This window comes from Triticum urartu, chromosome 5A (genome assembly GCF_056163025.1).
Source record: "Triticum urartu cultivar PI428250 chromosome 5A, HENAU_Tu73, whole genome shotgun sequence".
NCBI classification, from domain to species: Eukaryota; Viridiplantae; Streptophyta; class Magnoliopsida; order Poales; family Poaceae; genus Triticum; species Triticum urartu.
In genome coordinates, this window is record NC_141877.1 from 642704539 (window position 1) to 642776627 (window position 72089).

A 72089-nucleotide genomic window follows, 5' to 3' on the forward strand; every position below is an offset into this window, starting at 1 on the left:
TCGGAGAAATGTGTCTTCATAGGATACCCAAAGGAGACTGTTGGGTACACCTTCTATCACAGATCCGAAGGTAAAGTATTCATTGCTAAGAATGGATCCTTTCTAGAGAAGGAGTTTCTCTCAAAAGAAGTGAGTGGGAGGAAAGTAGAACTTGATGAGGTAATTGTACCTTCTCCCTTATTGGAAAGTAGTTCATCACTGAAATCAGTTCCAGTGATTCCTACACCAGTAAGTGAGGAAGCTAATGATGATGATCATGAAACTTCTGATCAAGTTACTACCGAACCTCGTAGGTCAACCAGAGTAAGATCCGCACCAGAGTGGTACGGTAACCCTATTCTGGAAGTCATGTTACTTGACCATGACGAGCCTACGAACTATGAGGAAGAGATGATGAGCCCAGATTCTACAAAGCTCGACTTGTTGCGAAAGGTTTTTGACAAGTTCAAGGAGTTGACTACGATGAGACCTTCTCACCCGTAGCGATGCTTAAGTCCGTCCGAACCATGTTAGCAATTGCCGCATTTTATGATTATGAAATTTGGCAAATGGATGTCAAAACTGCATTCCTTAATGGATATCTTAAAGAAGAGTTGTATATGATGCAACCAGAAGGTTTTGTTGATCCAAAAGGTGCTAACAAAGTGTGCAAGCTCCAGCGATCCATTTATGGACTGGTGCAAGCCTCTCGGAGTTGGAATATACGCTTTGATAGTGTGATCAAAGCATATGGTTTTATACAGACTTTTGGAGAAGCCTGTATTTACAAGAAAGTGAGTGGGAGGTCCGTAGCATTTCTGGTATTATATGTAGATGACATATTGTTACTCGGAAATGATACTGAATTTCTGAATAGCATCAGAGGATACTTGAATAAGAATTTTTCAATGAAAGACCTCGGTGAAGCTTCTTATATATTGGGCATCAAGATCTATAGAGATAGATCAAGCCGCTTAATTGGACTTTCACAAAGCACATACCTTGATAAAGTTTTGAAGAAGTTCAAAATGGATCAGACAAAGAAAGGGTTCTTGCCTATATTACAAGGTGTGAAGTTCAGTCAGACTCAATGCCCGACCAATGCAGAATATAGAGATAAAATCAAAGGTGTTCCCTATGCTTCAGCCATAGGCTCCATCATGTATGCAATGATGTGTACCAGACCTAATGTGTGCCTTGCTATAAGTTTAGCAGGGACGTACCAAAGTAATCTAGGAGTGGATCACTGGACAGCGGTCAAGAACATCCTGAAATAACTAAAAAGGACTAAGGATATGTTTCTCGTATATGGAGGTGACAAAGAGCTCATCGTAAACGGTTACATCGATGGAAGCTTTGACACTGATCCGGATGACTCTAAGTCACAAACCGGATACATGTTTTATTAAATGGTGGAGCTGTCAGTTGGTGCAGTTCCAAGCAGAGCGTCGTGGCGGGATCTACGTGTGAAGCGGAACACATAGCTGCTTCGGAAGCAGCAAATGAAGGAGTCTGGATGAAGGAGTTCATATCCGATCTAGGTGTCATACCTAGTGCATCGGGTCCAATGAAAATCTTTTGTGACAATACTGGAGCAATTGCCTTGGCAAAGGAATCCAGATTTCACAAGAGAACCAAGCACATCAAGAGACGCTTCAATTCCATCCGCGAACAAGTCAAGGAGGGAGACATAGAGATTTGAAAGATACATAGGGATTTGAATGTTGCAGACCCGTTGACTAAGCCTCTCTCACGAGCAAAACATGATCAGCACCAAGACTCCATGGGTGTTAGAATCATTACAATGTAATCTAGATTATTCACTCTAGTGCAAGTGGGAGACTGAAGGAAATATGCCCTAGAGCAATAATAAAGTTGTTATTTATATTTCCTTATATCATCATAAATGTTTATTATTCATGCTACAATTCTATTAACCGAAAACTTAGTACATGTGTGAATACATAGAAAAATAGAGTGTCACTAGTTTGCCTCTACTTGACTAGCTCGTTGAATCAATGATGGTTATGTTTCCTAACCATAGACATGAGTTATCATTTGATTAACGGGATCACATCATTAGAGAATGATGTGATTGACTTGACCCATCTGTTAGCTTAGCACGATGATCATTTTGTCTTGTTGCTATTGCTTTTTCCATAACTATACATGTCCCTATGACTATGAGATCATGCATCTCCCGAATACCGGAGGAACACTTTGTGTGCTACCAAACATCACAACGTAACTGGGTGATTATAAAGGTGCTCTATAGGTGTCTCCGATGGTGTTTGTTGAGTTGGCATGGATCAAGATTAGGATTTGTCAATCCGATTGTCGGAGAGGTATCTCTGGGCCCTCTCGGTAATGCACATCACTATAAGCCTTGCAAGCAATGTAGCTAATGAGTTAGTTACGGGATGTAGCATTATGGAACGAATAAAGAGACTTGCCGGTAATGAGATTCAATTAGGTATTGAGATACCGACGATCGAATCTCGGGCAAGTAACATACCGATGACAAAGGGAACAACGTATACCGTTATGCGGTTTGACCGATGAAGATCTTCATAGAATATGTAGGAACCAATATGATCATCCAGGTTCCGCTATTGGTTATTGACCGGAGATGAGTCTCGGTCATTTCTACATAGTTCTCGAACCCGTAGGGTCCGCGCGCTTAACGTTCGGTGACAATCAGTATTATGAGTTTATGTGTTTTGATGTACCGAAGGTAGTTCGGAGTCCCGAATTTGATCACAGATATGACCCGGTGTCTCGAAATGGTCGATACATAAAGATCGATATATTGGAAGCCTATATTTGGACATCAGAATGGTTCCAAATGGTTCGGGCATTTTTTGGGAGTACCGGGAGGTTACCGGAACCCCCCGGGGAGTATATGGGCCTTATTGGGCCTTAGTGGAATAGAGGAGAGGGAAGGAAAAAGAGGAAGGCGCGCCCCCAAGCCCAATTCGAATTGGGAGGGGGGGCAGGCCCCCTTTCCTTCCTCCCTCTCTCCTCCTTCCTTCCTCTCCTACTCCTACTTGGAAGGGCTCCTACTTCTAGTAGGAAAGGGGGGAATCCTACTCCCGAAGGGAGTAGGACTCCCCTAGGGCGCGCCATAGAGAGGGCCGGCCCTCCCCCTCCTCCACTCTTTTATATACGGGGGAGGGGGGCACCCCATGGACACACAAGTTGATCAGTTGATCTTTTAGCGGCGTGTGGTGCCCCCCTCCACCATAATCCACCTCGGTTATATCGTAGCGGTGCTTAGGCGAAGCCCTGTTCCGGTAACATCATCATCACCGTCATCACGCCGTCGTGCTGACGAAACTATCCCTCGAAGCTCTACTGGATCATGAGTTCGCGGGACGCCACCGAGCTTAACGTGTGCATAACGTGGAGGTGCCGTACGTTCGGTACTAGGGATCAGTCGATCGTGAAGACGTACGACTACATCAACCGTGTTGTCATAACGCTTCCGCTTACGGTCTACGTGGGCACATGGACGACACTCTTCCCTCTCGTTGCTATGCATCACCATGATCTTGCGTGTGCGTAGGAAATTTTTTGAAATTACTGCGTTCCCCAACAGACAGATCATAGGATACACCAGTGTTTTCTTCTTCCTCGGCGACGAAGGATCGTACGACGATGCCATTTCACGCTCGACGAACACTTCAAGCGACTATGGAGGAGGATCCGTGCACAATGCCAGCTTAGGCTCGGGTATCTCCACGTCCACCACTTTGCCAACTTTAGACGGGTCACGGAGCCATGCCATTAGCTCTAGCTCGCACCGATTCTTCGGCGGTATGATCTCTATCTGCTCTCCGGCCAAGTTGTTCAGCAGGCCTTTCACTGACTGCATCGGCCACGCCTGATCGGGAGCTTGCACTTGTACTCCAGAGCAGCTGGAGTGCCGCGAATCTCTCTTACCCAGCGCTCAAACTTTATCCACCGGCGGCAGCACCTCAACTTCATCGACGATTGGAGCACCACCGTGCACTTATCCTCCGTTGAGAACAACAACCACAGGACATGAGGGGGCAGGCAACCTCGATGCTCACCTCCAACGGCAGCACGCCAAAGCGCTCCTTGATGGCGGCCAGCGGAGCGGCCGGCGTCACAGCCTCCTCGCCGTATCCTACAGTAGTGGCCAATACGACGAGCTAGCGGTAGCGAGCCTCAAACGCATCCATGGATGGAGTGCGCGTTAGCATGACATGGATCCTCTCCGGCCGGAAACATGGCTCGCCCTGACACCAAACCTCCTGCGGATAAGCCCGCGCCAGCAAGTTGCGACTCGATCCATCTTCGGGGACAAGCGCCGCAGAGAAGGTGCTGCCGTCTGCGCTCTCCGAGCCGGCGGACAGGGTGGTGGAGGTGACGCTTGCCCCGCCCATCGGAGGAGTTGGGTGACGAGAAGCTAGGGATTGCGGGAGCGGAATTGGGGATTTTTTGCCCCAGGAAGAAACGGCTACAGCGCCTTATCCACTTCCACGGGTGGGGCTAGAGCTGACGGGTGGGTCCTACCTGACGTGCGGGTCCTGAGATGACGTGGCATACAGCGGAGTACGCTGTACGTAGTGCATGTGTAGAGCCAGGACTGGTGTTTCAAGGTCAGGGACTGTATTGACAACGTATTTTCATGTACCGGGACCGTATCGGTGCAATATGCAAGTTCCAGGACTGAAGTGGAAGTAGCCAGCGAGTATGAGGACTATAGATGCAATTATCTCGTTTGTTGCATCCGTGTCATTCGGCCAAATCTGGACTGAAGGGCGGCGGGGTTTGTGGCAGTGCAGATTGGTTGCAGCTTAGCCGACGGCGATGGGCGATGATGGTTGGTCGTGGCAGCATGGTGGCAAGCGGCCGGTGGAAACCGGGTCTCTACCTTTCTGTATGGCCATTAGGGTCATGGGTTTACTCGGTGGTTATAGTAGGGGCCTAGCACTTGTGTTCCGGACTTGGAGGTCGATGCGTACCCATTGATATTTGGACGACCAGATCAATCAGGACGCCAGTTTCTGCTCCCTATGGTGGTGATGCCGGCACGTGGCCGGCCACATGAGCCCAGATATGGGGCCGGGAGGGACAACTCTCTCCTTGCTTAGGATGGGTTTTCCCCCTACACGTTCCAGTGTTTGTTGGGCATCCATGGCGGTGGTGTTGCCCTATGTACTCTCATAGGGCCATGTCAGTCCATAACAATCTTCCGAGCTCTCTACAAGTGACTTATGCACTTATACCTACACATAAGCAACCTATTACAGTAAGTCGGTTAACAATGATTGTGACATTGTCTACCCGGCGCCGATCTGTCTTGTCTCCTGTAGCGAGGGCCATGAAGATGTGGTGGATCCCGGCCTTTGCTGGCAGGAGGGCTTCGTTTTTGGAGACTTTTCTGAATTTTTTTAGGGTTTATGTCCTACTCAGAGAGACGAGGCGATGACAACTCTTTGAAGATGGAATAAAGTTCTCCCCATCCAGTCCTCGTCCCAATGATGCTTCTAATGTCATCGGTGGGTGTGTGGAGATTTTTCTCCGGTGGATCTTGCGGGCAGGGACGGAGCCAGGATTTCGACATAGGGGGGAGGGGCGAGGTTTCACACCATACGCAACGGCTATCTTGTACAAAAAATTTAGTGTCTAGGCTAATGGAGATGCCATGGTGTCAAAATAATCTTTTTGTGTCTATTCATTGCATTCACATGATCAAAACTTGATTCAAAATTGACAAATGACAAAACAAATTCACACCACTAGAAACACCAGATAATCTTCTGAAATAATAATTTGAATTAGTGCAATGTGGGTAAATAATATATTACCTAATCTCATTATTTATTGGAATTGGCAAGATGGACCTCATTGACTCAACCCAGTGCCAAAACCAGAATAAAAAAATTATGAATCGATTATGCTCTCTTCTTCTTCATGTTTACACATACACAAGCACAAGTATAAATATTATAATTGTTCCTAAATCTGTCTAAGTGTACTTCTATAATTATTAAAGCAAAGAACTAATCTGATGTGAGAATCAATTACCTTTTCCCCTTGTGTGGTGGTTGTTCATCCATGCGTCCGCTCTGTTGGGAACCGGCAACGTGTGCGTGGATCAACACCTGTATATCCCGGCGACCCCTTCCCTTCTACGCTTCTCTCCATGGCGACCCGATGGAGATATCCGATCGCAGCAGCCATCAGGTGTCAGTTTCGATAGCAGCGGCGGCATGAAAAGATTAGCGATTTTTTTAGGGGTATCACCAAGCTTTATTAATCAAACTCCTGATGGAGAGGGATACAAAAAGGGTCATGCGGTTGGAAAGATTAGCGATATGGGAGTGCGTAATCAGGTCGTGGCCGCATGCTACAATTAACAGGCCTCTTTTCCTTCCATGATGGCCTGTTAGGCAATTTTCCTTTATGATGATGATTTTTGTTTAGCATGTAATGGGCTGTACATGGGTTGTAGCTTTCACGTGAACGAGAAAGGCGTGAGGAAGGATAGCGGGGCGAAGCCAGCGCGGGACAAGCCGGCAAGCCAAAAAAAATAGGGATTAACTGATCGTTATCGAGGACGAGACGATCGTTGGGGGGGGGGGGGGTCTCGCCCCCCCCCCCTTAGATCCGTCCCTGCTCGCGGGAGTCGGTCGACGCTTATCTTTGGCAGATCCACGTGTATCCGGTCTTTGTTCGTGTGTGTTCGTGTGTCTACAGGTCGAATCCTTTCAACCTAAGCTTATCTTCAATGGCGGCTGTTGTTATTCTGTTGCGTTGGTCCTATAGGGTCTTAGTATGACAACCTCTCGACTGTCTGCTACAACAAGTTTTTTCCGGCTCCAGTGACGGAGGGGCAATGATGACGGACGGCCTTCAGCTCACTTAAGCACTGGTAGTCGTCGCTAGGTGATCTACGGATCCGGGTGTAATTTTTATTATTTCTGATATTCGTTGTACTATCATAATTGATGATGAATACATTGGAAATTTTCTCGTCAAAAAAGTCGGTTAACAAGGAGGAAGAAGACTTCGCCCACTCAAGAATCTGAATGTAATTCTACTTTTTTGTATAGTTGATATGTTCCCATACTAAGCTCTCGAGCTCTGCGGCCGACTTAGAGCATCTCCAATAGATGATGTATATTTTGGTGCTCCAAACCGGTGATGTAAAAATTTGAAGCACAAAATGTGCTTTTTACATCTCAGAAAAAGGCTCAATTCCAACAGATGGTTCAAAACGAAGATGTAAAAGAGCAACTCCAACAGATGGTCCAAAACAAATAACTGGCGGTTGGTCCTTTCGCGATCGGCCGTGGTTTTACATCAGATGTATCTCGTGATGCAAATTTGCATCCGGAGTGTTGTATTTTACATCTCCGGGAGGCGGTGATGTAATTCTTTTTACATATGGATCATCTGTTGAAGCAGCGTTTTTTGCTCTCGAAATCCAAAAGTTAGGTATTTTTACATATGAACCATTCTTTAAAAAAAATACGAGCATCAAGATTGGCTGGTGATATCACTGTCTCTCTAACCATCCAACCATAGGTTGATTCGCATATGGACCGTTCTTTGGAGATGCTCTTACCCAGTTGTGCCTGTCAGTGAACAAGACCGAGGTTGTAGTTGTAGACCCATGGCAGGTGTATATAAGCCGTCGTGAGGCACAAGGAAGGATCCACCACCCGCATGAAAAGAAAACAAACGATCGCTGTCTCTCTCTGCTCCATCCTTCTCCCGCTCCTCTTCCTCTGCGCCCTCCCGCTGCTCGCCTCCGCCTGCGACCGCTGCGTGCACCGTACCAGAGCCGCCTACTACGCCTCCTCTGTCACCCTCGCCGGTACGATTCATACACCTGAATACACATGCTCTCTTTCTACCTATACATGTCGCATGCATGATTCTGATTGTTCGACTGTCGTGCCTTGCAGCCGGTTCCTGCGGGTACCGCGCGGCGGCCGCGTCCCTCAACGGCGACCTGCTCGCCGGGGCGGGCCCGGCCCTCTACAGACAAGGGGTCGGCTGCGGCGCGTGCTTCCAGGTGCGCTGCGAGGACGAGGAGCTCTGCGCTACCGCCGGCGTGAAGGTCGTCGTCACGGACCGCGCCAGCACCAAGACGAACGACACCGACCTCGTGATGAGCAGCCCGGCGTTCGCCGCCATGGCCCGCCCCAGCATGGCTGGGCGGCTCGCCAAGCTCGGCGCCGTCGACGTCGAGTACAAGAGGTAATTTAGAAACATTATAACCGAGCATTTTTCGAGCCATCTCAGGCTATCAGATTCTCAACCATCCATTCTCGCGATCCAATAGTTCTAGGTCGTCCGATTCACGCGGGAATAACTCTAGCTCGCGCCGTGGACCGCGACTGGCCTGATTCGCGAAGGGTCGCTACTCGGGTAACATTTTTGAAGGCCCATGGTTCATCCGGGACCGTGTACGTCGCTGCATTAGCAGGCCTTCTCTCCCGATGAATGGAGTAGGCCCTTCTCCTCCAACTGTCCCATTCCCACCCGGTTCGCTCGACCCCAACCCTAGCCGCCAGTGCGCCACATGGAGGTCGCGCCGGCGACCGACGGGACGAAGCACGCGGCCACGCCGCCCTTTCCCAGACGCCCCGGTAGCGCCGCCTTCTTCTCCCCCTGATGTCCCTCACGAGCGCCGCCGTGACGAGGGCCTGCTCTATCTCCCTCTGCTGCCCCGTTTGAGCGCCGCGGTGATCTCGACATGCTCCAGCGACGCCGCCCGATCGAGCTCCTCTGCCTTCATCTCTGTTAGCAGTTAGCTCCACTACCTCACGTACTGCATGCATCTCCCATGATCCCATGCACGTACTGGAGCCCCGCGCCCACTCTCTCTCTCTCTCATGTACTGACGCACCTTCGTCCTTGTTGTACTGGCGCCCCGCGCCTATATATTCTTGGCAATGGCAATGGCAGCACCATAAAGGGTGCTTTGCTCTCTCATTCTATCCATCCACATGGTATCAGACGCTGGTTTACTCCTTCGTCGCTAAACCACTTTTCCGCTGCCTTTCTCCTGGAACCGCCATGGCATCTCCCACTCCCCCACCTCCTCCCCCACCTCCTCCTCCCCCTCGCACCGGCCATGGAACCGGCGGCGCGCCACGCACACCTGCCACGCCGGTCTCCTCCTCCTCCACCCAGACCCTACTGACGCCGGCTGCGTTCGCCCGCGGCCCGCTCTTCCTGCCGGACCTGACTGCATCGTCCTCCACGGGCGTCCGCGACCTCTCCCCCCTCGCCGGTGTCTTCATCAACCAGCAGGTTCCGCTCGTCCTCGGCCTGAACCCGCCCAACTTCTCCCGATGGCGCACTCTGTTTGAAGTCACCTTCCAGAAGTACGCCGTCCTCGACCACATCGCCGGCGCGCCTCGTCCCACTGATCCGGTGTGGCTGCAAGACGACGCACACATCGTGTCATGGCTCTACAATCGCATCAGCCCGGAGGTGTTCGGGCTCGTCCACCAGCGCGGCGCCACCGCCGGCGAGGTTTGGGCCGCCATCTGCAGCCTCTTCTTGGAGAACCGCGAGCATCAGGTGGTCTTTCAGGCCACCGAGTTCCGGCGGATCGAGCAGGGGTCCTCATTGATCCTGACCTACTTCGCCCGACTCAAGGAGTGTGTCGACCGTCTCGCCGACCTTGGCTCTCCCGTCGACGACCGTGACCAGGTGCTTAAAATGATCCGCGGTCTCCACCCCCGCTTTCGTTATGCCGTGCCCATCCTCACCATCCAGAGCCCCTTCCCCTCCCTCCTTCGCTGCCATGCCTTCCTTCTGCTCGAGGAGGGCCGGCAATCCGCCGAGCACAGCATGGAGACCGCGCTCCACGTTGGCGCGCGCCAGGCAACCACAACGGCGGGGGGCAAGGCGGTGGGGGCACCAACGCCCGCAACTCGGGCGGCGGGGGGCGCTACAAAGGGAAGGGCAAGAGCAACTACTCCGGCAGGGGCTCCTCTTCGCACTCCAGCGGGGGCTCCGCCCCGCCTGCTGGTGGCGGGACTCCTCCTCGCCCACATGCCCCGGCGCCCGTGCCCTGGACTGGCATGGTCCATGCATGGCCGATGCCCTGGCGCCCTCACACCCCTGGTGCGGGCATCCTTGGGCCCCGCCCAACTGGCGCGTCTCCCTTCGCCGGTGTGGCTACGCACTACGGCGCCAACGCGGCGCCGCCGCCTCCAACCATGCCGGCACACTGGACAGCCGGAGCAGTGCCGCCGCATCCTCTGTACGGTGCTCTCTCCGGCAGTGCGCCCAACTCCAACACGCCGCCTGCCTGGGACCAGAGCGCCTTGGTACAGGCGCTCAACGCCATGACTCTGCAGCAACAGCAGCCTGCGCCGCCTGGCTCCGACTGGTACATGGATACCGGCGCCTCCACCCACATGGCGTCATCTCCCGGTATGCTCTCCTCTGCTACTCCCTGTTCTTCCTCTTGCATAGTAGTTGGCGACGGATCCTCGCTCCCCGCTACGCACATTGGCCATCACACCATTCCTACAGCACACTCACCTCTCTCCCTACAACGTGTTCTAGTTTCCCCGCACCTTATCAAGAATCTCATATCTGTCAAAGCCCTAGCACGCCACAATCCTGTTAACGTCGAGTTTGATGACCTTGGTTTTTCTGTTAAGGACCGAAGAACGAAGAAGGTGATCTTCCGATGTAACTCCGCCGACGACGAGCTCTACCCCATGTCCTCCCCATCGCCACCAAGCCACACCCACCATGCCCTGGCTGCCGTCACCCGCGATCTATGGCATCAACGTCTTGGGCACGTCGGCGCCGATGCTTTGGACCGCACTCTCACGAGCTCGTCGCTGGATCATATATCTAGCCCTAGCACTGTCTGTCAAGAATGTCAACTAGGCAAAAGTGTTCGTCTACCATTTAGCACTTCCGAACATGTGTCGTATTTCCCTTTCCAGCTTGTACATTGTGATGTATGAACCTCTCCCGTGCTTAGTGTTTCCGGTTATCAGTATTATCTCGTCCTACTTGATGATTACAGCTACTTTGTATGGACGTTCCGCTCCGTCACAAGTCCGATGTGCTACCCACTCTTTGCACGTTCGCTGCATTCATCCACAACCATTTCAACCTATCCATACTCACTGTACAAACCGATAATGGGAAGGAATTCAACAACCATGCATCACGCCAATTCTTCTCATCGCTAGGCATCGTGCTCCGCTTGTCATGCCCCTACACATCGCCGCAAAACGGCCGCGCCGAGCGTGTACTCCGGACACTCAATGACATTGCAAGAACACTTCTCCTACACGCACACATGCCATTCCCATACTAGGCCGAAGCCCTCAACACTGCCACCTTCCTCCTTAACCGACGACCGTGCCGACCACGACACAACCAAACACCGTTCTTCCTCCTCTACGATGTCCACCCCACCTACACCACCCTGCGAGTCTTCGGTTGTTTGTGTTTTCCAAACCTAGCAGCCACTGCGCCTCACAAGCTCGCGCCATGCTCGGCCCCCTGCGTCTTTCTAGGTTACACCGCAGATCACAAAGGCTACCGGTGGCTCAACCGTGCCACTGGTCGGGTTATCACATCTCGCCACGTCGTGTTCGATGAACACAGCTTTCCGTTCCGCACCGACCAACCACAAACTGCACCGGTCGCTGATCTCCTCGATGACCTCCCTGTCATACCCACCCATACCCGTTCCCAGCCATCACCTCCGCCCATGGCTGCGCCAGCTACAAACACCACCTCGCTGGCCTCTCCACCTCCATCCCACCATGCTGCCACGTCGGGCTCTCGAGCTCTCTCACCAGCCCGCTCTCCACCACAGCCCGACCCGGTCACCTCTCCGCCACAGCCCGACACGGTCGCCGCTCCCACACCATCGCCAGCCCCGACTCCCCGATGTCAACCCCCTCCTGTGCCTACCCACAGAATGCAAACAAGAGCCCAGGCTGGTAAATTCTTCCCTAACCCCAAATATGAACAACGCCATGCCACTACAGCCCCATCAACCACCTCACCCATTCCTAAAACCGTGCGTGAGGCTATGCGAGATCCATGTTGGCTTTCTGCTATCACTACCAGAATCGCCCCCTATGCCGACGGCCAGGGCCGTCGGCATAGCCCTGAGTCCCGTCGGGATAGGCCTATGCCGATGGCCCCCGTCGGCAACATATGCGTCGGCACAGCCAGGGAGGCCGTCGGCATAGACAATCCGTCGGCATATATGATACGCCGACGGGGGCCGTACATCTATGCCGACGGCCCTGGCCGTCGGCAACTATCACGCCTAACGGCGGCCGCCGTCAAGTCTGCCCAACGAACGGTCGCCACGTGGCACCACTATGCCGACGGCCTAGCCGTCGGCTTAGTCAAAAACTATGCCGACGGCTCGACCGTCGGCATAGGTGTGCCACGTGGCGACCAGCCGCTGCTCTAGGACTAGGCTATGCCGACGGCCTGGCCGTTGGCATAATTTGAAACTAAGCCGACGGCCAGGCCGTCGGCATAGTCCTTCATACAGAGCTCCCAGTAGCTGACACGTGGGCGCCTATGCCGACGGCCTAGCCGTCGGCACAGTTTTTAAACTAAGACGACGGCTAGGCCGTCGGCATAGGCGCCCACGTGTCAGCTACTGGGAGCTCACGCTAGCCCTATGCCGACGGCCTAGCTGTCGGCATAGTTTGCTTTTGCTTTTTTTTCTTTTTTCTGTTTGTTTTCAGATCAATTCAATTCAAATAGCAGCACATATCAGCAGATATATATGATGAGATAGACATATAAAACACAACGGGATATCATCCGGCACCATCACAACAATATATGCATAAGCATCATCACACACAAGTCTCTAAATGAACATCATCACAACCAACATAAGCATATAGAGAAGCACACAAGTCATCTAAATGATCATCACCACACACAAGTCATCTCAAGCATCATCACCACACAAGGATCATCGAGCACCGCGGAGGTCGTCACCGCCAAGACGGCCAAAGCCCAGGTCGTCACTGCTAGCGGCAGCGCTACCGCCAAGACCGCCTCCGCCTCCGTGGATCGGAGTGGTCGGGCTCCGTGTCTCCGGAGTGCTGCGAAGACCACCGCCAACGGTAGATCCACATGTTCCCTGGATGTTGAAAAGACATATGCACGGGATATATGACTGTGTTGAAAGGCATGACATGCTTTGGGTGAATAGATTGGGGATGAACTAACCGGCGAGGGGCCAGCGTTCTGTGCCACAAACTCCTCAAAGCTCATCAGCACTGGTTGTGCTGGAGGGCATTGTGCTGGAGGGAACTGAGGACACCTGCCGGCCGCCATATCCTGAAAAGCCTGCTGCATCTGGCTATCCCTCTGCACTTGGTGTTCATAAAGCCTCTGATGCCACGCCATGGTCTCCTGGCGTGTGTACTCCATGTAGGCCTACGGTATGACATGATGGAACTCATAAAACTACTAAATGCGGAAAATGAAGTGAGCAATGAAGATAAGAGGGAAAATACTTACAGATTGTTGCTCCTGAAAGAGGGACTGTGTACTGGTCACTGGCTGGCTCGTGCGCTGGCTCAGGCTCGGGTCGATCCGACGAAGCTGTGTGTAGGAGATACTAGGAGTGATCACAGGATCGAGAATCGCCTCCCGACCGTGCTCCTTGGGCCCCATGCTCACCACCGCCCTGTCGTCCAGAGGCGCCGCAATGGGGTCAAGTGTGTCAGGATGCAACTTCAAATACGCTTCGGAGTAGGCCTGCTTCCTCCCCGCGGTCTTCTTGCCGTAGTACTGGGGCTCGCCAGGCTTGGAGTCCTTTCGCGTATGGGCGATCTCCCACGCCTGCATGTCTGAGAGCGGCCGCTTCAGTTTCTCCTCCTGCACCACCAAACAGAGATTAGTCATACATAAGAAAGTGATGGTAAATAGAAGAAGAAGAATGTTTAATGGGGTTAGTCATACATTAACCGCCTTGTGGAGATAGTGGTTTCGGTTTCCCTGAGCATGTACTCCCTCCGTCCCTCGGTTAGCCTTATTTTTGGTTCTCATAGCCGCCCAGGCTCCAGCCTCATCACACCAAAGATCCACCAATGCTGCCCAAGACTCGTCTTTTCCATAACACCAATTTGGAAACACCTACATAATAAAAGCATAATGGCATGTAGGTGTGTCCAAATTGGTGTTATGGAAGCATAAAGCATAAAGCATAATGTACCACAAGGTAATGAAAGCATAATGAAAAATCTTTTATACTTACCGCCAAGAACTCGTGCCTCTCCAAGGTAATGGCCATCCTCCGCGCTTCTTCCTTGGTCATCTTCACACCAAGATAGTCGTGGTAGTATGTGGAGATGGCCACATAGCGCACCTCGTACTGCATCTGGCGGGTCTTCTTCTTGCATTGGGGCAGCACGATCTGGTCCGCTCTAGCCCTGTGCTCTGGAAGAACTCGATAGAATGTCTACAATCATGCATGAAACAAGAATGGAAGAAGCCATGAGTTAAATTATTCATGAAACTAGAATGGACTTGTGCTTCTAAAGAGAACTCACCCAGAAAGTAGTGATCACGGCCTTGGCATGGGTCTCATGGTCCGCGTGGCGGGCCGCTTCCCAGTGGTCCCAGCTCGTGGCGAAAACCCGACAGTCCGACTGCCTGACTGGATCAGGACAGTACAACCCCGGCCAATATAACTTCAGCAAGACGGTGATGAGGCCGTTGGGAATACGGACCCCTTTAGAATATATCCAGTTGCTGCAAAAGAATGAACTATTAGCATGTGACAAGCAAAATAAATAACAACCGGAATAAGCATGTGACAAGCAAAATAATGAACCACTTACTCTTTTCCCGTGGGCTCAATGAGCCCCTTCTGCTCCTCAGTAGCAGGAACCTGCTTTGGTAGCTTTGCGTTGCCACGCAGCCACCCCTTCTTGTCAACCCCCTTCCCGTCACCACCATCATCCCCGCCACCACCCTCATCCTCGCCTGCCTCCCCCTCCCCAACCTCCTCCCCAACCTCCTCCTCCTCCTCCTCGCCTGCCTCCTCCTCCACCTCCTCCTCCTCCTCCACCACCACCTCCTCCTCCTCCTTCCTAGAGTGTACCTCACTAGAGGAGGCTACCTCACTAGAGGGCCTCGAAGACAACACCCCTAAGTCGGTGAGGGTGCGCTCTTTCTGGCCGCGACCCCCTGTAGTGGCTCTCCCCCCAGCACCTCGTCCTCTAGAGGCTCTCCCCCTGCCCCCTCCTCCTCTAGGGGCACCTCTCCCTCGACCTCCCTGTGAGGAGTCATCGTCAAGTAGCCGAGGGGGAGGATTACGTGCTCGACCACTCCGACTAGGCAGGCCGACGACCTTGCGTAGGAAACCCACGCCGTCGGCCTTCCCCTTGCCCATGTTCCACGAACCTGCATTGAAAAGAGAAAAAGCAATTAGTAAATTAATGAAATGAAGGAAAAGGCATGATAATAAACACATTAATAAAAATGCAAAAAAGGCATATTCCTAAACTATAGAAAAAAAATACTTGAAACGTACATCTGCTAGAACCCATATGAATCATCATTGTTGTAACCTCTTCCTCGGTCCGTCTCATCATCACTATCAATCATATCATCTTCGTTGTCCGACGGAGGTGGAGGCTCTTCCTCGTCATCAGCGTCTTCGTTTAACTTTTCTAGCATAAGTATGTCATTTTCATTGACAATGGTCTCACCATCATTCCGTCCATCGTCGACGTTTGGGTCCACATCATCATCACCCAATGGTCTAGCATCATCGTTTCTAACCACATCATCATCATCATCATCATCATCAGGTTGCTCTTGATAGAACACTCCCTCGTATGTCATGGGGTAAATGTTGTAGTAATCATCTTCATTCGGGTCTGGTAGCTTACCATGTGGCGACACCTTGAACACAACTTCCCAACCCTTTAGATACACTTTCTGGCATTGGTAAGGCAGATAATATACTTGTGTAGCTTGGGTAGCCGCAATGAATAGATCGGCTCCGGCATAGACGGTTGATGGTTTAACTTCGACCAAACCAATGGAAGGCGTATGTTTTACCCCCTCCCGCGGATCGAACCATCGGCATTTGAACACAGGCAGACTTAGGGTCTCACGCCCCTGGCGGAATTTAACCTCGTATATATTTTGTACCCTTCCGTAGTAGTCTACTGAATTTTGACCGGGGGTGTACACTCCAGTATTTATAGTTTTGGGATCGGGGCGGCTGTTTTGGTGCTCCTCTGTATGGAAGCGATACCCATTCACATCATACTTTTTACATGTCATGACGGCAGGGTCAAAACCCATGGAAACCCATCTCAATTCATCATCCATAGATATGTTCGGATCTTTTCCCTACAAGTATAATGGAAATTGTTGCGTGCATTAGTTCGGTTAACTAATAAATGTTGAAGTAGGTATTTAATAGGGGAGTGTGGAAAATTACTTTCTCCATGAACCAAGCAACAAAATTTTTACGTCCAGGGTTTCCATGACGGAGAAGCGTAAGTGCCTCCGCCTCAGTAGGAGGATTCACTCCCGTCCATTCCTCTTGAACGAAATCACTAAAAAAAGATAAGCGGTGTTAGACCGGGACTAAGTGAACATGAAACATGATGATGTGGAAGACATAAAGGAATGGTGTAGTGGTATTACCTCATCCACACTTCCTCAACTTCCTTGATGTTGTGCAAGATATAGAACATGAGGTCCTCCCGCTCTTGTCGTGGCATGTTATAAGATTTCGAGGCCCCAGCCCACCCACCTTGCGCGTTGAATAGATCGAGCCTGGGTTGATACTTGGGCTCTTCTATATTGTATCGAGGCACCTTGTTATGCAGATGGGGAACGTGGTCTGGATAGTATGATGTCCTGAGGTCTGACACCTCCTCTAGGATAACTGCCTCAGCTATGGAAGCTTCAATCTTAGCTTTGTTTCCACATTTCTGTCGGAGATGCTTGTTCTGCCTCTCAGGGCCGTACTGCCAGCAATTTTGCATAGGGCCCCCCAACAATACCTCGTTCGTGAGGTGCAGAATGAGATGTGTCATCGGAGTAAAGAAGCCTAGCGGAAAGATCTTCTCTAGCTTGACTATCAAATCCGGTGCCTTCTTACGCAATTTTTCAATCACCTCTTTACTTACTTCTTTAGCACAGAGCGTGCGGAAGAAATGGCTAAGCTCGGCAAGCACTCGCCAGACATGCTCGGGGACATAGCCTCGAACCATCACCGGCATTATCCGCTCAATCCATACATGGTAGTCATGACTCTTCAGGCCGGTCACTTTGCCCGTTGAAAGATTTACTCCCTTACTTATATTTGATGCATAACCATCGGTGAACTTCAAAATTTGTTTCAACCAGATAAGTACTTCTTTTTTTTCTGGCGGTTTAAGGACAAAGTCAGCATCTGGCTTGAACCAGTTTTTTCGACCGCCTGTGGGAGGCTTCATGTTCAGGCATGGTCTATCACAAATTCTCTGTTGATCGGCTCTAGCTTTTACGTTATCCTTTGTCTTATCAGGAATGTTGAGGATCGTGTGGAAAAGGGACTCTACCATATTCTTTTCGGTGTGCATCACATCAATATTGTAAGGAAGTTTGAGGTCCTTGAAATAGGGAAGCTGCGAGAAGGGGGTAATGTGCGTCCAGTTGTGCGTCTCACCATATCCCTCGAAGCCTTTGGCTTTGGCTTTGCCTTTGCCTTTGACTTTAGGCTTGAGAGCTTTTAGCTGAGCAAGAACATCTGCCCCCGAAAATGTTGGAATCTCGGTTACTTCATGAACAACCCGGCCTTTCATGAAGTTCTTCTTGTCTTCCCTGTCTGGATGGTCTGGAGGGAGGAACTGTAGATGCAGGTCAAAGGCTACATACTTGCCACCCTTACTCAGCCAAATCATTCGCAGAGCCTGCATGCACACTGGGCATGGCATCTTACCACTTGTACACCATCCGCAGAATAGAGCATAGCCGGGAAAGTCATGCATGCAATAGTGCAACCAAACTTTCATCAAAAAAATTCTCTGCAGATCCCGGTCGTATGTCAACCTCGGAAAGTACCAAGAATGGTGCAAAGCATCCACAAGCGGCTGCATAAACACACCCAATTGCTTCCCCGGGTAGTCAGGCCCCGGAATGATGAGCGACAAGAACATGGTCTTCCGTTGCATTAGGGCATCGGGAGGAAGATTGAGCGGAATTACAAACACAGGCCAGCAGCTGTATGGATTGGACGACATACCATATGGATTCAACCCATCACCTGATATGGCTATTCTGACATTCCCAGCCTCGGCTGCTTCCTCGGGGTATTCTTCATCGAATGACTTCCATGCTTCCCCTCCCGATGGATGTATGATTTTTTTGGATTGTACCTTATACCTTCCTTGTGCCACTTCATCATTTTGGCAGACTCCTTCGTGATGAAAAGGCGCTGCAGTCTTTTTATAAAATCAAGATACCGAAGAACCTTAACGGGGATGGTTAGCTGCTTTTTCTCACCATCCTCACCGACCACCTCAATGTACCGAGACGAACCGCACTTCCTACAGTACTTGTCATCCGCATACTCGTGCCTAAACAAAAGGCAATTCTTCGGGCAAACATCTATTTTCTCATAATCCATAGAGAGTGCCTTCATGATTTTCTTTGTATCGTACATGCTTTTCGGCAGTTCATGACCCTCAGGGAGGCTGCTAGCCCATACTCCCAGGAATGCTTCGAAGCATTTCTGGCTACAGCCATACTCAGCCTTGACTGCAATCAGTTGCGAGATGGCATCCAGCTGAGATATTTTCGCACCCACATAAAGAGGTTTCTTCGACGAGGCCAAGACCTCCAAGAAGGCCTTTGCGGTTGCCTCCGGCTCCTCCGGTTCATTCTCTGAAGGTGTCGCATTTGCCGTTTCTGCAACAATGACATCATCTAGCATGTCCCTGACCCCGTCGTCCTCATATCCATCGATGCGTTGTCGCATCACCTCCTCTCTACCACGGTCCTGCTCGGCTATGTTTATCGGCGGCATGTCAAAGTTTGGCATATATCCATGCGTGCGAAGGTGCTCACTCATGTCCGTCTGATTTCTATGGTGACGTCTGGCACATGTCGCACAGGGGCATGGTGGGATAATTCTCATTGGATGACGGAATATCTCCTTCAAATACACATCGGTTTTCGTGATCCACTCGGATAAAACCACTGTACATCCACTGATTATCTGCCATCCTCTGCTTTTTTGCAACCTGTAGGATCGAAAGTATGTCTAGAGGGGGGGGGTTATTAGACTACTTGACCAAATAAAAACTTAACCTTTTCCTAATTTTAGTTCTTGGCAGATTTTAGCTATTGTAGGACAAGTCAAGCAATCATCACACAATTCAAGCAAGCATGCAAAGAGTATATTGGCAGCGGAAAGTAAAGCATGCAACTTGCAAGAATGTAAAGGGAAGGGTTTGGAGAATTCAAACGCAATTGGAGACACGGATGTTTTTCCCGTGGTTCGGATAGGTGGTGCTATCCTACATCCACGTTGATGGAGGCTTCAACCCACGAAGGGTAACGGTTGCGCGAGTCCACGGAGGGCTCCACCCACGAAGGGTAATGGTTGCGCGAGTCCACGGAGGGCTCCACCCACGAAGGGTCCACGAAGAAGCAACCACCCACGAAGGGTCCACGAAGAAGCAACCTTGTCTATCCCACCATGGCCATCGCCCACGAAGGACTTGCCTCACTAGCGGTAGATCTTCATGAAGTAGGCGATCTCCTTGCCCTTACAAACTCCTTGGTTCAACTCCACAACCTTGTCGGAGGCTCCCAAGTGACACCTAGCCAATCTAGGAGACACCACTCTCCAAGAAGTAACAAATGGTGTGTAGGTAATGAACTCCTTGCTCTTGTGCTTCAAATGATAGTCTCCCCAACACTCAACTCTCTCTCATAGGATTTGGATCTGGTGGAAAGAAGGTTTGAGTGGAAAGCAACTTGGGGAAGGCTAGAGATCAAGATTCATATGGTAGGAATGGAATATCTTGGTCTCAACACATGAGTAGGTGGTTCTCTCTCAGAACATATGAGTTGGAATTGTGTATGTGTTCTGATGGCTCTCTCCACGAATGAAGAGGAGGTGGAGGGGTATATATAGCCTCCACACAAAATCCAACCGTTACACACAGTTTTCCAATCTCGATGGGACCGTATCAACAAACTTGGTCGGATCAAAAAGGTAAACCTAGTGACCGTTAGAGATTTTTGGTGGGACTGACATGCAACTCGGTAGGACCGATATGGTTAGGGTTTGGGCATAACGTAATCTCGGTGAGACCGATTACACAAACTCCGTGAGACCGAGTTTGGTAATAAGCTAACCAGAGAGTTGGTCAGGTAAACTCGGTGGGACCGATTTGCTCTTTCAGTGAGACCGAAAAGTTACAAAAAGGAAACATAGAGTTTACACTGCAATCTCGGTGGGACCGATTCGCTCTTTCGGTGAGACCGAAAAGTTACGGAAGGGAAACAGAGAGTTTGGAATCCCATCTCGGTGAGACCGAGATCCCTATCGGTAGAACCGAATTCCTAGGGTTTGGAAGTGGCTTATGACAAGTGAAACTCGGTGGCGCCGGATAGAAAGAATCGGTAGGACCGAGTTTGGCTTAGGGTTTAGGTCATATGTGGATATGGGAAAGTAGTTGAGGGTTTTGGAGCATATCACTAAGCACATGAAGCAAAAGGCTCATTAAGCAACACCTCATCCCTCCTTGATAGTATTGGCTTTTCCTAAAGACTCAATGTGATCTTGGATCACTAAAATATAAAATGAAGAGTCTTGAGCTTTTGAGCTTGAGCCAATCCTTTGTCCTTAGCATTTTGAGGGTTCCACTTTCACATCCATGCCATGCCAATCATTGAGCTTTCCTGAAATAGTCATCTTGGAATACCATTAGCTCAATGAGCTATATGTTGTTATGAATTACCAAAACCACCTAGGGATAGTTGCACTTTCAATCTCCCCCTTTTTGGTAATTGATGACAACATATAGATCAAAGCTTCGACAAATGATAATAAGCATGAAATATATCGTCGCTTTGAGAAGTATGTGACAAGTAAGAGCTCCCCCTAAATTTGTGCATATTTAAAATTTGCTTTGGACTTAAAATGCACAAAGAGTTAGAGTCATGGGTTACTCTTCCATGTCACATACATCTTGGTGGAGCGCTTAAAATGATAAGAATGAAATACATGCACTCATCACCAAGAATAGTGAATGATCACATAAGATAGATAAGATGATAATATTAAGCAAACATTAAGTGTAGCTTATGATCAAACACATGATCATCAATGTCTCATGAGCAATGACATAGTATCTCACACAAAAGCAAACAAAGTTCGAAAAACCACCAAATAAAACAAGAGAGAATAAAAGCAACACTCTCTCTCGAAGCCTATGATATATACATTTTCTCCCCCTTTGGCAACAAGTTACCAAAAAGTTCCTAGAAAATGCATAGTGCTAAGTCGACACTCAGGCTTGATCTTCAGGTGGTGGTGGAGTCCGGAGCACTCCAAGGACGAATCCTTCTGTAGACGTGGTCGGAGTCAAGGCTGAAGTGGACGCTGGAGCTGGTGGAACTGAGGCTGTAGCTGGTGCAAACGTGGTGGCTCTGGGGTCAGCAACTGGCACTGCAGACGACCTCGGACCTCGTGGCACTCTGGAAAAGGCATCAGTTGTAGTCTTGCCTCTCCTCTCCTGCATGCCATCCTGGAGCTGCTCCACTGCAGTCTGAATCTCTGTCACTTTGACATCCAAGTCATAGAACTTTTGTTCCATGATCCTCTCTAAGCTTGCCTGGTTCTGAGTTAGGGTGGCTAGTCCTTGCTCAATCCGCAGGGTGGATGCAATCAAGTAACCAAGCTGCTCTTGTTTGGTTTTCAGGAAATATTCAGATGCCTCCTCTTGAGTAGGCATCTTGGCAGCTTTCTCCTTCCTCGCCTTCTCCTTCTTGGCTTGTGCTTGGGCAGATGATGGCTCATTCTCAGTCATGACCACTTGATTATCTTCAAAGTCTGGACGGATGGGCAGGTGTTCCTTGTCCAATAAGTATATGCCCGTGCCCATCTTAGAGTTGATGAGCTCCTGAATCTATGGGGCATATCCACAGCTCCTCTTCTGGTCTGCTGCTATCCTCTTGATTGTTTCAATCATAAGGCTCATGACTTTGAATTTCTGTGGCACGTCAAAGATATGAAGCAAGTTGATCGCGTGGCCCCTGATCATCTTGTGATCTCCAGACTTGGGCAATAGGGTGTGCCTAAGAATCCAGTTGATGGTTGGCAGCCCTGACAGAAGATAGTGTACTGAGCCAAACTTGAACGTATCAAGTGCTTCTTTTGGAATCTCCTTGTACATGTTTGACATTGAGTTGTGGTCCATCTTCTTCTTGGCATAAATGTCCAAGTCATCGTCATGCTCTTCTGGGGCATTAATCAGCTGAGCCCATTCAGCAACTTTAGACTGGTACCTCGTACCCTCTGACATCCATACAATCCTGCCATCTGGATAGAAATGGGCTGTGGAGTAGAACTGCATGATGAGTTCCTCGTTCCACTTTGTGAGCTTCTGCCCAACAAAGTCCTCTACTCCACATGCCTTGAAGCTGTCCTGCACTCCAGGGTAGTACTCTTCGTTGTCCTTGATGTATTGCCAATCAACCCATCTCATATCACAGACAATTGGCTTCTTGGCTAGCAGCACTGTCTCATAAAAGTCTTGCTGCTCCTTGGTGTGAAACCTGTAGTCAACTGCAGTCCTTCTCCTTGAAGCATACGGGTCTGCTTCTCTCCACTTCCGGAGCCCTGAATCTCTCCTGAGTTTCATATCCTCAGCCACAGGATGAGCATCGTTGTGGTCTGGGATTTTGGGCTTGAGCTTACTAAGAACATTCTCTTCTTCTTCTTCTGCAGCTTCAGGCACTGGGGCCTTGTTCTTCTCAGTAGCTGGGATGCTTCTTGTGTTCCTCTTTGGCTTTGGCTTTGGAGCTGGCTTGGCCTTGGAAGCAGCTGCCCTTGTTCTTATGGCATCACCCATCAGCTTGGGTGCCTTAGGTGCTGGTGCAGCTACCTCTTCTTCTTCCTCCTCATCTTCCATGATGGAAGCCTTGCCAAGCACTCTGGCTACAGTTTTCTTCACCCTTTCTTTCCTCTTCTTGCCTTCAGCAGCAACTGGCTCAATGGGAGTGGGCTTCTCAGTTGAAGCTCTGGCCTTTGACATAGGCTGCCTGCCTGCTGGCCTTTTGATCTTCATCCCTGGTTTTATACCCTGTGCTGGCTCAACTCTCTTGGAAGTTGCTTCCTCTTCTGCCACATAATCCTCATCTTCTTAGTATGTGGTTCTCTTCTTTCTCTGTCTTGTGGCAGCTTTAGGCAGATTGCTAGGGGTGCTCCTGCTGCCATCATCTGAGGAACTTGAGGGACTAGTGCCCTCACTCATCTGCACTTGCTGCTCTGACAAGTTCTGGCTATCACTTTGGTCTGACATGATGCAAACTCTGACTGCTGACCCTATGAATAGGTTATAGATGAGATAGAGTGGATGAGCATCACAAAATGCAGAGATTTTTGCAAAAGAATAATTCAAAAACTTAGTGTTAGTTTCCCACTGAAAGCATCTCGGATCTACCGATTTCTAAACTCGGTGATACCGAAGCAGTTTTGGCACCTAAACTAGTGAACTCGCTCAGACCGAGTCATAGTTCGGTGGCACCGAGACTGCTAGGGTTTCACAGAGTTCCAAAATCGGTCACACCGATAAGTAATTCTCGGTCAGACCGAGTCTCACTTGTGCAATGGCATAAGCCAAATCGGTGGGACCGAGTTTTTCAACTCGGTGGGTCCGAGATGGTTTCGGTGGAAACCTAACCCTAAAATTTTCGAATTAAACCTAATCTACGATTTCATTGACTGGATAGAAGTTTAACAAACGTGGCAAGAATCATGATGATCACAATGTGCTAAGAATCAGATTGGGGAATAGCACAAAGATCGAGTCCATACCCTAGTTCGGCGGAGACTCGCTACGGCGGCAACGGCGGGGTTGAATTTCCGTTGACGGCGACGGAGACCAGCGACTGGAGGCGGCTGGCGGCGAGGAGACGATCCGGAGACCAAGTTGGCAGAGCAGGCTATCGCGCGGGCGAAGGGGTTTGGAGAAATTTCCAAATTTTTGCCCGTGACTATATATAGCCCGACCCTGTCGGTGTGACCGAGTGGAACAACTCGGTGGCACCGAGATGCAAAACTGAATACAGTTGTTGCAACTCGGTGTGACCGAATGGTTCAAATCGGTTGCACCGAGATCGAAAACCTAGATCAACTTAATGATCTCGGTAGGACCGAAAGTAGGGTATCAGTCATACCGAGAATCATAAAGAGGTTTTGGAAGTTTAAGTCTATGACGAATCGGGGACTCCGAGCGCTCCTCACACAGAGTGGTTCGACTCTAACTTGATCAAATTTTGTGATGTAGCATGAATAGAGTTTGAGACGAGAAAAGCATAGATAGCTAGAGGAGGTTCTTAGGCATTCTTGTCCATCCACTTGGCAAAGGAAATAAAACCAAACAATCAAAACAACAAGTGGATGTCCTCGAATGAGTAAAATATGCAACCAGCATGCTCACACAATAAGATGGCAAGTGAAATATGTGACAAGGCATGCACAACCAATTCTAGCATCTATCAAGCAATTTGCGATGACAAGGTCATCTATATATGAGTATATTGACTTAGGAGTCAAGTGAGAACACTTGATCATAGGTCATACTCATCGTTTAAGCTCAAGTGGGGTTACCACTTTTACATAAAGCATTGTTGTGTTCACATCTTTAGAGTTGCTTTAGCTCAAGTCTTAGAGTAAAGCTCCCCTTAGATGTGATATCCCCCCTTAGTGTTGGGTTTCGTAGTAATATCAAAAATTTCCTACGCACACGCAAAATCATGGTGATGCATAGCAACGAGAGGGGGAGTATGATCTACATACCTAGTAGATCGACAACGGAAGCGTTTGGTTGATGTAGTCGTACGTCTTCACGGCCCGACCGATCAAGCACCGAAACTACGGCACCTCCGAGTTTTAGCACACGTTCAGCTCGATGATGATCCCCGGACTCCGATCCAGCAAAGTGTCGGGGAAGAGTTCCGTCAGCACGACGACGTGGTGACGATCTTGACATACTACTGCTGCAGGGCTTCGCCTAAGCACCGCTACAATAATATCGAGGACTATGGTGGCTGGGGGCGCCGCACACGGCTAAGGAATAGATCACGTGGATCAACTTGTGTGTTCTAGGGTGCCTCTACCTCAGTATATAAAGGACCAAAGGGGGGAGGCTGGCCGGCCACATAGGGCGCGCCAGGAGAGTCCTACTCCCTCTGGGAGTAGGATTCCCCCCCCCCCCCCAGTCCTAGTTGGATTAGGACTTGTGGAGGGTGGAAAAGAGAGAGAGGGGCCGCCCCCTCTCCTTGTCCAATTCGGACCAAGGGAGGGGAGGGGCGCGCGGCCCATGTAGGGCTGCCTCTTCTCTTTTCCACTAAGGCCCATCATGGCCCATTTAGCTCCCGGGGGGTTCCGGTAACCTCCCGGTACTCCGGTAAAATCCCGATTTCACCCGGAACACTTCCGATATCCAAACATAGGCTTCCAATATATCAATCTTTATGTCTCGACCATTTCGAGACTCCTCGTCATGTCCGTGATCACATCCGGGACTCCGAACAACCTTCGGTACATCAAAATGCATAAACTCATAATATAACTGTCATCGTAACCTTAAGCGTGCGGACCCAACATGACCGAGACATGTCTCCAGTCAATAACCAATAGCGGGACCTGGATGCCCATATTGGCTCCTACATATTCTACGAAGATCTTTATCGGTCAGACCGCATAACAACATATGTCGTTCCCTTTGTCATCGGTATGTTACTTGCCCGAGATTCGATCGTCGGTATTCCAATACCTAGTTCAATCTCGTTGCTGGCAAGTCTCTTTACTCGTTCTGTAATACATCATCCCGCAACTAACTCATTAGTTGCAATGCTTGCAAGGCTTAAGTGATGTGCATTACCGAGAGGGCCCAGAGATACCTCTCCGACAATCGGAGTGACAAAACCTAATCTCGAAATACGCCAACCCAACATGTACCTTTGGAGACACCTGTAGTACTCCTTTATAATCACCCAGTTATGTTGTGACTTTTGGTAGTACCCAAAGTGTTCCTCCGGTAAACGGGAGTTGCATGATCTCATAGTTATAGGAACATGTATAAGTCAAGAAGAAAGCAATAGCAACATACTAAACGATCGGGTGCTAAGCTAATGGAATGGGTCATGTCAATCACATCATTCTCCTAATGATGTGATCCTGTTAATCAAATAACAACTCTTTTGTTTATGGTCAGGAAACATAACCATCTTTGATTAACGAGCTAGTCAAGTAGAGGCATACTAGTGACAATTTGTTTGTCTATGTATTCACACAAGTATTATGTTTCCGGTTAATACAATTCTAGCATGAATAATAAACATTTATCATGATATAAGGAAATAAATAATAACTTTATTATTGCCTCTAGGGCATATTTCCTTCAGTCTCCCACTTGCACTAGAGTCAATAATCTAGTTCACATCGCCATGTGATTTAACAGCAATAGTTCACATCACCATGTGATTAATACCCATAGTTCACATCGATATGTGATCAACACCCAAAGGGTTTACTAGAGTCAGTAATCTAGTTCACATCGCTATGTGATTAACACCCAAAGAGTACTAAGGTGTGATCATGTTTTGCTTGTGAGATAATTTTAGTCAACGGGTCTGTCACATTCAGATCCGTAAGTATTTTGCGAATTTCTATGTCAACAATGCTCTGCACGGAGCTACTCTAGCTTATTGCTCCCACTTTCAATATATATCTAGATCGAGACTTAGAGTCATCCAGATCTGTGTCAAAGCTTGCATCGACGTAACTTTTTACGACGAACCTTTTTGTCACGTCCATAATTGAGAAATATTTCCTTATTCCACTAAGGATAATTTTGACCGATGTCCAGTGATCTACTCTTAGATCACTATTGTACTCCCTTGCTTAACACAGTGTAGGGTATACAATAGATCTAGTACACAGCAGGGCATACTTTATAGAACCTATGGCTGAGGCATAGGGAATGACTTTCATTCTCTTTCTATCTTCTGCCGTGGTCGGGCTTTGAGTCTTACTCAACTTCACACCTTGTAACACAGGCAAGAAAATTTTTCTTTGACTGTTCCATTTTGAACTACTTCAAAATCTTGTCAAGGTATGTACTCATTGAAAAACTTATCAAGTGTCTTGATCTATCTCTATAGATCTTGATACTCAATATGTAAGCAGCTTTACCGAGGTCTTTCTTTGAAAAACTCCTTTCAAACACTCCTTTATGCTTTGCAGAATAATTCTACATTATTTCCGATCAACAATATGTCATACACATATACTTATCATAAATGATGTAGTGCTCCCACTCACTTTCTTGTAAATACAGGCTTCACCGCAAGTCTGTATAAAACTTATATGCTTTGATCAACTTATCAAAGCGTATATTCCAACTCGGAGATGCTTGCACCAGTCCATAGATGGATCGCTGGAGCTTGCATATTTGTTAGCACCTTTAGGATTGACAAAACCTTCTTTTTGTATCATATACAACTCTTCTTTAATAAATCTATTAAGGAATGTAGTTTTGTTTATCCATTTGCCAGATTTCATAAAATGCGGCAATTGCTAACATGATTCGGACAGACTTAAGCATAGATACGAGTGAGAAACTCTCATCGTAGTCAACACCTTGAACTTTGTCGAAAACCTGTTGCGACAATTCTAGCTTTGTAGATAGTAACACTACTATCAGCGTCCGTCTTCCTCTTGAAGATCCATTTATTTTCTATGGCTTGCCGATCATCGGGCAAATCCATCAAAGTCCATACTTTGTTCTCATACATGGATCATATCTCAGATTTCATGGCCTCAAATCATTTCGCGGAATCTGGGCTCATCATCGCTTCCTCATAGTTCGCAAGTTCGTCATGGTCTAGTAACATGACTTCCAGAACAGGATTACCGTACCTCTCTGGTGCGGATCTCACTCTGGTTTACCTACGAGATTTGGTAGTAACTTGATCTGAAGTTACATGATCATCATCATTAGCTTCCTCACTAATTGGTGTAGTAGTCACAGGAACAGATTTCTGTGATGAACTACTTTCCAATAAGGGAGCAGGTACAGTTACCTCATCAAGTTCTACTTTCCTCCCACTCACTTCTTTCGAGAGAAACTCCTTCTCTAGAAAAACTCCGAATTTAGCAACAAAAGTCTTGCCTTCGGATTTGTGATAGAAGGTGTACCCAACAGTCTCCTTTGGGTATCCTATGAAGACATACTTCTCCGATTTGGGTTCGAGCTTATCATGTTGAAACTTTTTCACATAAGCATCGCAGTCCCAAACTTTAAGAAACGACAACTTTGGTTTCTTGCCAAACCATAGTTCACACGGTGTCGTCTCAACGGATTTAGATGGTGCCGTATTTAACGTGAATGCAGCTGTCTCCGATGCATAACCCCAAAACGAAAGTGGTAGATCGGTAAGAGACATCATAGATTGCACTATATCCAATAAAGTACGGTTATGACGTTCGGACACACCATTATGCTGTGGTGTTCCATATGGCATGAGTTTGTGAAACTATTCCACATTGTTTTAATTGAAGACCAAACTCGTAACTCAAATATTTGTCTCCGCGATCAGATCGTAGAAACTTTATTTTCTTGTCACGATGATTTTCCACTTCACTTTGAAATTCTTTGAACTTTTCAAATGTTTCAGACTTATGTTTCATCAAGTAGATATACCCATATCTGCTCAAATCATCTGTGAAGTTCAGAAAATAACGATACTTGCCGTGAGCCTTAACACTCATCGGACCGCATACATCAGTATGTATTATTTCCAATAAGTCAGTTGCTCGCTCCGGAGAACGGAGTCTTAGTCATCTTGCCCATGAGGCATGGTTCGCAAGCATCAAGTGATTCATAATCAAGTGATTCCAAAATCCCATCAGCATGGAGTTTCTTCATGCGCTTTACACCAATATGACCTAAACGGCAGTGCTACAAATAAGTTGCACTATCATTATTAACTTTGCATCTTTTGGTTTCAATATTATGATTATGTGTATCACTACGATCGAGATCCAATGAACTATTTTCATTGGGTGTGTAACCATATAAGGTTTTATTCATGTAAACAGAACAACAATTTATTCTCTTACTTAAATGAATAATTGTATTACAATAAACATGATCAAATCATATTCATGCTTAATGCAAACACCAAATAACACTTATTCAGGTTCAACACTAATCCCGAAAGTATAGGGAGTGTGCGATGATGATCATATTAATCTTGGAACCACTTCCAACACACATCGTCACTTCACCCTTAACTAGTCTCTGTTTATTCTGCAACTCCTGTTTCGAGTTACTAATCTTAGCAACTGAACTAGTATCAAATACTGAGGGGTTGCTATAAACACTAGTAAAGTACACATCAATAACATGTATATCAAATATACTTATGTTCACTTTGCCATCCTTCTTATCTGCCAATCACTTGGGGTAGTTCCGCTTCCAGTGACCAGTCCCTTTTGCAGTAGAAGCACTTAGTCTAAGGCTTAGGATCAGACTTGGGCTTCACTTGAGCAGCAACTTTCTTGCTGTTCTTTTTTAAGTTCCCCTTCTTCCCTCTGCCCTTTTCTTGAAACTAGTGGTCTTGTCTACCATCAACACTTGATGTTTTTCTCGATTTCTACCTTCATCAATTTCCGCATTACGAAGAGCTTTGGGAATCGTTTCCGTTATCCCTTGCATATCATAGTTCATCACGAAGTTCTACTAACTTGGTGATGGTGACAAGAGAATTCTGTCAATCACTATCTTATCTGGAAGATTAACTCCCACTTGATTCAAGCGATTGTAGTACTCAGACAATCTGGGCACATGCTCACTAGTTGAGCGATTCTCCTCCATCTTTTAGCTATAGAACTTGTTGGAGACTTTCATATCTCTCAACTCGGGTATTTGCTTGAAATATTAACTTCAACTCCTGGAACATCTCATATGCTCCATGACGTTCAAAACGTCTTTGAAGTCCCGATTCTAAGCCATTAAACATGGTACACTAAACTATCAAGTAGTCATCATATTGAGCTAGCCAAACGTTCATAACGTCTGCATCTGCTCCTGCAATAGGTCCGTCACCTAACGGTGCATCAAGGACATAATTCTTCTGTGCAGCAATGAGGATAAACCTCAGATCACGGATCCAATCCGCATCATTGCTACTAACATCTTTCAACACAATTTTCTCTAGGAACATATCAAAATAAACATATGAAAGCAACAACGTGAGCTATTGATCTACAACATAATTTGCAAAATACTACCAGGACTAAGTTCATGATAAATTTAAGTTCACTTAATCATATTACTTAAGAACTCCCACTTAGATAGACATCCCTCTAATCCTCTAAGTGATTACGTGATCCAAATCAACTAAACCATGTCCGATCATCACGTGAGATGGAGTAGTTTCATTAGTGAACATCGTTATGTTGATCATATCTGCTATATGATTCACGCTCGACCTTTCGGTCTCCGTGTTCCGAGGCCATATCTGTATATGCTTGGCTCGTCAAGTATAACCTGAGTATTCCGCGTGTGCAACTGTTTTGCACCCGTTGTATTTGAACGTAGAGCCTATCACACCCGATCATCACGTGGTGTCTCAGCACGAAGAACTTTCGCAACGGTGCATATTCAGGGAGAACACTTCTTGATAATTAGTGAGAGATCATCTTATAATGCTACCGTCAATCAAAGCAAGATAAGATGCATAAAAGATAAACATCATATGCAATCAAAATATGTGACATGATATGGCCATCATCATCTTGCGCCTTTGATTTCCATCTCCAAAGTACTGTCATGATCTCTATCGTCACCGGCATGACACCATGATCTCCATCATCTTGATCTATATCAATGTGTCGTCACGTGGTCGTCTCGCCAACAATTGCTCTTGCAACTATTGCTATCGCATAGCGATAAAGTAAAGCAATTATTGGAAGCTTGCATCTTATGCAATAGAGAGACAACCATAAGGATTTTGCCAGTTGCCGATAACTTCAACAAAACATAATCATCTCATACAACAACTTATATCTCATCACGTCTTGACCATATCACATCACAACATGCCCTGCAAAAACAAGTTAGACGTCCTCTACTTTGTTGTTGCAAGTTTTACGTGGCTGCTACAGGCTTAAGCAAGAACCAATCTTACCTATGCATCAAAACCACAACGATAGTTTGTCAATTTGACTCCGTTTTAACCTTCGCAAGGACCGGGCGTAGCCATACTTGGTTCAACTAAAGTTGGAGAAACTGTCACCCACAAGCCACCTCTGTGCAAAGCACGTCGGGAGAACCGGTCTCGCGTAAGCGTACGCGTAATGTCGGTCTGGGCCGCTTCATCCAACAATACCGCCGAACCAAAGTATGACATGCTGGTAGGCAGTATGACTTATATCGCCCACAACTCACTTGTGTTCTACTCGTGCATATAACATCAACATATAAAACCTAGGCTCGGATGCCACTGTTGGGTTTCGTAGTAATTTCAAAAATTTCCTACGCACACGCAAGATCATGGTGATGCATAGCAACGAGAGGGGGAGTATGATCTACATACCTAGTAGATCGACAACGGAAGCGTTTGGTTGATGTAGTCGTACGTCTTCACGGCCCGACCGATCAAGCACCAAAACTACGGCACCTCCGAGTTTTAGCACACGTTCAGCTCGATGACGATCCCCGGACTCCGATCCAGCAAAGTGTCGAGGAAGAGTTCCGTCAGCACGACGGCGTGGTGACGATCTTGACGTACTACTGCTGCAGGGCTTCGCCTAAGCACCGCTACAATAATATCGAGGACTATGGTGGCTGGGGGCGCCGCACACGGCTAAGGAATAGATCATGTGGATCAACTTGTGTGTTCTAGGGTGCCTCTACCTCAGTATATAAAGGACCAAAGGGGGGAGGCTGGCCGGCCACATAGGGCGCGCCAGGAGAGTCCTACTCCCTCTGGGAGTAGGATTCCCCCCCCCCAATCCTAGTTGGATTAGGACTTGTGGAGGGTGGAAAAGAGAGAGAGGGGCCGGCCCCCTCTCCTTGTCCAATTCGGACCAAGGGAGGGGAGGGGCGCACGGCCCATGTAGGGCTGCCTCTTCTCTTTTCCACCAAGGCCCATCATGGCCCATTTAGCTCCCGGGGGGTTCCGGTAACCTCCCGGTACTCCGGTAAAATCCCGATTTCACCCGGAACACTTCCGATATCCAAACATAGGCTTCCAATATATCAATCTTTATGTCTCGACCATTTCGAGACTCCTCGTCATGTCTGTGATCACATCCGGGACTCCGAACAACCTTCGGTACATCAAAATGCATAAACTCATAATATAACTGTCATCGTAACCTTAAGCGTGCGGACCCTACGGGTTCGAGAACAATGTAGACATGACCGAGACATGTCTCTAGTCAATAAACAATAGCGGGACCTGGATGCCCATATTGGCTCCTACATATTCTACGAAGATCTTTATCGGTCAGACCGCATAACAACATACGTCGTTCCCTTTGTCATCGGTATGTTACTTTCCCGAGAATCGATCGTCGGTATTCCAATACCTAGTTCAATCTCGTTGCTGGAAAGTCTCTTTACTCGTTCTGTAATACATCATCCCGCAACTAACTCATTAGTTGCAATGCTTGCAAGGCTTAAGTGATGTGCATTACCGAGAGGGCCCAGAGATACCTCTCCGACAATCGGAGTGACAAAACCTAATCTCGAAATACGCCAACCCAACATGTACCTTTGGAGACACCTGTAGTACTCCTTTATAATCACCCAGTTACGTTGTGACGTTTGGTAGTACCCAAAGTGTTCCTCCGGTAAACGGGAGTTGCATGATCTCATAGTTATAGGAACATGTATAAGTCATGAAGAAAGCAATAGCAACATACTAAACGATCGGGTGCTAAGCTAATGGAATGGGTCATGTCAATCACATCATTCTCCTAATGATGTGATCCCGTTAATCAAATAACAACTCTTTTGTTTATGGTCAGGAAACATAACCATCTTCGATTAACGAGCTAGTCAAGTAGAGGCATACTAGTGACACTTTGTTTGTCTATGTATTCACACAAGTATTATGTTTTCGGTTAATACAATTCTAGCATGAATAATAAATATTTATCATGATATAAGGAAATAAATAATAACTTTATTATTGCCTCTAGGGCATATTTCCTTCACTTAGAGGGATGAACTAACCTCGAGTTTTGTCGATGATGACTTCATGTAGATGTTGAAGATATGGATGCTCAATGTTGATGTAGATCACTTGGAGCTATCCATTTGAGTGAATTGCACTTTCAATACCTACATGGGTTAGTCCCACAAGGAACAAATAAGGATATCCATAGACATAGAGTGATGCACACACAAAATGATGTCCATGAAAACTTTTAGGTTACCTTGTCCCTTGTCTTACCAACAAGAGGGTTTGTGACTCCTTGAACTAGTGCAAGATGTGGAAGTTGACTGCACTTGTTCTTGCCAAAATGATAAGAGTGAAGTATGTTGGCGGAGTCACCCTCAAGAACTCTCTAGTTCTTCTTCTTTTGGATCCACACCATCTTGATGGGAATCCTTGGAGTTGTAGTCGTACTTGATGAAGTGGAACTTGAAGTAGTCTTGGGAATCCACTTAACTAAGGTCTTAGGAGCTTCTTCAAATGCATCAATTTCCTCTTGAAGCTTGTCCTTGCCTTTTTGCTTGTAGTCTTGTGGTGGAAGATCATCTTGAGCTTGTGTCCCCTTGAAAGAAGTATCATACTTCTCTTGTTGAGGAACAAACTTTGTCTTGGGGTATTGATCTTCTTCCCACTCAACTCCATTGGCATTGAACTTTCGTTCAAAACCAACACCTTGATTCTTCCGGTGCATTCCTTGCTTGCGCACAATTTCCTCGAATTGCTTACTCCCGGCAAGGCTTTTGTACACTCCTTTCTCTATAATTCCCTTCAATAAGCTATTTTCTTGCTCAAGTGTAACTTGGCTAAGAGAATCATTAGTGGAATCAAGAGAACTACTAGAATCAACAATATTGGATTTAGCATGATCATTGTTACTGCTAGAGGAAGAATCTTTCTTGTTCTTGTTACTAGACTTGACTTGAGGCATGTAAGTGGATAAGAGTAAACGCTTGGCAATGTAAGAAGAACTTTTCTTGCGGAGATCATCATTGATTGCTTTTAAGAACTCATGCTCTTGCTCAAGATTGAGCTTTTCAAAGCGTAATTTCTCATGAGCTCTTAAAACTTCTCGATGATCTTCGAAGATAGTTTCATGAGCTAACTTAAGAGTGTTTAGTTCTTTAGTTAGAGCCTCAATCTTCTCCTTATCATTGTCATTCGTTTTATCTTGATTAGCATGATTAATTGATGTTTCATCATAGTATTCATCACTAGAGTTGTCAACAAGCAAATCATCACCTAACAAGTCATCTTCATCACTATTGAAATCAACATACTCGGGGTGTGTTACCTTAGGACCTTTGGCCATGAAGCATCTTCCAATTCCTTCATTTGGTGAGTCAAATATGTCGTAGGAGTTGGTTGACACAAGTGCTAGACCGGCAACACCTTCATCTTGAGTATCTTCGGAGTCGGAGTGATAACTTCTCTCGGAGTGGCTGTCGGAGTCGGAGCCGGATACCCATTCACCAACATGAGCTTGATGTCTTCGTTTTGTGTAGCTCCTTGATGATTTTTCCTTCCTTTCCGAATCCTTGCTTCTCCGTGAGTATCTTCGTTCATAACGACCATCTCTACTCCTTCTCTCTCTTGGTGGTGATTCTTTGCTTCTTCTTTTTGGAGAATCTTCTCTTCTCTTGAAGGGAGCCGTACACTCATTGGAATAGTGTCCGGGTCTTCCACAACTGTAGCAGTTTCGCTCTCGACTAGAAGATCTTTTGTCATTGTAGGACCTTGACTTGAAGCTTCTATCTTTGCTTCTACTCTTGTAGAACTTGTTGAAGTTCTTCACCATTAAGCTCAATTCTTCATTGAAGTTTTGTTTCTCACTTGATGATGTAGGGGCTTCACATGAGGCTTTGTAGGCACCACTTGATTTGTTGTGAAGTTCCTCTTTATCCTTAAGTGACATCTCATGAGCAACAATTCTTCCAATCACCTCCGTTGGCTTGAGATCTTTGTAATTGGGCATCATTTGGATCAATGTGCACACGGTATCATATTTTCCATCCAAGGCTCTTAGAATCTTCTTGATGATGAATCTATCGGTCATCTCTTCACTTCCTAAGCCGGCAATCTCATTTGTGATGAGAGAAAGCCTAGAGTACATTTCAGCGACACCTTCACCATCCTTAATTTTGAACTTGTCAAGTTGACTTTGAAGGACATCCAACTTGGATTCCTTGACGGAGTCGGTACCTTCGTGCATATCAATCAAAGTGTCCCAAATTTCCTTTGCATTCTCAAGACGGCTGATTTTGTTGAATTCTTCGGGGCACAATCCGTTGAAGAGAATATCACAAGCTTGAGCATTGTATTGCAACATCTTCAACTCATCCGCGGTAGCTTCACGGTTTGGTTCTTTCCCATCAAAGAAGTCACCTTGCAAACCAACACACACAATAGCCCAAACGGCGGGGTTATGTCCAAGAATATGCATTTTCATTTTATGCTTCCAACTAGCAAAATTCGTACCATCAAAGTAAGGACCTCTACGGTGATAATTTCCCTCGCTAGACGCCATACTCTCCTAGGTTGTGAAACCAAGGCTATGACCACCAAAAGCTATGGAGATCAAAGCAAATGGAGACCAAAGCTCTGATACCACTTGTAGGATCGAAAGTATGTCTAGAGGGGGGGTGATTAGACTACTTGACCAAATAAAAACTTAACCTTTTCCCAATTTTAGTTCTTGGCAGATTTTAGCTATTGTAGGACAAGTCAAGCAATCATCACACAATTCAAGCAAGCATGCAAAGAGTATATTGGCAGCAGAAAGTAAAGCATGCAACTTGCAAGAATGTAAAGGGAAGGGTTTGGAGAATTCAAACGCAATTGGAGACACGGATGTTTTTCCCGTGGTTCGGATAGGTGGTGCTATCCTACATCCATGTTGATGGAGACTTCAACTCCTGAAGGGTAATGGTTGCGCGAGTCCACGGAGGGCTCCACCCACGAAGGGTAATGGTTGCGCGAGTCCACGGAGGGCTCCACCCACGAAGGGTCCACGAAGAAGCAACCACCCACGAAGGGTCCACGAAGAAGCAACCTTGTCTATCCCACCATGGCCATCGCCCACGAAGGACTTGCCTCACTAGCGATAGATCTTCACGAAGTAGGCGATCTGCTTGCCCTTACAAACTCCTTGGTTCAACTCCACAACCTTGTCGGAGGCTCCCAAGTGACACCTAGCCAATCTAGGAGACACCACTCTCCAAGAAGTAACAAATGGTGTGTAGGTAATGAACTCCTTGCTCTTGTGCTTCAAATGATAGTCTCCGCAACACTCAACTCTCTCTCATAGGATTTGGATCTGGTGGAAAGAAGGTTTGAGTGGAAAGCAACTTGGGGAAAGCTAGAGATCAAGATTCATATGGTAGGAATGGAATATCTTGGTCTCAACACATGAGTAGGTGGTTCTCTCTCAGAACATATGAGTTGGAATTGTGTATGTGTTCTGATGGCTCTCTCCACGAATGAAGAGGAGGTGGAGGGGTATATATAGCCTCCACACAAAATCCAACCATTACACACAGTTTTCCAATCTCGGTGGGACCGGATCAACAAACTCGGTCGGACCGAAAAGGTAAACCTAGTGACCGTTAGAAATTTTTGGTGGGACTGACATGCAACTCGGTAGGACCGATATGGTTAGGGTTTGGGCATAACGTAATCTCGGCGAGACCGATTACACAAACTCGGTGAGACCGAGTTTGGTAATAAGCTAACCAGAGAGTTGGTCAGGTAAACTCGGTGGGACCGATTTGCTCTTTCGGTGAGACCGAAAAGTTACAAAAAGGAAACATAGAGTTTACACTGCAATCTCGGTGGGACCGATTCGCTCTTTCGGTGAGACCGAAAAGTTACGAAAGGGAAACAGAGAGTTTGCAATCCCATCTCGGTGAGACCGAGATCCCTATCGGTAGAACCGAATTGCTAGGGTTTGGCAGTGGCTTATGACAAGTGAAACTCGGTGGCGCCGGATAGAAAGAATAAGTAGGACCGAGTTTGGCTTAGGGTTTAGGTCATATGTGGATATGGGAAAGTAGTTGAGGGTTTTGGAGCATATCACTAAGCACATGAAGCAAAAGGCTCATTAAGCAACACCTCATCCCTCCTTGATAGTATTGGCTTTTCCTAAAGACTCAATGTGATCTTGGATCACTAAAATATAAAATGAAGAGTCTTGAGCTTTTGAGCTTGAGCCAATCCTTTGTCCTTAGCATTTTGAGGGTTCCACTTTCACATCCATGCCATGCCAATCATTGAGCTTTCCTGAAATAGTCATCTTGGAATACCATTAGCTCAATGAGCTATATGTTGTTATGAATTACCAAAACCACCTAGGGATAGTTGCACTTTCACAACCCACACAACATAATTAAGGATTCACTTAAATTAATCACATCAAATTTTCAGTTTCTACCGCGTTTAATCCACCTACATCTCTAATAGGTAAAGATGGGTCCTAATCGCACCCGAGGATCTGTAGATTGAGTACGTTCTCCATTCTACCCCGTTCCGAGACAAAATTTCGACAGCACCTCCCCGCTATTCTCCAGATACACGTCTCGGCAAATAGCCGAGAGAATGTGCTCCGGAGAACAATGGGGAGGTGCTGCCGAAATCCTGTCTCAGAATGGGGTAGAACATGGAGAACATACCCAATCTACACATCCTTGGGCTGTCCATGGAAAACGCTGGACAATCTGAAAGAGCTGCGGTGATAAATATGCAATTGAATGCATATTTATCGATGCAACCCTTTCGGACGGGAGACGCCTAGGTTACGCCACTTGACTTGAGAATGAAATCTAGTGACATTATTCGTAGCTCACCCTCGGCTGTAGAGGAAGTAGTTGAATAGTGGAGGGACAATCGGGGTCCAACAGCTCCTACGACGATCACTCCACCGAGATGGAACACCACAGAACCTGCACCGTGACAAAATTTAAGAACATCGCCGTCATCATCTATCATCATGTAACAATCATCGAAGCATAAAAAAATAATCATCATCATCATTTATCATGATCCAACAATCATCATCATTTATCATCTCTTTCGCAAAAAATGGAAATCTGTCATCGTCATCATCTAAAAATTATCAAGTCATAAAACAAGCATTATCATCTATCATCAACATCATCATCTATCATCATTAACATCATAATCTATCATCATCTATCATCTATTTTTTTTGCATTTCTTGCGTTTCTCACATTTCTAACTATCATCAGATCATCTATCATCTAACTATCATCATCCATAATGCATGCATTCATCCATATAACCATCTATCATCATACATAATGCATCCATCCATCTATCATCTAACTAAATTAAAAAAATTGCTTCAAAGAGGGAGGGAAGGAGCTCACCGTGGGAGAGGGCCGGCTCAGGGGGGGCAGGCACGGAGGGGGAGGCGGAGGGGAGCTCGGGCTCGGGCTAGGCCGGTCGGAGCAGCGGCAGAGGAGGGCCGGTGCAGCCTAGCCACCGGCCAGAGCGACGGTCGGGCGGCGTTGAGGGAGGAGTGGGCTCGGGGAGGTTCGGCCAAACCGAGCTCGACAAGGGCGCGGGCGAGGGGTGGCCGGGGAGGATTCCACGCGCCCCACCGCGGCAAGGGAAGGGCGGCGGCGGCACGAGCCGAGACGACGAGGCCGGGGGGGAACACGGGTGGGGAGGCTGCGGCGAGTGGCGAAGGAAGGGCGGCGGCGGCCCAGAGCGCGTGTGGGGCGACGGCGGAGCAGGGCAAGGGAAGGGCGGCGGCAGCGACTGGAGAGGAAGGGCAGCGGCGGGCGGAGCAGAGGATCCGGCGGCGGCGCGGGTGTGGGTCGGGAGGAAAAGGGGGAGATGGGGAATGGGTGGTCGGGGGCGAACCGCAGCGGATAAGGTCAACCTATGCCGGCTTGGCCGTCGGCATAGGCCTGGCCCTTTGCCACGTCACCGATCCGTGGTCGTGCGCGCTGCTATGCCGACGGCTAAGCCGTCGGCATAGATACTTTGCGATTTTTTTTGTTATGACATATGTGTGACTCTCAGCACAATGTAAAAAATAGTCTCACCTCGCCCAAAAATAGTCTGAAGGTTTCATCGTGATAGTCCACTTTCCATGATGAATGTCGTTTTCCACCTCCGAGACATGGCGGCAGCGACGCCCGTGAGGGGGGCACACCCCGGAGTCGCGTGTCAGGTGCCTGAGCGTGCCACCATGCTTCCACAAGCATTGTAGGGCCCACCGCAACACCTGGCGGCATTGCTACCCCCTCCGGTACCCCGTCCCGTCTAACCCTGACATAGACGACCGCCGGATCTAGCTCTTTGACTTGCGCCGGACTGGGTCTGACCGGTGGACCTTTTCACCTGATTTTCATAGCCCAGCCCATAGCTGCACCCCCCAACACCATCCCGGCCCAACCCACCCAAAGATACCCTCCGTGTCGGCCCGACGTGGCCGTTTCCCCCCTTCGGGACACGGCGGCAGCCACGCCCGTGAGGTCTACACGGAGGGACGGGGGCCCTGGTGGGGGGTAGCAATGCCACCAGAGCGTCGCACCGGGCCCTCATACATGAGGGGAGGTGTGATGGCATGTCTGAAGAGGCGGCACGCGTCTCCGGGGTGAGCCGTCTACTACCGTGTCATCGCCGTCCGTGAGGGGGGGCCACGCACCGGAGACGCGTCCCGCCTCTTCGGACATGCCACCACACCACCCCGCATGTATGAGGGCCCGGTGCGTCCGTTTCCCCCTCCAGGTGCCGGTAGCGGCGCCGTCCGTGAGGGGGGGCACACCCCGGACACGCGTGTCGGGCGTTTGCAACTGCCACAACACTTCCAGACTCGTGAGAGGCCGCCTACGCAAGATTTGGCGGCATGCTAGCCCCCGAAGGCCGCCGGCCACAGCCGTAGACGCGCGAAGGGCAATCCGCGTAGAGGTAATTTTTCGGATACTTCTCCATCACCAAAAATTATGAAAAAATACCATCGTTCCTATAGCACATGTGCCCGCTCGTGCAAAAAAACTCATGATTTTATCGCGCTCCGAGTATTTAGTAATATTGACGCCGCATCGTTACCGCAGAACGTCTACTACCGTGTCATCGCCGTCCGTGAGGGGGGGCCACGCCCCGGAGACGCGTCCCGCCTCTTCGGACATGCCAACACACCACCCCGCATGTATGAGGGCCGGGTGCGACGCTCCAGTGGCATTGCTACCCCCCAGTGCCCCCGTCCTGCCTAACCCTGTAGCGTTTGACCACGGGATCTAGCCCTTTGACTTTGCACGGACGGGCTTTGACCAGTGGACCTCCCCACCCGGTTGTGTTAGGTCAGCCCATAGGAACACTTTGGAGCAACATCCGGGCCAGGCCCACAGCAAGATCCCCTCCGTGTAGACCCCACGCATCCGTTTCCCCCCTCCAGGTGCCGGCGGCGGCGCCGTCCGTGAGGGGGGCACACCCCGCACACGCGTGCCGGGCGTTTGCAACCGCCACAACACTTCCAGACTCGTGAGAGGCCGCCTACGCAAGATTTGGCGGCATGCTAGCCCCCGGAGGCTGCCGGCCACAGCCGTAGACGCGCGAAGGGCAATCTGCATAGAGGGAATTTTTCGGATACTTCTCCATCTCCAAAAATTATGAAAAAATACCATCGTTCCTATAGCACATGTGCCCGCGTTGTGCAAAAAAACTCATGATTTTATCGCGCTCCGAGTATTTAGTAATATTGACGCCGCATCGTTACCGCAGAACGTCTACTACCGTGTCATCGCCGTCCGTGAGGGGGGGCCACGCCCCGGAGACGCGTCCCGCCTCTTCGGACATGCCACCACACCACCCCTCATGTATGAGGGCCCGGTGCGACGCTCCGGTGGCATTGCTACCCCCAGTGCCCCCGTCCCGCCTAACCTGTAGCGTTTGACCACGGGATCTAGCCCTTTGACTTTGCACGGACGGGCTTTGACCAGTGGACCTCCCCACCCGGTTGTGTTAGGTCAGCCCATAGGAACACTTTGGAGCAACATCCGGGCCAGACCCACATCAAGATCCCCTCCGTGTAGACCCCACGCGTCCGTTTCCCCCCTCCAGGTGCCGGCGGTGGCGCCGTCCGTGAGGGGGGGGCACACCCCGGACACGCGTGCTGGGCATTTGCAACTGCCACAACACTTCCAGACTCGTGAGAGGCCGCCTACGCAAGATTTGGCGGCATGCTAGCCCCTGGAGGCCGCCGGCCACAGCTGTCGACGCGCGAAGGGCAATCCGCGTAAAGGGATTTTTTCGGATACTTCTCCATCTCCAAAAATTATGAAAAAAATACCATCGTTCCTATAGCACATGTGCCCGCGTCGTGCAAAAAAACTCATGATTTTATCGCGCTCCGAGTATTTAGTAATATTGACGCCGCATCGTTACCGCAAAACTTCTACTACCGTGTCATCGCCGTCCGTGAGGGGGGGGCCACGCCCCGGAGAGGCGTCCCGCCTCTTCGGACATGCCACCACACCACCCCGCATGTATGAGGGCCCGGTGCGACGCTCCGGTGGCATTGCTACCCCCCAGTGCCCCCGTCCCGCCTAACCTGTAGCGTTTGACCACGGGATCTAGCCCTTTGACTTTGCACGGACGGGCTTTGACCAGTGGACCTCCCCACCCGGTTGTGTTAGGTCAGCCCATAGGAACACTTTGGAGCAACATCCGGGCCAGACCCACATCAAGATCCCCTCCGTGTAGACCCCACGCGTCCGTTTCCCCCCTCCAGGTGCCGGCGGTGGCGCCGTCCGTGAGGGGGGGGGCACACCCCGGACACGCGTGCTGGGCATTTGCAACTGCCACAACACTTCCAGACTCGTGAGAGGCCGCCTACGCAAGATTTGGCGGCATGCTAGCCCCTGGAGGCCGCCGGCCACAGCTGTCGACGCGCGAAGGGCAATCCGCGTAAAGGGATTTTTTCGGATACTTCTCCATCTCCAAAAATTATGAAAAAAATACCATCGTTCCTATAGCACATGTGCCCGCGTCGTGCAAAAAAACTCATGATTTTATCGCGCTCCGAGTATTTAGTAATATTGACGCCGCATCGTTACCGCAAAACTTCTACTACCGTGTCATCGCCGTCCGTGAGGGGGGGGCCACGCCCCGGAGAGGCGTCCCGCCTCTTCGGACATGCCACCACACCACCCCGCATGTATGAGGGCCCGGTGCGACGCTCCGGTGGCATTGCTACCCCCCAGTGCCCCCGTCCCGCCTAACCCTGTAGCGTTTGACCACGGGATCTAGCCCTTTGACTTTGCACGGACGGGCTTTGACCAGTGGACCTCCCCACCCGGTTGTGTTAGGTCAGCCCATAGGAACACTTTGGAGCAACATCCGGGCCAGACCCATAGCAAGATCCCCTCCGTGTAGACCCCACGCGTCCATTTTCCCCCTCCAGGTGCCGGCGGCGGCGCCGTCCGTGAGGGGGGCACACCCCGCACACGCGTGCCGGGCGTTTGCAACCACCACAACACTTCCAGACTCGTGAGAGGCCGCCTACGCAAGATTTGGCGGCATGCTAGCCCCCGGAGGCCGCCGGCCACAGCCGTAGACGCGCGAAGGGCAATCCGCGTAGAGGGAATTTTTCGGATACTTCTCCATCACCAAAAATTATGAAAAAATACCATCGTTCCTATAGCACATGTGCCCGCGTTGTGCAAAAAAACTCATGATTTTATCGCGCTCCGAGTATTTAGTAATATTGACGCCGCATCGTTACCGCAGAACATCTACTACCGTGTCATCGCCGTCCGTGAGGGGGGGCCATGCCCTGCAGACGCGTCCCACCTCTTCGGACATGCCACCACACCACCCCGCATGTATGAGGGCCCAGTGCGACGCTCCGGTGGCATTGCTACCCCCCCCAGTGCCCCCGTCCCTCCTAACCCTGTAGCGTTTGACCACGTGATCTAGCCCTTTGACTTTGCACGGACGGGCTTTGACCAGTGGACCTCCCCACCCGGTTGTGTTAGGTCAGCCCATAGGAACACTTTGGAGCAACATCCGGGCCAGACCCACAGCAAGATCCCCTCCGTGTAGACCCCACGCGTCCGTTTCCCCCCTCCAGGTGCCGGCGGCGGCGCCGTCCGTGAGGGGGGGCACACCCCGGTCACGCGTGCCGGGCGTTTGCAACCGCCACAACACTTCCAGACTCGTGAGAGGCCGCCTACGCAAGATTTGACGGCATGCTAGCCCCCGGAGGCCGCCGGCCACAGCCGTACACGCGCGAAGGGCAATCCGCGTAGAGGGAATTTTTTGGATAATTCTCCATCTCCAAAAATTATGAAAAAATACCATCGTTCCTATAGCACATGTGCCCACGTCGTGCAAAAAAACTCATGATTTTATCGCGCTCCGAGTATTTAGTAATATTGACGCCGCATCGTTACCGCAAAACTTCTACTACCGTGTCATCGCCGTCCGTGAGGGGGGGGCCACGCCCCGGAGACGCGTCCCGCCTCTTCGGACATGCCACCACACCACCCCGAATGTATGAGGGCCCGGTGCGACGCTCCGGTGGCATTGCTACCCCCCTAGTGCCCCCGTCCCGCCTAACCCTGTAGCGTTTGACCACGGGATCTAGCCCTTTGACTTTGCACGAACGGGCTTTGACCAGTGGACCTCCCCACCCAGTTGTGTTAGGTCAGCCCATAGGAACACTTTGGAGCAACATCCGGGCCAGACCCACAGCAAGATCCCCTCCGTGTAGACCCCACGCGTCCGTTTCCCCCCTCCAGGTGCCGGCGGCGGCGCCGTCCGGGAGGGGGGGCACACCCCGGACACGCGTGCCGGGCGTTTGCAACCGCCACAACACTTCCAGGCTCGTGAGAGGCCGCCTACGCAAGATTTGGCGGCATGCTAGCGCCCGGAGGCCGCCGGCCACAGCCATAGACGTGCGAAGGGCAATCCGCGTAGAGGGAATTTTTCGGATACTTCTCCATCACCAAAAATTATGAAAAAATACCATCGTTCCTATAGCACATGTGCCCGTGTCGTGCAAAAAAACTCATGATTTTATCGCGCTCCGAGTATTTAGTAATATTGACGCCGCATCGTTACCGCAGAACGTCTACTACCGTGTCATCGCCGTCCGTGAGGGGGGGCCACGCCCCGGAGACACGTCCCGCCTCTTCGGACATGCCACCACACCACCCCGCATGTATGAGGGCCCGGTGCGACGCTCCGGTGGCATTGCTACCCCCCTAGTGCCCCCGTCCCGCCTAACCCTGTAGCGTTTGACCACGGGATCTAGCCCTTTGACTTTGCACGGACGGGCTTTGACCAGTGGACCTCCCCACCCGGTTGTGTTAGGTCAGCCCATAGGAACACTTTGGAGCAACATCCGGGCCAGACCCACAGCAAGATCCCCTCCGTGTAGACCCCACGCGTCCGTTTCCCCCCTCCAGGTGCCGGCGGCGGCGCCGTCCGTGAGGGGGGGCACACCCCGGAGCCCCAAGACGGGCGTCGACGCATGCATGAACACTTTCACATATGCATCGGGAACCGTGCGATGTTTCGGTGACATAGCTACACCCCGAACCCCCCCACCAACCAGAATTCCTTCCGTGTCGACCGTTTCCCCCCTCCGTGACACGGCGATAGCGACGTTCGTAACGGGGGGGCAATCGATATACCATCGGGTTTGTTTTTTTAGATAAGGCATAATTATCTTATGCAAAAGCAAAAACTAAAATAAAGTAAAAATAACAAAACAAAGTAAAAATAAAAAAATAAAGTAATGCCCACGTATGCCGACGGCAAGGCCGTCGGCATATATGTGCACACACGGAGGTTGTCCCATGGATCGGTGACGTGGCGTGGCACAACGATCGATGATGTGGCGAAGGGGCCTATGCCGACGGCTGTGCCATAGGCATACCTCTGCCATAGATAAATATAAAAATTAAGTAAAGTAAATATATGCCGACGGCCTTACACACACGGATCGATGACGTGGCGTGGCACACGGATCGTTGACGTGGCAGAGGGGCCTATGCCGACGGATATGCCGTGGCATACCTCTGCCATAGATATGCCGACGGCCGCCGTTACCACCCGTCGGCGTAGGTTCAACGCCGTCAAATGGTCAGCGCTGACCGGGCAGGTGGGCCCGTGCTATGCCGACGGCCTGACCTATGCCGACGGGCCCCGTAGGCGTATCTCGGGCGGTCCCGACGGCCTCGTCTATGCCGACGGCGCCGTCGGCATAGATTGATTTATGCTGACGGCTTTCCTACGCCTACGGCCTATCCTTAGCCGTCGGCATATGTCCGGCGATGCCGACGGGGGCCGTCGGCATATATTTGGCCGTCAGCAACCCCAGTTTTTCTGGTAGTGTATGCAGGTTGAATACAGGGCTCTCGTGGAGAACCGGACATGGCGCCTCGTCCCTCGACCTCGTGGCGCAAACAGCGTCACCGGAAAATGGCTCTTCCGCCACAAGTTCAAGTCTGATGGCTCGCTCGAACGCTACAAAGCACGCTGGGTGGTGCGCGGCTTCTCTCAGCGCCCCGGCGTCGACTTCGACGAGACATTCTCTCCGGTGGTCAAAGCGGCCACGATCCGTGTCGTGCTCACCATCGCCGCCGCACGCCGGTGGCCAGTACACCAGATGGACGTCAACAACGCGTTCCTCCATGGGCATCTCTCCGAGCAAGTCTACTGCCAGTAGCCGGTCGGCTTCGTCGACGCCGATCGTCCCGAGCACGTGTGCCTGCTGGACAAGTCCCTCTATGGACTCAAGCAGGCGCCGCGAGCTTGGTTTGGTCGGTTTGCCGCCTTCGTCCACAGCCTCGGCTTCATCAGCTCGCGGGCGGATCCGTCGCTCTTCGTGCTCCACTCCGACGCCGGCACTGCCTATCTCCTGCTATACGTCGACGATATCGTGCTCACCGCCTCGACGTCGATGCTCCTACAACGTCTCCAGCAGGTCCTGTCGACCGAGTTCTCCATGAAAGACCTCGGGCCTCTACACTACTTCCTCGGGATCGCCGTCACTCGCACCAAGGATGGCTTCTTCCTCTCCCAGAGCAAGTACGCCGACGAACTGCTCGTGCGCGCCAACATGCAGGGCTGCAAGCCGGCGCCCACGCCGATCGACACGCGAGCCAAGCTGTCCGCTAGCGACGGCGCCCCCGTCTCTGACGCCTCCGAGTATCGCAGCATCGTCGGCGCCCTCCAGTACATGACCATGACACGGCCAGACATTGCCTACGCCGTCCAACAGTGCTGTCTGGTGATGCATGACCCCCGCGACGTCCACCGTGCACTGGCCAAGCGCATTCTGCGCTATCTACGCGGTACCACGACGCATGGGCTCCATCTCCGACCGTCTGACTCCCTCGACCTCGTCGCTTACTCCGACGCAGACTGGGCTGGCTGCCCAGACACGCGCTGCTCGACGTCCGGCTACGCGGTGTATCTCGGTGACTTGCTTGTCTCATGGTCGTCCAAACGACAGGCAACGGTATCTTGCTCGGGCGCCGAGGTGGAATACCGTGCGGTTTCAAACGCGGTCGCTGAGAGCTGTTGGATTCGCCAACTACTTGGCGAGCTCGCTGTACCCCTACCTCGCGCCAGCGTCATCTTCTGCGACAACATCTCGTTCGTCTACATGGCGGCCAACCCCGTCCACCATCGCCGGACCAAGCACATCGAACTGGACATCCACTTCGTGCGCGAGAAAGTGGCGTTGGGTGAGCTCCGAGTTCTACATGTGCCAACCACTCAACAGTTCGCCGACGTGCTCACCAAAGGACTACCTACGGCGGCTTTCCAAGAGTTCCGGTCCAGCTTGTGCGTCCGGCCGCCGGATGCTCAACCTGCGGCGGGGTGTTAGCAGTTAGCTCCACTACCTCACGTACTGCATGCATCTCCCATGATCCCATGCACGTACTGGAGCCCCGCGCCCACTCTCTCTCTCATGTACTGATGCACCTGCGTCCTTGTTGTACTGGCGCCCCGCGCCTATATATTCTTGGCAATGGCAATGGCAGCACCATAAAGGGTGCTTTGCTCTCTCATTCTATCCATCCACAATCTCCCTCTGCCGCCTCCAGCAGTACGTGTTCCTTCTTCCCTCTTCCGTCGCGGTCGAGTGCCGCCGCCAGCAGGACGTGCTCCAGCGACGCCGCCCCGACCTAGCTCATTCACCTGCACGCCCTCCACTCGGGCCAATAGAACTCCATGATATAGTTGAAAATTAGTCTTTCTGGGCTATGATATTGCAACCTGAATGTTACTGATTACTCATGGAAGGGATTTTAATGAAATTTTAGGCAAACACGAGTATCAAAATGGCCACCGTCTGACCAGTAGTTTTTGGTTACTGCAGGTCGAAAAGCGCAATGAAGGATTTTTCTTTCTCCTAGAGTCATTCATTCATATGAAAGGGGAACTGCTGACAGATAAATCATATGTCCATACGCCATGTACTTTCCTCCGTTTATCTTTCAGGGAAATCATTTTTGTTTAGACTGAAGGTATGCACTTCACCTTCATAATGTGTATTCTTATATTCCATCAATTCGAGTGTGTCATTACAGGTTGCAGACTTGCATTATGTATCTTCAACTACTATTTTTCTCGAATACACCTAGGCCTAGCTAATCAGTGATTTCGTAGTTCTCTGCTACCAGATCCATCTTTTTATTGGCTTTTCGATATTTCCTGCAAGTGATTGTTTAATTTTTTTTATTACTGTATAAGAATGGAAGTATAACAAGTTCATTTGTTCTACTGGGCAATAGTTATTTAATTTGCATATTCATGCGACGAGTATGTAACATCTCTTTTTTTTTCACTCTATGTACATCTGTGAAGATATTATATAACTCGCCAAGAAGATATGAGAGCACTGATTATGTACCCTCAAACAATTTTTCTATTGAAATAGATATTACCAATTTCTTTGAATTGCGATTTTGCAAAATTTGATGTATTGCCTTGGCCAACTCTTACGGAGAATTTTAATATCACTGCAGATTTATGAAGAACCATGAAAAAATATCCACATCTATGGAATGGAACTGAAAATCTTGTTGGATTGGAAATAGCAATTGATGAACTAAAGAAGATACAACTTGTCAGCTTAGTTAGGTTCTACTCTATGGAGTTTCTTTTTTCATTTTTCCTACTGTTAAAACTGATGTCGAATATTGTATGGCTTTTGCTTGGTCAGGTTTTTATTTGTCCGGGAACGATGAACTACATATCGAGAGATAAGGTTGTGGAGCAATTTTTACCTTGCCAGCCATATTACAGATACTTGGAGATTTTTCTTCGTTGAAATTTAACCCATTTTTTTGAAAAAAAAAACATCTGAATTGGTTGTACAGCTGAGTTCGCAACTTTTTTGTTGCTTATTTGAATGCACTCCATAATTTGTAATTTTTAGAGGGCCAATAGATCGTTTTTTGCATAAGGCACTTCTTGTGAAGTTTACTCCAATCATCACATATGTTCTGGTTGATGCTCTCATATATTGCGGAAACTAAAAATGTATGCATATATTACATATTTGAAGTTCTTTCCGTTCCCAACAAGTGTTGGAGCCATGCCGCATGAGTTCTCAATCTGTTAAAGAGGTCATGACAGTTATGCCATCTATGTGATATTCCATTGGCATGTCCATGATGTATGAAGTGAGACTTTGCTTACATTAGTGTCAACTGATCAACTTAATGGTGACGGTAACAGTCAATAAAATCTGCTCACACGTGCAAATCAGATGGTTGCTTTTCCTTTGAGGGTAGATCAGATGGTTGCTCTGCATTACCAATCGACCAGATAGTTAAGAGTTGTGAGTTTAGTTTCTCCTATTTCGATAGGAGTTCATACAGATATGAGTAATGAAGTATATGTTGAAATCTTGACTTTAAAAGTGTTTTTAAGCAATTTATTATCTATTCATTAATAAGAAACATACAGTTGCTTGATTAAACTAATTGCTAAGCTTTGTGAGCAGTGGAGGATTTAGTACAAATTGTTGGCTTTGTCCCTAGAATTCTTACTTTTTTATGAGATAGTTCCTCTACTACATGCTTTTCCTTCTTCACAACCTATTGCCGAACTCTTGCACTCATTCGTTGCAAACCTCTTCTTCTATCACTATCATTTTATTGAAAAAATAGAAGGGTGCAACAACGCGCGCCATCAATGATCTGGTAACGAATAAAAACAAGCGCCCGCTGAGCATTCCTGCCGTCATAAATACATACAAGACTCCATTTGTCTCGGATTGTCAACGCTGCCGCGAATGTGCAGGGTGCCGTGCGTGTACGAGGGAAATAACCTCTCGCTGCGGGGGAGGAGCGGAGCCGCGCGCCCAGCGAGCTCGCAGTCACGATCCTCTACCAGGGCGGCCAGACCGACATCGTCGACGTCGACGTCGCGCCGGTCGGTTCGTCGTCGAGCTGGACGTCCCTGACACACGACCACGGGCCGGCGTGGAGCACGAGGCTGGCGCCGCCGGGGCCGCTGCAGCTCAGGGCGGTGGTGACCGGCGGGTACGACGGGGCGTGGGTCCATGCCGAACATGAAGTCCTGCCGCGCCAGTGGCACGCCGGCGAGGTCTACGACACCGGCGTCCAGATCACCGACATCGCCCAAGAAGCCTGCTCCCCCTGCGACACGCAGGAGTGGAAATGACGGGGGACGGTGGACAAACATGCACGAGCTGCAGCCTGCAGCTGAGGTGTGAGATACTACTGTAGTATGTATAGACCATGAAGTGATGATGAGTAGTTGACGACGGCGAGGCCGTGGCCTGAATCGCCGGACGTACTACAAAATACTCGATGAATAATAACGTCGCAAGTCGGCGCGCCGCAGGACTCATGCTCGGTTGCTTTCGGCAATGATGTTCTTTGCTCGATGACATAGCTATTTTCATTCATGGGCGCGCGAGCTCCATCGGGTGGATGGGTCGTTGGTGGCGACCTGATTAACTTGTTGGACGACGGGCGAAACACAAAACTTAAAATGCAATACTGTAATGAGCATAAGTACATTTGAGACACGTCTGAACTGAGCTGAGCACAGTTGGTGACTCAGTGCGCCATTAAGAGCATCTACGACCGGATTAGGCAAACTGCGGATATGACCGCGGACAGCGTCTGCCCGGTCCTCAAATGTTCGCATTTGTAACCTTACTTTTCAAACTCATATCCATGCAAACATATGCACACTGAGCATCACACACAAACAATGAGTAACGCACACGACTACGAATTATTCGTACATAAAAATAAATAGTCCAAATATAATCCAAGCATAAAATTTGTTCATTGTGCATAACTGAAACATAAAAACATATGTGTTCATAGTTCAGCAATTTCCAGTATGGATCCATATATACTCCACAAGATCATTGAGAAGTTGCATGTGCACATGTTGACCATGAAGTTATCGACGCATCTATTCTCGGCTTAAAGTTGTCATTAGCCTTCTCCACGGCAGTCATTATGCGCAAGAACAAAGCTTGCTCTCCTGGAAGCGGCGTCGAAAGAAACCTGCATGCTATGTTGGGTCCAATGTGAAGTGGTCTGTGTACAAGAGTTGTGCGTCAATGATCCTATCACGGGGAATAACTCTGCGGCCCATTATCGAACCCTTGAAGTTCAATACGTGTTCCTCTTCCTTCTCAATTTCTGTTTGGATGCTCATTATCATCATCATTTCAGTATTTTCGTCGTCCGAATCTGACGATTCGATGAACTCTTTGTATAGGTCTGTGTTTCCATAGCCATCATCTGACGATGAATCCATCGGTGGCCTACAAATGATCAAAAGAATAAGAAAACTGTTCGAGTATTTCATCGAGCACGTAGAGCACAAGGTGTATGTCCAGAGGAGTTGGACGTACCGGGGTGTCGTCCGATGGCCGCACGGTCAGAGGTGTTGTTGGTTGGGGTCTCCGGTGCAAGTGTGGTGGGTTAGGGACGGTGGCGAAGCATGACGGCAGAGCTACGATGGCGACTGTGCGGATGAGGCATGAAAGAGGAGAGAAACATGATAGATTGCATAAGAAAAGGGTCATCTTCAAGCGATTTGGCGCGGGCCCTTGCTGCCAGTCCTATAAAGTGGACGCATCTGGGCGTCCCCATATCCGCCCCAGATATAAGCTTTGTATGAGAGTGTCGGCCGGTCTGAATGTTTCGATTGGACAACGTTTTTCTGTCCGGTCAATGACCCGTCAGGCTGCTCGTTCGCCTGAAATGAATATGAGACGTCCGGTTGTAGATGCTATAAGGGCACCTCTAACTAATCCCCTAAAACTTACTAGAGTAAAAAGCTTAGTGGAGTATATATACTCTACTAAGTTTTGGCCAGACCTAGCCGATCCTCTAAATATAAAGGAGTAATTTTTTTCTAAACTTTGTAGTTCTTGTATAAATTGCAACTACATATTAGCACACATATAAAAACTTAACATAAATTTGAATGTTCAACCAAATTACGAATATAGTTTACAAATCGATTATTCAAATTAAACACGTCGAATGGTTCAAATGTAGCAAATAGCATTTCATATAACAACTAGGACTCACTTAGATGTTGCCAATGATGATGCTCAAGAAATGACAGTATCTTGTTCGTATCATACTCTGGCTCAACCGGAGTCTCGTTGGTGTTGTACCAAACGGCTCGGTTCAACGAGAAACAAACAATAAAAACTCACCTAGGCAATTGTTCGAACACTTGGGGTCCGGTGACGGTGCACAAGCCGGCCGGCGTGGTTTAGACCGAACCGGCGAGCGGCGGGTTACATGCAGCGGTGCGCAAGCAAGATGAGATGCGACGGCCGCTAGAAAAAGTAGAAAATCGAAAGAAATCGGACGAATCAACAATGACGACAGCGGCGGCGTTTCACCTTGATTCTGGCGACAGCGACGGGGGCCAAACAGGCTAGCCGACTAGCAGAACGGCGGCAGAGGGCAAGAGATGGAACAAGGTGGCGGCGGGGACAGCGGGAGGCGCACCGACGAAGATGCAACAACGTGGCGGACACGAGAGAGAGGGCGCAACGTTTTACTCGGTCGCCAACCGATGAAGTAAAAATAAGACAACTTCTAGGGCCCATGTAAAAATATACTCCAATAACGACGGATTGGTGATCGGCTCGGTGCCGGTCCAACCAATTATGGGGAGCCGGTTAGAAATGCCCTAAATTTAGCCACTCATCAGTGCAACTACAACCATCTACTCCTCAGTCCTCACGGTATGATAACGATGGCCATTGAAGCTTGTAGTGAACTGTCCAAACGAAATTGCTTTGCACACGATCTTTGTACGTACGATCTGATGTGTCTCTACTAGACCCCATGCTGCATTCCTTTTCTTTTCCCATAGAGCTGGTTGATTGGATGAAAGCACATGCAACAACAATCGTATGTGTGTTCGGATGTGAGAATGTTGTACGTATAGCAGGTCTCCTGTCCAAAATGTATTTATGTTGGTGCTGGCCGGTGAAAGCCAGCCAAGATTCTCCGGGAGTGCATTGTATGTCTGTCCACCGCCACCAACCAGGGGCGGCGCCATCGCACCGCGTAAATTATCCATTTTTGGAAAACGGTGGCCAAAATTCAGGCACAGGGGTGACGCAAACGAGCAAAACGTGCACGTCCTTAAACTTCATGTAGTATGTCTGCATCCACACGCTAATCTATAAATGTTGGAATAGATTGTGTAGTTGATTAGGCCTAATTTTAGTTGAGTGGATGCAAATCAAACCATTCCGATCTTGATCGACGCGTGTTCAGTCCAAACTGTGCCTATTATGGACAGTGCAAAGATTAATTAATGTGTAACGAAAGCAACAGGAGGACGCTTTTAATCAAAAGTTCTGAGCATTTTTGGAGCGGCCTGAAAGATTAGGTGCATGCATGCTAAATTAAGCGCACTATACCTTGCGTGCAGCATCAAGCGATCAATCGAATTGACGTAGTGCGATCGACCGGTGCGGTACTAATTCTATCAATAACCCAGATGGTCTACCCGGCTTCCCGAGGCATCGTGTAAACGATATGAGTGATTTTTTTGCTGGTTTGCTTTAGAAATCTTTCGAGTTTGGGTGGTACAGCAAAGTGACGGTGTTGTTCTAGTGTAGGAATAATATCTCTCCTCTCTTTTTCCCCGTTCTTTTGGTGTGCTTATCCTCGACAGAGGGCATGTAGAACATATTTTTAACGGGTAACGGGTCTTCCAAGATCCGTTCTGTTTAGGTTTTGATGGATGCATATGGATTCGGCCAGCTTTTATGGTCCTCAAAGTTTCTACAGGCTCTTAATGGTCTTTTCTTCTCCAGGGCGGCAGTGCTATGCAAATCGTAGCTGTCGGTGTTCGCTGGTTTGCTTCGACAACTTTCCAGCCACTGCTTCTACAAGTTTCTGGGTTTCAAAAGGTTTACTCCGCTGAGACGGAGACTCATAGGCAAAATCGAGCTATGCTCGCGGCACACCTACCAGTGGATACAGAAGAAAGAAGACTTCGATGCACTCAAGTATTTGAATGTAATTTTATTTTTCTGTATGAATGTGTTTGTAAGGACATATGATGCATAAAATATGTAGGCCTTTTCAGAAAAAAAATAAAAGACATTTTTTTAAACTAACCTGTGATTGGATGGTAGGAGGGACTCTGGTATATCTGTCGAGCTCTCTAGAAGAAAGTCAGTTAACAAGATCACCGAGGTTGTAGTTGTAGAACCTGAGTGGTGTGCACCGTGGCAGGTCGTGGTGGTGGTGTATATAAGCAGTCGTCAGGCACATGGATCCACCACCACCACCCGCAAGAAAAGAAGATGGCCGTCTCTCGCTGCTCCATCCTTCTGCTCCCGCTCCCGCTCCTCTTCCTCTGACCCTCCCGCCGCCCGCCTCCGCCTGCGACCGCTGCGTGCACCGCACCAGAGCCGCCTGCTACGCCTCCTCTCTCACCCTCGCCGGTACGTACGATTCATATACCTGCATACACATGCTCTGTTTCTACCTATACATGGAACATGCATGATTCTGATTGTTCGATTGTGGTGTGTGGTGTCTTGCAGCCGGTTCCTGCCGGTACGGCGCCGCGGCCGCGTCCCTCAACGGCGACCTGCTCGCCGGGGCGGGCCCCGCCCTGTACAGACAAGGCGTCGGCTGCGGCGCGTGCTTCCAGGTGCGCTGCAAGGACGAGGAGCTCTGCGCTACCGCCGGCGTGAAGGTCGTCGTCACGGACCGTGCCAGCACGAAGACGAACGACACCGACCTCGTGCTGAGCAGCCCGGCGTTCGCCGCCATGGCCCGCCCCGGCATGGCTGGGCGGCTCACCAAGCTCGGCGCCGTCGACGTCGAATACAAGAGGTAATAACAAACAAAAACAGCGCCGCTCGAGCATGCCTGCTGTCATGAATACATAAACGACTCCATTTGTCTCGGAGCATCGAGGTTGGAAACAGCTAGGCTCACGATTTGTCAACGCTGCCGCGAATGTGTAGGGTGCCGTGCGAGTACTCGGGCAAGAACCTCTCGGTGCGGGTGGAGGATCGGAGCCGCGCGCCCGGCGAGCTGGCCATCACGATCCTCTAGCAGGGCGGACAGACCGACATCGTCCAAGTCGACGTCGCGCAGGTCGGTTCGTCGTCGACCTGGACATCCCTGACACGCGACCACGGGCCGGCGTGGAGCACGAGCCTAGCGCCACCGGGGCCGCTGAAGCTCAGGGCGGTGGTGACCGGCGGGTACGACGGGAAGTGGGTCTCGACCGACCGGGAGGTCCTGCCGCGCCAGTGGCGCGCTGGCGAGGTCTACGACACCGGCGTCCAGATCACCGAGATCGCCCAAGAAGACTGCTTCACCTGCGACACGCAGGAGTGGAAGTGAAGGGTGACGGTGGACAAACATGCATGAGCTGCAGCTGAGGTGTGAGACACTACTATGTATCAACATAAAATGATAATAAGTAATAGATGACGAGGCGAGGCCGTGAGCTGAATCGCCGGACGTACAAAATACAACAAAATCCGGTGACCCTGTTGCTTATCCAAGTAGTGATATACAGTATGTAGTAGCAACCAAGAAGTGATAATGAGCAGCTGACAACGGCGCGGTGAGGCCGTGGCCTCAAGCCTTGCACGAAATACTACGACGTTAACCTCAAGCCTTGTTTCTTAACGAAACTATGGTCACGCCGCAGGATTCTTGCTCCGTTGATTTCGGCGCGCCGCGTGTTCAGGCACGTACTTTGCTTTTTCATGCCTGCGCAAAGAAAGATTAAACGAAAGCAACAGGACGACTTAAGGTACGTAGCTATTTTTTCGTAAGTCTAGCATTGCTCTGAATCGAAAGTAATTCGCAGACAAAAAAACTGAATCGAAAGTTCTGCCGAAGCAATAAATCGAACTGACGTGTAGCCCCGCAGTGCCATCGGTAATACGATTTGACTTTTGCAGTATGCTCGAGTGTAAAAGAAAAACACCGTGCGCGCACTTGACAATAGTGAGCCGTTGACGACAGTGATTTATCGGGTCCCTTTAGGTCTCACCACTGATCCAAGTGGACAACTGAATTTTACTTCGCTAGCTTGGGGAAAGTCCCCAACTAGCTTACGAACAGTAAATTCAAAAATTCTCATTTTTTTTGTGGTAAGCATTAACAAATGTTTTCAGAGCTTGGAAATTTTTCATTTTGTAATGACATTCCTGGAAGTCACGGCAAAAAAATTAGCACCAAAATGCTTTTGAAAATGGCATTTTTGGAGCAACGATTTTGTTTGTTTTAACACGGCTTCCACATATGTATTTCATGAGAAAATTTTGCTACCTCTTATAACATTTGTCAATGTCTCACACAAAAAGAAATCATTTTTTATATTTTTTTCATGTACTTTATTTAGGACTTTGCTGTTCATCTGAGCTCATTTTTTTTTCATGTACTTTATTTAGGTCTCACGATTGATCCAAGTGGACAACTGAATTTTACTTCACTAGCTTGGGGAAAGTCCCCAACTAGCTTACGAACAGTAAATTCAAAAAAAAATCAAAAATTCTCATTTTTTTTGTGGTAAGCTTTAACAAATGTTTTCAGAGCTTGGAAAATTTTCATTTTGTAATGGCATTCCTGGAAATCACAGAAAAAAAATCAGCACCCAAATGCTTTTGAAGATGGCATTTTTGGAGCAACGATTTTGTTTGTTTTAACATGGCTTCGACATATGTAATTTCATGATAAAATTTCGCTACCTCTTATAACATTTATCAATGTCTCACACAAAAAAATCATTTTTTTAATTTTTTTCATGTACTTTATTTAGGATTTCGTTGTTCATCTGAGCTCATTTGTGTTCGAGCTAATAATAGCCGTGTCCGTAGCTTGGCTGGTTCATAGTTTCTTACTATTGTCTCTTGTACTGTTGTTGCTTCCCTTTTATAAAACCCAGAGTATACATAGATGTACAAGTAGGACTGTATACGAGTCGAGTTTGTGCGAGCTGGAGTAGGGTCAGTTCAACTTATACTAGAATTTTACATGCAAAAGAAAAAAAAACTTATACTGGAATTCAAGCGAGCTCAAACTGAGCGAAAACCAAGGTCGAGCTGTGGAAAGAGGCTCGTGCTCAGCTTCTAATGATCTCGAATCGATCTTGAGCTAGTTTCGAGCTAAATAAGTAGAAAAATGCCTTGCTCCGACCGAAGGTACAACAGTCTTGTCATGCTCACGAGAGCTCATCTTGAACGGAGAAGTAAGATCTTGTGGATGAACTAACAAGAGATGAAAATGAAAGTGTGTCTACCATTCTTCGTGCTTAATTAATATTGCATGTTTGTTAGTAGATAAAATAGAGAAAAATCATACACAACATAGATGGTCATAAAGTGTCTTGTTTCTTTTTAATATATATCAGGATTATTTAATATAGTTATATTATATCGAGCTAAAATCGAGCGAGCTAGTGTTAGTTCAAGATCGGCTTATTTATCGGTAGAACTTCATAAAATACTCATACTCACCTCAATTCTTTTCACGTCGATATCGAGTCGAGCCAAAAGACTACTCAGCTCAATTCTCTTTGAGTCAATCTCGAATCGAGCCAAAAGACAGAATCAATCCGAGCCGGTTCACGAGACTTGAGCTTTTCATTTTATGCACAACTTGGAGGCTCCAACTAGAATTGTTTGTTGGCTCCTAGTTGAACAAAAGTATCAACTTTAGATGCAATTGGTAGATCCGATTGATTTTGGTCGGCGGATCCGAAGTGAGTACCTTGGCACCGATACACTCTCTTTAGATGGATCAGAACTTCTGGAAGGTTTGGCTCATAATTCCTGACCTATTAACAGAAGGTTTGCTATTATGCTTAGGTGACTCCGAATGGAGTGTTGGAGGCTACAAACAAACTATGGTTTGGAAAGGGAATGTCTCGGTGGCTCCGGGAGAAAGTGGTTTAGTCGCACCGAAGTGAAAGTGAATAGTAGGTATATTGGAATTTCTTGAAGAAGTTTGATCATTAGCACATGGAGCAACAAACTCATTGGCACATCCTCATTCTCTTCAGATGGTACCAGCATGCCTGTGGACTAAATGTGATCCTGGATCACTAAAATAAAAATTAAGAATCCCATGGATTGACCAACACTTGTCTTTGAGTATTTTTAGGGGTCACATTCCATTTCAATGTTGTTCCTATGAAGAACCTTTTTGTTGAAATAAACTTAAAACATAATTAGTTCTTCCAGATGTGTTGGCCTGAATTACCAAAATCCATCTTGGGGATTAGATGCACTTCAAAATAAAATTACAGATAGCCCCTCCCATAATTAACATATCACAAATTGGCATGGGAAATTAAATACATATCACTAAAGTATAATTTTATAAATAACACCAATGAGCGTGCTGGTAATAGGTTTGATCTATTCTCAACAGTGGTAAATACAATACATGCCAGTGCAAATGTTACAAAACAACTTACTTTTTTATAGCTAATCTGAGTCGTTGTGCAGAATGACGCAAATACCCGATTTAAATCAAGATTTATTTGCATATCTCGCATATCCCTTATAGCAAAGCTTTAGATAACATTTGGTACAATAGAAATATTCCAAGAGTAATCACACACAAGGAAATTCATATATAAAGGCAATTGCACATATCACACTTTGTCATTAGAAATTAAATACATATGAATGAATCACCGAACTGTAATTTTACAGAATAATACTAGTTAGCGTGCTAGTAATAGGTTTCATCTATTTTAAACAGTGGTAAATTACAATACATATTAGTGTGAATGTGAAGAAGAAGTTTCTTTTCTTGGAACATGATACAATGGTAATTTTCCCCATGGTCCATACAAGTTTTCTTCCTTTGTCTTTGGCATAATATTTTAGTCTGAATAGAAGTGAGTGAACTGCTTTTTCACCGATAGCTTTAGTTCTTCATCAAGATCTTCAGGATGATTCTAAGTAACCAATACAAAACACATTTTAAGTCTTCAGCAAGCTCTTAATGCGGGATATCCAGACAGGTAGGAGCTACCTCCGCCAATGGTGTGCTTTGCATGTCGTGGTCTGATGAAAGGGGCATTGGCGCTAACACAACCACATATGTTTTCATAATTGATAGATCTAATCACTAGTAGAAAAAGGGTCATTTGTCCCGGTTCATAAGGCCCATCTGTTCCGGTTGCAAACCGGGACTAAAGGGTCGTTACTAATGCCCTTGGCCTTTAGTCCCGGTTCTTATACGAATCGGGACAGATGGGCCTCCACGTGGTCGCTGTGGCGAGCCTAGACAGGAGGGCCTTTAGTCCCGGTTGGTGGCACCAACAGGGACCGATAGGCATCCACGCGTCAGCTGTTCAGGGGCTAGGGTTTTTGTTTCTTTTTCTAAAAAAGAGGTGGATTTGGGGGTTTTGTATGGTTAATTAAGGTGTTTCATATATTGTGTTAGGTAGCTAATTAATTAATAGAGAGAAGTGTCCTCTCTTATCTCCGTGCTTGGTCGATGCTACGTACTATACGTATAGAGAGGCCCTCGACACGCTAGCTAGTAAGAAAATGAAGGAAACCATTAAGTACAGAAGTTCGTCAATCATACCGAGAGAAGTGATCGACCTCTCCTTCTCCGAGAGATTGGTCGAACAACAAGTTTTCGTATTATCTATCCGACGCTACTGGCTACATACATATACAGTATGTAAGATCTGTTACAATCCCCTAGCATCTGAAATCAAGTTCTACATGGTATTCTACGGCTTTATTGATGACGTGGTCAAGAAAGAATCCCGCTAATTCCTCTTGAATTGCTTTCATGCAATCTTCTGGTAGGAGTTCATTCCGCATCTCCCACGTCTAATTTGAAGAAGGAGTTAATACATATATATGAATGAAACTCAACAGAAATGATGGTGTAATAAAATGAAATTGTGAATATTATTGCTTACGCATATAAAATTGTCTTTTAGAGTAGCCCCGCTTATCTTTGCAAGTCGCGTTGTAGATGAACTCGCACACGTAGTATCCACAGAAATCATTCCCTTGTTCCTGTCACAAGTACTTTACGAGAAATAGAGGCCAATCAAACTGATAATGAAGCATTATAAATGGCATTGATGAAAGTAGCTAGAATCAACAGGATCGAGATGCGCGGAACTAGCTAGCTAGTACTACTTACTTTCGGGTATGTCCATCGCAGCTCCCCCGGCAGTCCCGGAGCTTGTGCATTATGTAAGATCTGTTACAATCCCCTAGCATCTGAAATCAAGTTCTACATGGTATTCTACGGCTTTATTGATGACGTGGTCAAGAAAGAATCCCGCTAATTCCTCTTGAATTGCTTTCATGCAATCTTCTGGTAGGAGTTCATTCCGCATCTCCCACGTCTAATTTGAAGAAGGAGTTAATACATATATATGAATGAAACTCAACAGAAATGATGGTGTAATAGAATGAAATTGTGAATATTATTGCTTATGCATATAAAATTGTATTTTAGAGTAGCCCCGCTTATCTTTGCAAGTCGCGTTGTAGATGAACTCGCACACGTAGTATCACAGAAATCATTCCCTTGTTCCTGTCACAAGTACTTTACGAGAAATAGAGGCCAATCAAACTGATAATGAAGCATTATAAATGGCATTGATGAAAGTAGCTAGAATCAACAGGATCGAGATGCGCGGAACTAGCTAGCTAGTACTACTTACTTTCGGGTATGTCCATCGCAGCTCGCCCGGCAGTCCCGGAGCTTGTGCGGTGAACACTTTCCAAACCCTGCGAGACAAAGAAAACAATTACTTGATATCAGGAAATGAACAAAAAGTTGCCGATATGGTGCGATAATGATCGATTGAACTTACTTCTCGAGCATTTTAGTCATGTCCGCATATGTCTCGGGAGATTTTCATCTCGAGTTTAAGACGGTTACTAGTCCCTGCTCAAGCTTAATCTCCAGGAGAATATAGTGGAAGCTGCGCACACATGCATAACTCATCAATTACATTACTATAACCTCGCTCGAGTAATAAGGGAAACAAAATATGCACAAGACAGTAACACTCACTCGAAGTTGTAAGGAAAGAGTATTTTATCTTTGTTTTGATTTACTATCAATGATTTGAGCAAGTTGGCCTCGGCATCATCGGTGAGGGAGTCCTGGATTAGGGGGTGTCCGGATGGCCGGACTATACCTTCAGCCGGACTCCTGGACTATGAAGATACAAGATTGAAGACTTCGTCCCGTGTCTGGAAGGGACTTTCCTTGGCGTGGAAGGCAAGCTTGGCGATACGGATATGTAGATCTCCTACCATTGTAACCGACTTTGTGTAACCCTAACCCTCTCCAGTGTCTATATAAACCAGAGGGTTTTAGTCCATAGGACAACATACACAACAACAATCATACCATAGGCTAGCTTCTAGGGTTTAGCCTCTCCGATCTCGTGGTAGATCTACTCTTGTACTACCCATATCATCAATATTAATCAAGCAGGACGTAGGGTTTTACCTCCATCGAGAGGGCCCAAACCTGGGTAAAACTTCGTGTCCCTCGCCTCCTGTTACCATCCGGCCTAGACGCACAGTTCGGGACCCCCTACCCGAGATCCGCCGGTTTTGACACCGACATTGGTGCTTTCATTGAGAGTTCCTCTCTGTCGTCGCCGTCAGGCTTGATGACTCCTACGATCATCAATGGCGAGCTAGTCCAGGGTGAGACCTTCCTCCCTGGACAGATCTTCGTCTTCGGCGGCTTCGCACTGCGGGCCAATTCACTTGGCCATTTGGAGCAGATCGAAAGCTATGCCCCTGGCCGTCAGGTCAGATTTGGAAGTTTAAACTACACGGCCGACATCCGCGGGGACTTGATCTTCGACGGATTCGAGCCACTGCCAAGCGCGCCGCACTGTCATGACGAGCATGATCTAGCTCTGCCGCCGAACAGTGCCCTGGAGGCCGCACCCGCATCGGCTTCGACCCTTAATTCGGAGCCAACTGCGCCGATCGAGGATAGGTGGTTGGACGCCGCCTCGGGGGCTGCGATCCCAACGGCGATTGAGCCGAACACCAGCCCCGCACTCTGCCAGACTCATGACTCCAAGGAGCCGGACTCCTCTCCGGACTCCGAACCCTCCGCGCCCCTGCCGATCGAATCCGATTGGGCGCCGATTATGGAGTTTACTGCCGTGGACATCTTTCAGCACTCGCCTTTTGGCGATATTCTGAAGACACTGAAGTCTCTCACTTTATCAGGAGAGCCCTGGCCGGACTACGGTCAGCAAGGTTGGGATTCGGACGATGAAGAAATCCAAAGCCCACCCATCACCCACTTTGTAGCCACTGTTGACGACTTAACCGACATGCTCGACTTCGACTCCGAAGACATCGACGGTATGGACACCGATGAAGGAGACGATGAAGAACCAGCGCCTATCAGGCCCTGGAAAGCCACCTCGTCATATGACATATACATGGTGGACACCCCAAAAGAAGGAGATGGCGATGGAACAGCGGAGGATGACCCCTCCAAGAAACAGCCTAAGCGCCGGCGTCAGCGGCGCCGCTCAAAATCCCGCCAAAACAAATACGGTGATTCCAGCACGGAAGATAATAATACTCCGGAAAGTGCCGAAGAAAACCCCCTCCAGCAAGATTTAGCACAGGAGGATGGAGAAACCAGCCCTCATGAGAGAGCGGCAGACAGAGAGGTCGAGGACGATAATTATATGCCTCCCTCCGAAGACGAGGCAAGCCTCGACGACGACGAATTCGTCGTGCCAGAGGATCCCGTCGAGCAAGAGCGTTTTCAACGCAGGCTTATGGCCACGGCAAGAAGCCTCAAGAAAAAACAGCAACAACTAAGAGCTGATCAAGATTTGCTAGACGACAGATGGACTGAAGTCCTTGCGGCCGAAGAGCATAAACTCGAACGCCCCTCCAAGAGCTACCCAAAGCGCAAGTTGCTACCCCGATTAGAGGAGGAAGCACTTGATGCGGCCGACCGGCCACCTCGTGGCCGCGGCAGAGAGGCCTCTCGGCCCTCCACTCAAGCCGCACCCCGTACCAAGGCACGGGAATATGCGCTGGACTTACAAGATATGTTGGAGGACAAGGCAAGGCAGACAAGATCGATCTACGGATCGCGTAGGCGCCCCACGGCTCGAGACGGTAACCGTCACGCCGGCCACAAATTCGGCAGGGCCGAACACAGTAGACAAAGCTCATTGGAGCTACGTCGTGATATAGCCCAGTATAGAGGCGCCGCACACCCACTATGCTTCACAGACGAAATAATGGATCATCAAATCCCCGAGGGTTTCAAACCCGTAAATATCGAATCATATGATGGCACAACAGATCCCACGGTATGGATCGAGGATTGTCTCCTTCATATCCACATGGCCCGCGGCGACGATTTCCACGCCATCAAATACCTCCCACTCAAGCTTAAAGGACCAGCTCGGCATTGGCTTAACAGCTTGCCAATAGGATCAATCAGTTGTTGGGAGGACCTGGAAGCCGCATTCCTCGACAATTTCCAGGGCACTTATGTGCGACCCCCAGACGCCGATGACCTAAGTCACGTAATTCAGCAGCCAGAGGAATCGGCCAGGCAATTCTAGACACGGTTCCTAACAAAGAAAAATCAAATAGTCGACTGTCCGGACGCTAAGGCCCTAGCAGCCTTCAAGCACAATATCCGTAACGAGTGGCTTGCCCGGCACCTTGGACAGGAAAAGCCAAAGTCTATAGCAGCACTCACGACACTCATGACCCACTTTTGCGCGGGAGAAGACAGCTGGCTTGCTCGTAGCAACAATATGACCAAGAACCCTGGTAATTCGGATACCAGGGACAATAGTGGCAGGTCGCGTCGCAACAAGCAGAAGCGCCGCATTAACGGCGACAATGCGGAGGATGCGGCAGTTAATGCCGGATTCAGAGGCTCTAAATCCGGTCAGCGGAAAAAGCCATTCAAAAGGAATCCTAGGGGCCCGTCCAGTTTGGACTGAATACTCGACCGCTTGTGCCAGATACATGGCACCCCCGAAAAGCCGGCCAATCACACCAACAGGGACTGTTGGATGTTCAAGCAGGCAGGCAAGTTAAACGCTGAAAATGAAGACAAGGGGCTGCATAGCGATGACGACGAGGAGCCCCGGCCGCCGAACAACAGTGGACAGAAGGGTTTTCCCCCACAAGTGCGGACGGTGAACATGATATACGCAACCCACGTCCCCAAAAGGGAGCGGAAGCGCGCGTTAAGGGACGTATACGTGGTAGAGCCAGTCGCCCCAAAGTTCAACCCATGGTCCTCCTGCCCGATCACCTTTGATCGAAGGGACCATCCCACTAGCATCCGTCATGGAGGATTCGCCGCATTGGTTCTAGACCCAATAATTGACGGATTTCACCTCACTAGAGTCCTTATGGACAGCGGCAGTAGCCTGAACCTGCTTTACCAGGATACAGTGCGGAAAATGGGCATAGATCCCTCGAGGATTAAGCCCACCAAAACGACCTTTAAAGGCGTAATACCAGGTGTAGAGGCCAACTGTACAGGCGCAGTCACACTTGAAGTGGTCTTCGGATCTCCGGATAATTTCCGAAGCGAGGAGTTAATCTTCGACATAGTCCCATTCCGCAGTGGCTATCACGCACTGCTCGGACGAACCGCATTCGCCAAGTTCAATGCAGTACCGCACTACGCATACCTTAAGCTCAAGATGCCAGGCCCTCGAGGAGTAATTACGATCAATGGAAACACCGAACACTCCCTCCGAATGGAGGAGCACACGGCGGCCCTTGCAGCGGAAGTACAAAGCAGCCTCTCCAGGCAGTTCTCCAGTCCAGCCATTAAATGACCAGACACCGTCAAGCGCGCCCGGAGTAACCTACAACAAGACCGCCTGGCACGATTCGAGCAGGCGTAGCAATGCGGCCCCAACCCCAGCCCTCGCAAAAATGCGACACCAGTACTTCTCGTACATAACTACGCTCTAGAAATGCCATGGGTACAGGGGAAGGGGCACCATCACGGCACGCCCGAAACACAGCTTAAACCGCACCAGGGGCTGCCGATTTTTTAATTTTCTCTTACTTTCAGGACTCCACACTTCGGAAGGCCTGTTCGGCAGTTCAATTGCCGCACAAACGATGCAAGAACCAGGGAAGCTGACAAGCCACGCCGCATTACGGAACTCCCAGGTGGTCTCTATCACGAGCAGTATACCTGTTTCACATACTATTCCGCAGCTTGCCCCTGGAACGGACATGTTACATAGTCCAACCTTTTGCTTATCACATTATTTGTATCGTTCTGCTTTGATCGCAGCCCTCTTTAATAAACAGTGCAGAGCTTTTGTCTATTTTTGCATTACTCTTTATATATATATATATATATATGTGTGTGTGTGTGTGTGTGTGTGTGTGTGTTCCTTAATGACATATTGCACCCGTACACTTTGGTACGGCCTAAATACGCCAGGGGCTTTAGTGCCCCTCAATATGGTGTGAGAAGTCTGAACACTTTAACAAGTGTGGCACCCCGAACTTATAGCATTATATGCATCGGCTCCGAATCATGTCTTGGGTCAATAGTTGGGTTTGCCCGGCTCCTATGTTTTGGTGCCTTACGTTCCGCTATATCGGCTAAGGTAGCACTAGGAGAACCACTGCGATTGTGCCCCAGTTGAGCTGGGTCGAGCACCTTAGTGGAGAAAGCTAAAACTAACTGTCATGATGAAGCGAGAGCTGGTCACTGTTCGAGAGGTTTTTCGAGTCCCTAACGACTTATGCCGCTTAGAGCGAGGAGCCGGCTCTGTCCGGCCAAGGCATGGATAGTGCCCCGAACTCGGTCTTCCGAATACCAGGGGCTTCGCTGAAATTTAAAATTATAGAATTATATGGCTAAGTGAGAGTGTTCACGCATTATAGTCTGATTGCCTTGTTCATTGGGCTGAGCGCCTCCCTCGAAGGACCCAAACATGGGAACAAGAGCGTTCAGGTTTATCCCCAAACACCCCAGCACTAGCGGTACGGGGGCAGAAGCCGACGACTTGCCATCTCTCAGAATTGATAAACAGCCGCACAGAAGGTAATATTTTAAATTCCAAACAGCATTGCTTAGCGCATATGAACAAGTTTTCAGCGTACAGGACAAAACGAGCAAGTTTCACTCAAAAATTACATCCCTAGAGCATTCATCCGCCACAAGGCAGGCACCCTTCAGAACATCCTTATAATAATTCTCGGGCTTGCGATGTTCTTTCCCCGGCGGTGGCCCGTCCTTCACAAGCTTCTCAGCATCCAGCTTGCCCCAGTGCACCTTAGCACGGGCAAGGGCCCTACGGGCACCTTCAATGCAGACGGAGCACTTGATGACTTCGAGCCTTGGATAGGCCTCCACCAGCCGCCGCACCAGCCCGAAATAGCTCCCAGGCAGAGCCCCTCCAGGCCACAGCCGAACTATGAGGCCCTTCATGGCGTGTTCGGCCGCCTTGTGGAACTCGACCAGTTGCTTCAGCTGGTCGCTCAGGGGCACGGGGTGTCCGGCCTCAGCATACTGAGACCAGAACACCTTCTCAGTCGAGCTGCCCTCCTCGGCTCGATAGAATGCGGCGGCATCGGACACACTCCGGGGAAGATCTGTGAACGCTCCTGGAGAGCTCCGGATTCGGGTAAGTAACAAGTAACTTATGTTTATGTGTTTGCTTTGCATAAAGAATGCCTTACCCGCCGCTATCTTCTTCACCTCATCCAACTCCTGGAGGGTCTTCTGGGATTCGGCCTTGGCAGACTTGGCATTTTCAATAGCCACCGCGAGCTCGGACGCTCGCGTATTTGAGTCAAGCTCCAAACTCTCATGTTTTTCCATGAGAGCCTGGAGCTCTTGCCGTACCTTGCCAACCTCGGCCTCATACTTCTCCCGCTCGGTGCGCTCCATGGCCGCCCTCTTCTCGGCCTCGACCAGTGCTTGCTTAAGGGTCGCCACCTCAGACGTGGCCCCTACAATAGCCACGATAATCCTGTCATTTTTTGCAATTGCACCTTTTTATATATATTTAAACAAGGTATTTCTTACCTTCATTGTCCTCAAGCTACTTCTTGGCACGCCCGAGCTTTTGCTCGAACCGCTCGAGGTTCGGCTTTAGCGTGTCCACTTCCGCAGTCAGTGCGGCGGACGCAAGCAGAGAAGCCTGCATACGCATATTGACTCCTTTTTGTTAGACTCCTGTAAATTTTATTTGATCCTCTATTCGGCTTTTCTTCCCGAACGCCAAACAGAGCATCAGGGGCTACTGTCTATGCGGTAATATTATTTACACATTCTTTACTTAACTCAAAGCCTGTTAGAAGGCTAGTACAAGCTTCAGTCAGTCCGCTCTTGGCGGACTGAACCTTCTAGACCACCGCACTCATAATGGTGCGGTGCTCCTCGTCGATGGAGGCGCCTTGGAGCGCCTCCAACAGGTTGTCTGGTGCCTCTGGTTGCATGGGGATCACCGGCACGGTGGGCTTGCTCCTCTTGGAAGGAGGTCCCCCGCCGGACTTGGGAACCTTTGAAGGTTCTGGAGCGGTGTCCGGCCTAGAGCCGGACTTGGAGCCCTGGGGGGTTTCATCCCCTTTACTCCTGGAGTCCGGGAGGCCGCCTTGCGGCGCCTCCAGGACCACCTCCTCCCGGCTTGGAACCTGTTGGGACAACACTTCAGTGTCGTCCATAGGGCGGGGGGAGGAAGCCGTCCGAAGCGAGTTCACATCCGACGAGTCCAGTGAGCTGCTCAACGACGCGTCGAGCCGGTCTTTGGGTGGGCTGCATAAACATATTTGACATAAGGGAAAGATGTGCAATAAACGAATACTATGAATTACTCTGGTATCCGGATACTTACGATTTTGCCAGGGGCTTGGCCCTGGGCAGCCACTCCTCTCCGCCGTCGTCGGCATCGGTGGAGTAGTCCGGAGGAAGGGTTTTCCCCTTCTTGGACCCTCCGACCTCCCCAGAGAGATCGGCCTTCCTTTTCTTCTCTCCTCCCGCTGGAGGGGGAGAGGCCTCTTCTTCTTCCTCCTCGTCTTCACGGGAGGAATGCGCCTCAGAACCATCGGATGATGGATCTGACACCTCCTGGCACCGGGCACTCTTTTGAGTCCCCGTGGCCTTTTTCGCGGCCTTCTTCTCCGGCACCACATAGGGTGCCGGAACCAGCAGCTTCGCCAAGCGAGCGTCCGCTGGGCCTTCGGGCAAAGGAGCCGGACAGTTGATCTGTCCGGATGTCACCTCCCAATCTTGTCAAAGGTAAGGGAGCTTAGATCCCGCATGGAGCCAAACTATGAAAAACCGATACCCTATAAAAGGAAAAAAACAGCTTACCGCATGAGCGTGACGCTGTGTACTGAATCTGCGATCCTCAGTAGCAGATGCGGGGGCCTCGGCGCCCTTGAAAAGCACCTTCCAGGCATCTTCGTACGACGTGTCGAAGAGCCTGCTCAGAGTTTGGTGCCGCGCCGGGTCGAACTCCCACAAGTTGAAAGCCCGTTGTTGACACGGGAGGATCAGGCGGATGAGCATAACCTGGATAATGTTGACAAGTTTGAGCTTCTTGTCCACCAGGGTTTGGATGCATGTTTGGAGTCCGGTCAGCTCTCCTTTTTTACCCCACGACAGGCCCATCTCCTTCCAGGAGGTGAGCCGCGTAGGGGGTCCGGACCGAAACAAGGGAGCTGCGACCCATTCGGGGTCGCGCGGGTCGGTGATGTAAAACCACCCCGATTGCCACCCCTTCAGGGTCTCCACAAAGGAGCCCTCGAGCCATAAGACGTTGGCCATCTTGCCCACCATGGCGCCTCCGCACTCCGCCTGGTTGCCGCGCACCACCTTCGGCTTGACATTGAAAGTCTTGAGCCATAGGCCGAAATGGGGGCGGATGCGGAGGAAAGCCTCACACACGACGATAAACGACGAGATGTTGAGGACAAAGTTCGGGGCCAGATCGTGGAAATCTAGGCCATAGTAGAACATGAGCCCCCGGACAAATGGGTGAAGAGGGAAGCCCAGTCCGCGGAGGAAATGGGGGAGGAACACCACCCTCTCATGGGGCCTAGGGGTGGGGATGAGCTGCCCCTTTTCGGGAAGCCGGTACGCAATGTCGTTAGACAAGTATCCGGCCTTCCTCAGTTTTTTGATGTGTCCCTCCGTGACGGAGGAGACCATCCACTTGCCTCCCGCTCCGGACATGGCTGGAGAAGGTTGAGGTGGGGAGTGCGGACTTGGGCGCTGGAGCTCGAGTGCGCGAGAATGGATAAGCAAGGGAGGAAGAAGCCGTAGGTGAAAAGGTGGATCCTTATCCCCTTATATGGGTGGACACAACTACGTGTCCCCACCAGCCTGGTAAAACTCGCTTATCTCCAAGCGCCGTAATCAATAGCGCGGTTGGGTTACCCACGCCCGTATTGATGAGAATCCCGGAATAAGGGGACACGATCTCTGCTTTAACAAGACATGCCGAGGAAACCGCCTCGCATGACGCGCTGAGGTGGGATAATGAAATGACTTGGATAAAGGCTTGGCTATGGTGTGTCACACTACGGAATGCGTCAGCATATTAGATTTGTGTAAATGTTATTCTCTCTATGGCAATATGTGGAAACTTATTTTGTAGAGCGGGACACTATCTTTGTGTTCAAAATCTTCTATGAAGTACTTGGAGGAGGAACCCGCCTTGCAATGCCGAAGACAATCTGCGTGCCGGACTCGTCGTCATTGAAGCCTAGTTCAGGGGCTACTGAGGGAGTCCTGGATTAGGGGGTGTCCGGATGGCCGGACTATACCTTCAGCCGGACTCCTGGACTATGAAGATACAAGATTGAAGACTTCGTCCCGTGTCCGGAAGGGACTTTCCTTGGCGTGGAAGGCAAGCTTGGCGATACGGATATGCAGATCTCCTACCATTGTAACCGACTTTGTGTAACCCTAACCCTCTCCGGTGTCTATATAAACCGGAGGGTTTTAGTCCATAGGACAACATACACAACAACAATCATACCATAGGCTAGCTTCTAGGGTTTAGCCTCTCCGATCTCGTGGTAGATCTACTCTTGTACTACCCATATCACCAATATTAATCAAGCAGGACGTAGGGTTTTACCTCCATCGAGAGGGCCCGAACCTGTGTAAAACTTCGTGTCCCTCGCCTCCTGTTAACATCCGGCCTAGACGCACAGTTCGGGACCCCCTACCCGAGATCCGCCAGTTTTGACACCGACAATCGGCATTCTTTTCAACCTCAAATTTATCTATGAGATTTGTGTTAATGAACCCAATATCATATATTTCTGCTTTTTTGCACTCGACGATCTTCAATCTGCATAATATAGTGAGGATAATCATATATACATGCAATGAAAGAGATGAGCTATATATAGAGACTTAATGACAGAAGTAGTACTTACAGACAGTAGCAAGTGACCATTAATTTATCGAGGGCCTTTTGATTGAACCACTGGAAGAACTCCTCAAATGGAACAGTCAACAAATCAATTCCAACGAGGTCTTGCTCCTCTTTAACTCTCAGATATAAAGTATTCGTCCCCCAGACTCTCTGCAGATTTTCATGTACCAATCATGGAATCTTCGCATCATCATTGTTAGAGATTTTTCATCTTTGACAAGAGGCTTCCCGTAATGGTATTGTTGTTCTTCCACCTCCAAGAAATCATAATTTACATCGTCGGGCAAGTAATCTTCAAGATTGCTATAACCGGGCACCATCCCCGGATCATTAGCGACGATATCGCTAGACACCTTGAGCGGGGGGCACGATTGGTCCGCTTGTTCGCCGAGCTGGGCAATTTTTTTCCCAACTCGTCGTGCTGCTAACCTTCAATCACTGATAGTATTTCCCGACCGCTCCGCTTCGATATATACCTTTGCAGTAATGTGCTCATAGTTGTTTTTCAGCGGAGACTTTGGTGGTTTCCTTAGGGCATCGATAGTGCGCTTTGCTTTCACCCGGTCTACCTTCTCCTCCGGAGGTGGATGTCTCTTTTCTTTCACCCCTTCAAAGAAGTCATTCACTTCTTTTTCTACGATCTTTGCGTTTTCTTCCATGGTCCTCTCGTATGGTAACTTCTCTACAGGCTTGAGAGGTGGACCGAATCTGTATTGCCTCCCGCCTCTGGTTGTACTGCTAGACGCCGGAGCAGACGGAGCGGCTGCGGCTGTCTTCTTTCGTGCTTGCTTACAAGGCGGAGGAGAAGGACTACGACACGCCAGAGCAGCCGGGGCGGCAGCGGGTCTCTTCCACCCTTGCTGGCGAGGCGGAGAAGGAGGAGGCTGGTGGCTGCTCGGGCGCGCCGGCGCAGGTGGAGAAGGAGGCAGAGTGCCGCCACGCGCCGGAGAAGGAGTAGGCTAGTGGCTGCTCGGGTGCGCCGGCACTGGCGGAGAAGGAGGCGGAGTGCCGCCACATGCCGGAGAAGGAGGCTGAGTGCCCTGATCACTCGCCGGAGGAGGAGGCGGTGGAGGAGGCGGAGTGCCCTGACTCGCCGGAGGAGGAGGAGGAGGAGGAGGCGGAGGCGTCCAATTCGGAAGGTTGATGAGCTCCTTCTGACATAGGCATGGAGTCTTCAGACAAGAACCTAGCCGAGTCTTCCCGTCACCCGTAGGGTGGTCAAGCTGGAGGTCCTCAAATCCTTCTGTGATTTCATCTACCATCACCCTAGCATATCCTTCTGGAATCAGCCGGCAGTGAAAAGTTGCGCTAGGTTCAAGAGGTGCAACAGAGCCAACAGCCGCCTTGACTTTCAAATCCATCCACGTACTGCATCATAAGGTGGCAATTCTGAGACTCCATGATAGCATCCACGGGGTAGCTAGCAGGAGCCGTGAAGATAGGCTCCTGAAGCAGCTCCGTGGAAGCCACGCTGCTTCTCCACTGAGATGGCGGGGTAGCTTCGGGTGTAGCAGCTTCGGCAGGTCGCGCGCTGCGGGCCTCGTCTCGTTCCTCTAGCGCTTGTACCCTTACATGCAGGGCCTGTAGTTGGGTCAGCTCCTTTTTCTTCTTCCTCTCCCGACGTTTGTAACCGCCTGTGTCGGGAAATCCAGCCTTCCACGAAAGGGAGC

At 49.1% G+C, this 72089-nt stretch overlaps 2 pseudogenes across 1 annotated transcript; both read left to right on the forward strand.

Moving 5' to 3' along the window:
- Positions 1-7680: 7680 nt before the first annotated feature.
- LOC125528338 (expansin-like A1) lies at positions 7681-50151 on the forward strand (annotated as a pseudogene).
- Positions 50152-54304: 4153 nt separating this feature from the next.
- LOC125528337 (expansin-like A1) lies at positions 54305-55632 on the forward strand (annotated as a pseudogene). The gene is made up of 3 exons (XR_015603677.1): positions 54305-54445; positions 54548-54842; positions 54977-55632. The product of XR_015603677.1 is annotated as an expansin-like A1 (transcript).
- Positions 55633-72089: the final 16457 nt, after the last annotated feature.